The 71785-nt window shown below is 47.0% G+C and overlaps 2 protein-coding genes and 1 long non-coding RNA gene across 5 annotated transcripts in view; 1 reads left to right on the forward strand and 2 right to left on the reverse strand.

Annotated features, from left to right (window-relative positions):
- The first annotated feature begins 21356 nt into the window (after positions 1–21356).
- Positions 21357–48195, forward strand: LOC103240928 (T-complex protein 10A homolog 2-like). Of its 2 annotated transcripts, none has more exons than XM_073022279.1 (8): positions 21357–21486; positions 23388–23532; positions 24613–24828; positions 28005–28142; positions 29740–29898; positions 30401–30512; positions 32035–32135; positions 33143–33457. In XM_073022279.1, the coding sequence occupies exons 2-8, from the start codon at positions 23389–23391 to the stop codon at positions 33389–33391; spliced, it is 1119 nt and encodes a 372-aa protein (XP_072878380.1). In that variant the 5' UTR covers positions 21357–21486; position 23388; the 3' UTR covers positions 33392–33457. The 2 variants fall into 2 exon arrangements, with proteins under 2 accessions (XP_072878380.1, XP_072878379.1); XM_073022278.1 differs by lacking the exons at positions 21357–21486; positions 33143–33457 and adding exons at positions 46800–46917; positions 47934–48195 and having other exon boundaries at positions 23389–23532; positions 32035–32139.
- On the reverse strand, positions 44694–55496 carry LOC103240932 (uncharacterized). Its single transcript, XR_005241223.2, has 2 exons — positions 54722–55496; positions 44694–51641 (listed from the first exon to the last, which is right to left on the reverse strand). It is a non-coding gene; the product is annotated as an uncharacterized lncRNA (long non-coding RNA).
- Positions 55497–62777: 7281 nt separating this feature from the next.
- TTLL2 (tubulin tyrosine ligase like 2) overlaps positions 62778–71785 on the reverse strand; it is a 15720-nt gene continuing 6712 nt past the window's right edge. The window contains exons 2-3 of one of the 2 annotated variants that reach the window (XM_008007819.3): positions 68090–68246; positions 62778–66089 (exon numbers count right to left, since the gene is read on the reverse strand). In XM_008007819.3, the coding sequence (XP_008006010.3) occupies positions 64512–66089; positions 68090–68246 (1735 nt within the window). In that variant the 3' untranslated portion in view covers positions 62778–64511. The remainder of the gene's footprint in view (positions 66090–68089; positions 68247–71785) is intronic. The other variant, XM_073022692.1, reaches the window with a different exon arrangement.

The raw sequence follows: 71785 nt of genomic DNA on the forward strand, positions 1-71785 counted from the left end.
ACGTAGACATGCCTAGATGTGAATACCACTCTAATCCTCCACAAAAGGAAAAAAGAGAACCACTCCCGATACGACCTGCGTGATGTTTCTGATCCTGTTGAGAACAGAGGAGACAGGTTGTGCCTTGGTCTAAAGGGGCCAATCGCAGCCCTGCTGACACCTGCCGGTGCACAAGGAGGGGACGGGAGGCAGCCTCTGCCCTCACCAGTGAGGCTGAACCAAAGGTGCTTCACACGAAGCTGAGGAAGGCAGACCATGCCCTGGAAATGACCAGTCCCAAGTGTGGAGAGCTCCCCGGGGAGGGGTGGGCTGTGAGCTCTTGAGGGCCGCATGGGACTATCCTGGTGTGGTCTAGGGAGCAGAGGATGCTCTCACGTGGGTAAAGGCATGGAGGACGGGCATTTCTGTAGAGAGCTTTCTCCAGTCACCACGAGAAAAGACCTGCAGGGACCAGCGGGGACAGGAATGCTCTGTGAGCCAGCATGGAGCAGGTGAATGGACCAAGTGCCCTCGGGGAAACGTAGCCCGACGTGGGATGGTGTCTGCATGAGACACTGAAAGAATGGTGAGAGGATTGCTGTGCTTGGGATCTGGTTTGTGACACAGTTTTGGTGTTTTTCCCTCCAAATCTCATGTTGACATTTGAACCCTAGTGTTGGAGGCGGGGCCCAATAGAAGGTGTTTGGGTCACGGGGGCAGATCCCCCGAGTGGCTTGGTGCCTGTCCTTGTAGTGATGAATGAGTTCACACTTCATTAGTTCCCGTGAGAACTGATTGTTAAAAAGAGCCTGGCACCTCCTCCCCGTCTCTTGTTTCCCCTCTCACCATGTGATCTGCACATGCCAACTCCTCCTCCTCTTCCCCCATGAGTGGAAGCTCCCTGAGGCCTCCCCAGAAGCTGATACTGGCACCATGAGCCTGGTACAGCCTGTAGACACAGGAGCCAAATAAACCTCTTTTCTTTTTAAGTTTCCCTGCAGCCTCAGGTGTTCCTTTACAGCAACACTAAAGGACTAAGACAAGGATGAGCACTATGAGCTCCATGCCCAACCCGAGAGATGGACCAGCATGACCAAGACCTATGGAGCCTGTGGATGTCCCCCAGGAGAGCCCTCCATCCATCCTGAACCGTGTTGCTTTTCTGTGCGGTCTTCTCGGTGTGTGCATCGTTGCTTTGCCTGGTTTTGATGAGGCGCTGCTTGGGGTGCCAGGGGACAGCCCAGCAGCATTGACCATCCTGGGATAATGCCCCTCTCTCCCTCCGCTCTGCCTGGAACTGTTCACACGTTTGGAAGCCCCATATAACCACTGCTTATTCCACCTTTTCCTTCCAGCCTGGAGATTTTATTTTAGTCATTCCATAGTGTCTTTCTGTAGCTAGACAGACGGGAGCAACCAGGGACAAATCCTCCAGGCTGCGATTTCAGAAATGATTCTCAGATCTATAAAAACGTGAGGCACAAAGAAAGAAGTCAGTGTGCATCTCGGGGAGTGGAGGGGCAGCCTGGAAGCATCAGTCACAGGGACAGAAACTGGAAAGCGACCATGAGTGTTAAAGGCAGCAGAGCCAGGAAGGCTGCCTTCTGCTGTGTCCCCAGCAGCTCACATGCGTCACCCTCCCAAGCACCTCTGCTGGGGAGAAAGGAGGAATTGACTGCATTGAATTATCAAGTACAAATTGAGCACAGGGGTCCATTTATCCAACAGAGGCGAACTGCTTAGCATTTAACTAGATAGAGGCTTTGGTTATCACATAAAAGCAGGATCTGGAATCCTCATCTGAAGCAGCAATGTCCATGCATTTCTCCCACAGGCGCAAAGTGGAGTCCCCATCTGTCTCATTCTATAATTGCTTCTCTTCTTTTCCCTCTCTCCCTCCCTACTGCCTTCTTCCTTCCTTTTCCTTCCTGAAAATAGAAAGACTGGCCAGATATGGGATGGGGGAATTTTCAGATAGTTACATACTGAATTTTGAGCCACTGTGGATTTCTTACCATACTGTTTTGCAGTCCTTTGTAGGGATGGCACTAGTCCCATCATTTTAAAAATATCTTTCTTTCTAATTATGTACACCTAGAACAATTAAGGATTGTTATTATGTCTTCCCAGTATTGTAATAATAGTGGACAGTCGAGCTGGGAGGCTGAGGGACACGGTTGGGGAGATTTGTCACTGTAATTCTCTTTGCACCTTTTGAATTTTGCTCAAAGTCAATGCATTACCACAAGCCTTAGTCAGTTGTCTGCTGCATAACACACGACCTCAGGCTCACACATAACACACAACCTCAGGCTCACACGTAACAGACAACCTCAGGCTCACACGTAACACACAACCTCAGGCTCACACATAACACACAACCTCAGGCTCACACGTAACACACAACCTCAGGCTCACACATAACACACAACCTCAGGCTCACACATAACACACAACCTCAGGCTCACACGTAACACACAACCTCAGACTCACAGCGGCTGGTGACAACTGGCCCTTCTCTTTCTCACCTGGCTCAGTGGGTTGGCAGGAGAGTGCGCCCTCAGGCTGTGGGTCAGTGGCCCCAGACCCCAGGCTGGACTCAGGTTTCTCCATGTCTTGCCCAGACCCACTCGGAAAACAGCAGCTGTCTGGGGTGTGACCTCCTGGTTGGTGTGCCCAACAACCAGAAAGGTTGACCTGCTCGTGCTGGCTCATTTCTGGCCTTCCCCTCTCAGGCCATCATGGTCCATTGGCCAAACATTAGGAGTTGGGGGTTACACTCCCCACGCTCGCAATTCCAGGCCCCCTAGCAGAGGGAGGACATGGAGAGGGGAGGTGTGTGAATCATTCCACCATGCGCAGTAAAATGAAAGTGCACAGATGTGGGCGGCAAGCCACCCAGATGCCGAGGCAAGAGACCGAGGGCACAAGCTGTTCCAGTGTAACAAAATATTTAAGATAAGAATTATACCAGATATAGATCATAGATATCATTATATATGAATATCATTAATCATTAGTGTGTAGCAATTACTCTTTATTCCAATATTATAATAATCCTTGCTCTACAACTCTAACCTAGGAAAAACCAGGCCATACAGAGATAGGAGCTGAAGGGACACGGTGAGAAGTGACCAGATCATCAGAGTGCAAGCCCTCTGTTATGCCGAGGCAGGGCCACTAGAGGGCTCCTTGGTCTAGCGGTAACGCCAGCGTTTGGGAAGACGCCTGTTACCAAGCGGACCATGGTCTAGCGGTAGCGTCAGTGCCAAGGAAAAGCACCGCTACTTAGCAGATGGGGAAAGGGACTCTCCCTTTCCCTGGGGGGAGTTCAGAGAAGACTCTGCTCCACCACCTCTGTGGAGGCCCTGACATCAGTCAGGCCCACCCGCAGTTCTCCAGAGGCCTAACCATCTCTCTGTGATGCTGTGCTTCAGAGGTCACGCTCCTGTTTCACTTTCATGTTCCACCCTGTACACCTGGCTCTGCCTTCTAGATAGCAGTAGCAGAATTAGTGAAAGTATTAAAGTCTTTGATCTTCCTGAAAAGAGCATAGAAGAAATAATGACATAAGCTGTCCTCTCTTTCCGCCTCAGCTACCTAACAGGGAAGAGCCCCCTGTCTAGTGGACATGCGACTCACGTGACCTTATCAATCACTGGAGATGACTCACACTCTTTACCCTGCCCCTTTTGCTTTGTATCCAATAAATAACAGCGCAGCCAGGCATTCGGGGCCACTACCGGTCTCCACGCCTTGGTGGTAGTGGTCTCCCGGGCCCAGCTCTCTTTTCTTTTATCTCTTTGTCTTGTGTCTTTATTTCTACGATCTCTCATCTCCACACATGGGGAGAAAAACCAACTGACCCTGTAGGGCTGGCCCCTACACACAGAAGTCAATAAAAAGCTTAAACAATTAGGGGCAACCTGGCTGCAGTGTTAATAATGTCCCCTCACCTTCTCACCTCATTCCCAGGCCGACTCTCACTAATGATGCCAGAATCCCAGTGACTTAGAATTGATAAATGCGCCTCTGGTTCCTCCTTCTTGAGAAGGAAACCCATTATCAACTAAACCTCGCTTCCCTCTCCCTGTCTCCATCCCTGACAGGTCTGTGAATCTCCCTCTCTCTCCCACGAGGATGCAGCAAAACTGAGGACCGGGAAGTTCCCAAGAGAAATGCTCATGTGAGGCAAAGCCTGCAGTGAGGCCGTGGTGAGGATTCCCCCACAGGCAGGGGTGTCTCTCGGAACAGAGAGCCCTGGCATGTCCCTGGGACAGAGACAGCACAGACTCTGGGGACCAGAGGTGGACTCCAGGCAGAGCCAGCATGTTGGAGGGGAAGCGAGTAAGTGCTGCAGTGAGGGCAGCCGACTGTGGCTCCCTGTGTGCAGAGTCCTCTGGCTGCTGGCTGCAGCCTTCCCAAGCCCACCACATGCGCCACTTTTCACAAAGCACAGCCCCGCCTGGTCACACTGAGTAAACACGGCTTCCTGCCAGCTCCTGCCAATCACCCCCAACACGAATTTCATCAGCTAAAGGTTGGGAAGTGATGCTCACTAAACACTTCACAGCAGCAGTTTGGAGGAAGGCATGAGGGCTGCTTTTTTCCAGACTCTTCTTTTGAAAACTCATGTGTGTTTTTGTACCTGATTTTAGTACCGTCCCACCCTGACTCATTAGCAAAGGAAAAGGCGTCAATCCTATAACTTTCTGCTTGCTGATGGCAGGAAATCCTGTCTCTCAAGTCGGATTTTTGCATGCTGTGGGAAACATGATGCAGTAAGCAAATTTTCTTTTCTTCTCAACTTCCTAGATCATAAGAATCAGGTAAATGCCTGAAAAACAGCCAAGCCTGGTGCTGCTGGACTCCAGTGTTCCCCCAGGCTGGAGTCTGCCTGAGCGCATCTCCAATCAGCTCCCAGGTGGTGCTGTGTATGGAAAAGGGCCGTCTGTGCCTCTGGAGCCTCTGGAGCATGTCTCCTGACCCCTGGAAAACAGCTCTCCAGGTGCAGCATCTGCAGGCACTGGGTCCAGCACAGGTTTCTGAGCTCCAGGCTACACAGAGTGCGTCAGAGCACCCCGTGTGGAGCAGACAAATCCGCATCTGCAACAGGCTCCAAACACGACCCGCATCCCGACCCCAGGCACAAGGTTAAGGCCCAGTTGAGCTGGGCAAGATCAGTTATTCATGGTCTTTGGAATTCATGTTTGTAAAATGCGGGACCTACATCTTGGAGGGGTGACAGGAGCAGTGTTTGGAGCAGAGCGCAGGGCCCGTGCCCATCAGGCATTATTGCTGTGAGCTGCCTTTATTCGTGCTCAAATTATTGAATGTGAACAAGTTTAGTGTCAAAAACAAGAAGTCCAACACCGTGATACAGGATTCATCGGATGTGGGCGTCCCTCCCACCTCTCCACTGGCCCCGGTGATGGTTGATGCCTGACCTTACCCTCAGTTCGACGTGTAAAAGCACAAAAGTAGATTCCTTAATGGTGTCAATGCCACAGAAAGGAAGGGGATGGTGCTGTAGGTTGTTCTTGTGTCTCTCAGAGGGCAGCAACCAGATAGAATCAGGCGGAATGGATTTCATCTAGTGCTTGATGGAAATAACAACCCCACATGGCTTGTCATACACATGAAATGCAGAGAAATATGCAGCGTTCTAGAGGGTCCTGCACGCGGTCACATGGGTCCCCCATCCACTCCTCCTATCAACTGGCTGATGGATCGTGGTCCCTGCAGATACAGGAACTGAGCTCAGAGAGAGGCCGTGTCTTCTGCAAGACTCCCGGCCAATGAGAGCGACCCAGGCCTGAGCACAGGTTTCTGAACCAGAGTACCGCCTCACCTCCTCAAACCTCCCTGCTTCCCTTCCCACCGAGTTATAATTGAGTGATTGTGCACCGGGATTGCAGTCTTCCAAAGGCACTTATATGATCATCTATTCCTCTTCGATTTCTCACCAGTTAGCCTGTAAAGTCTGCCCTGTGGAGAGAGTGTTCTTCAGATTTTAATAGAAAGACATCAGCATTGCCATGAAAAGATGAAGACCATGAACATAATTATTTAGTAGGATAATGAACAAAATCTGGACAGAGTTGTGCTGAGCAGCTATCAATTGCATCAGCATATCACAGACTGGCAGCAACCCACTGCACAGACCGTCCAGGCCACAGGCTCAGGTTCCCCCAACACCCCGCTTCCTATGGGCATTTTCCCTATTGGGCACTAACATCAGATGGGTTCACACTCGTGAAAGACACTTGGCGCCAATAAACAGGTGCCTGCAGGGCTGGTGTGACACAGGGACTCCGTAGTGTGGTGTGTGTGGCTGGTCGGTGTATTAGCAAGGATGGGGACACGGGTGTCCAGTAGGGACTGCTTGAACGAAGGTCCATGATTCACAAAATAGGAACAGTGCTGACCGCCTGCCCTCCTTTATCCCAGGAAGAACTCCAACTGACATCGTTACAAACAGCATGGAATCCAAACCTTATCCTCATCACACCTTAAATAACATATTTGTACAGCACTTTATAATTTTTAAGTCACCTTGGCATATAAACATACATTTCTTTTGCATAAACACGTGTGCATATGAAGAGGATATGTGTGTGTGTTCACAAAAGTCATGTCTACAGGACGTGGGACTGGTTTTGGTAAAGCCCCCTGGAGAAGGGCCTAGGTGTGAGTCCTGGAACAACTCCCAGGTCAGTTACTTGTCTTCAGGTCTGACCATGAAGCCAGCTTCCCACGTCCCCACCCTAAATGGTGTCAGGGACCCTGAGAAGACCAAGGCAGTATGGGGCTCTCCCAGCGGGGAACCTGTTCCTAACTCAGAGCTCTGCACCCAGGGCCTTTGGGCGTCTGTGTGCCTGCTGTGGATGGGAGACCCTGCCCCTGTATCTTCCGTGGAGAGGGTACATAGCTTTCAGCAGACCACAAGATGCTGGAAGTGAAGGACACCCCTCCTTTATTTAGTCTGAAAGTTCTGTTTGCCTCACTAGAATTCTGCGTCATAAGAACCCCCAGACTTGTATGGCCCCACTGTGATGGCTGGATCTCAGCTCCCCACGGCCCCTCTGAGGGTCAGGTGTCCTTTACCCCCGGCCCCTCTAAGGCAGTCACGGCAGGTGTCCTTATCCTCCGTTCCCTCTGAGGCAGTCATGGCAGGTGTCCTTATCCCCTGTCCCCTCTGAGGCAGTTAGGGCAGGTGTCCTTATCCCCTTTGTAACTGACTCCTCCAACAACCCTCAGGGTCAATGATTCACTAGAAAGATTCACAGAACCTTACCACTTATTACAGCAAAAGGACACAGATTAAAATCTGCAAGGGAAAACGTGCTTGGGACAAAGTCTAAGAGAGACCAGCTGTGAGTTGCCCACCGTCCTGTCCTGAGGGAGTCACCGATGCACTTAATTCTCACAGCAATGACTGTGCCAGTGTACACACAGCACCACCTGCCAGGGAGCCTCCAAGCCTTGGGATCCAGGGCTTCTCTTGGGAGGGAGTCACATAGGCCTGAATCATCCCACTGACTAATCCTAGTCACCCAGTCCAGCTATACCAGAGGTCAAACTGATGTAGTGTGGCTCTAGGCTCCACATAAATCACTGTTAACATGAGCTCCATGGCTGGAGGCTGCTTGTAAATGAAGACACTCTTATCAAGCCAAGATAATCCAAGGGCTCAAAGGGTATCCTCTGGGAAGAAGGACAGGGCCAGGTCTTTCTCTGAATGTGCAGGGTTTGGACACCCCAAGCCTGCTGAGTCAACCCTTTACTATGCACATCCTTGTGCAAATGAGAAGGGCACACTTGGAAGTGTAATCGGCTTCCCCGAATAACACAGTTCTTGAGGCCAGTGAACAATAGGGCCATAGATACTCCCAATGCATATGTAGGAAGGGTGCAAAGTAGGATGCCTTGAGGTTTTCCATAAGCATTGCTGAATACTCTTAAAATCCAGAGGCCTGTGTCAGCCGTGGCATTGTTTCCCCAGGCTAGATAAAGGCTGGCACAGTCAAACTTGCTGGCTACCTCTTAACACAGCCTGGGCCCATGTGGGCACAGTTCTAAAACAAAGAAGTACAAACCACTCTTTCGTAGTAGAGGAGACTAATAAGAAAATAAAATATAAATGATCATATTGGCATTTTCAGTGTCTGTTGTGAATCTAGCAGTTCCCACAATGGGAGACCACTACACACCTGTGCAGGGCAGGGCTGATCCTTCACACCCAGAGAACTGAACCAGGTGCCAGTGGGAACCGGGTGGACAGGGACGGCAGCCTCACCAGGGACTTTAGAATCCTGAGAAGCCCATCAGGCCAAGAGAAGTGAGTCCCGGTCCCCAGGCCTCGTGTGGGGCTGTGGTCAAGGCATACCCTGAGCTCAAGGGTAAAGGGTGCAGACTTTGGGATCGGAAGTGCTTGGATTTCAATCCCTCCTACTCCACTCCCAAGCTGCACAGCCCTGTGACACGGTTTGCCCTCTTTAGTCATAGCTTTAATCTCTAAAGTGAGTGTAATAATAATAATATCTGTGTCGTTTTTCTGGGACATAAATGAAGTAGACTGCACGCCAATGTGGAAGACAGCCGTGCTGGGAGGGTTGTGTGCCTTCAGCCAGCCCTACGCCTGGCCCCTTGGACCCAGGCTTCAGCAGCATAAGACCAAGGCCCTGAGTGCCCACAGGAGACTGTCCAGCCAGCCTCAGGTCTGTTGGGCAGCTGCCTGGGCTCAGACAGGGCGTAGCTGCTCAGGCAGTGAGGACGGGTGGATAGAGCTTTGCCCCAGACACAGATGCACTGAAGACCTGGGTTACCATGAAGCATCTACTGAGGGGCAGGTCACAGGGCCCCCGGGGACTGAGCTCTTCCCTGGTGCAGGCCCTGGAACCAGTGTCCATCGAAGATTATGGAGCACACTCCCTGGGAGGTGGAGAATTAGCCCCGCTCAGTCATGCTCCTGTGTGCATGGTGCGTGCGACTTCCTTTTAAAGAGAGCAGAGTGCGGAGGGGAAGCTTGGCAGGCATGACCTCCACCTGGTGGACAAGGTCAGCATGGCCAGTGACAAGTCGCATAGACAGCACTGCCTTTGCTGCATGTGACAGCAATAGAGCTCATCTCTGGGGTCCTCTTCCCCGAAACCCACAGCACCAGTCTGATCTTGAGTAAAAACATCAGACAAAACCCTCCTCCAAACAGCCATGGTCATTAGAAACCGGGAACATCCGAGAAATAGTCATGGCCAAGAGGAGCCCAAGAAGACGTGTCACCAGGCGTTGTGTGAGAGCCTGGACAGGACCCTAGGACAGAAAAAGGACGTTGGGCAAAAACCGAGGAAATCCGAATCCAGGGTGGACTTCAGTTAATATCAGTGTGTAAATATGAGCTCAACCACCACAAGTGTTTTATACAAATCAGCTGTTAGCAGGGAAGCTGAGAGCATAGGGATTGCAGGAACTGGGTTACTCCTGTGACTTTTCCGTCATCTAAAACAGGAACTTCATTTAGAAAGCTTGTTGAGCAGATGCCAGGCGATAACAGCACAAACTGACCCCAGGCGGGCTGGGACGGTCTCAGGGTGTCGTGGTGGGAAGTCTCAGCCAGGAGGCCGGGTTGGGCCTCCGGACATGAGACTCTGGACACAGCGTTTGCTCCTGAGACCACTCAGATTTTATTTTTTACAGATTTTGCCACTTTCCAGGTGGTTGTTTTTTGTCCTCCAGAGCTTGGGCCTCACTCCTCGAGACCCCCAGTCCAGAACCCCAGTAAGCTCAGGAACAGGCTTCCGGCAGATGAGCCCGCAGGCCGTGGAACGAGAGATGCAGTGAGCAATTTAGTACCATAAGCACAGTACGATGCATATCTGTTCAGCCACGCCTCTGTTTATTTCATTCGCTTTGCTTTATGAACGATTTCGAGAACTGGAATTGTGTGCAAGGCTCTAAAAGAATTTTTTGTACGTGTTTGATTTTAATTTTCTCTGTTTGCTTTTAAATAATTAAGAGTAAAGTCAATCAAGAACATTTTACATTCCTTTTGTTTTCTTTCTACACTTGCTAGGCCAGGAATTGAGGAAAGAAAACAGTGCTTTGGAAGAATTTGCTGAAGAACAACTTAAAGTAGATTCTCCGACAATAGAAAATTCCATCCAGCTACACAGGGCACAGGTGCAGCACCTTGGTGTAGATGGGCTATGGGGTCATTTTGTCCATCCATGGGGAATATGTTTGTATCCTGTACAAAGTGTGGTCCTGTCACCTTGTCAGTGGCCTGAAGAGTTGTGGCATGAAGCGGGATGTTTTAAATTCTAGGCCGGGCGCAGTGGCTCACGCCTGTAATCCCAGCACTTTGGGAGGCCGAGGTGGGCGGATCACAAGGTCAGGAGATTGAGACCATGGTGAAACCCCGTCGCTACTAAAAATACAAAAAATTAGCCGGGCACGGTGGCGGGCGCCTTTAGTCCCAGCTACTTGGGAGGCTGAGGCAGGAGAATGGCAGGAACCCGGGAGGCGGAGCTTGCAGTGAGCCGAGATCGCACCACTGCACTCCAGCCAGGGGGACAGGGCGAGACTCCATCTCAAAAAAAAAAAAAAAAAAAAAAAAAAAAAAAAAAAAAAATCTAATTGAAACTGACTTTCTGTGAGCCTGGATTCCAAGAAGTGCTGCCTGATTTCCATCCAGCTCGAGGCCCTTGGATCCTGCATTTTTGGGACAGGCCCTCATTTTTGTTTCTCTGGCTCATGGCTGGCATTTCTTCCCCAAGCTGTGACGCTCGATGAGTCAGGCCCTTGCATAGTTAAGTGGTGGGTTCCCACAGGGGTCAGGAGGAACCCCAGGGCTTCGAGGTCAGGACAATTTTTAAAAACAATCAGATTTTATCAATCAAATATACGTTTTCATGTATCTATAGTCATACAAAAACTGAAATGACACTCGTACGTAAGTCCCCACAGTTTGGGAGGCTCAGGGAGAAGGAGATTCTGACTTGATACTCAGATGGCAGAGAGGTGACATTGGGGGGAGGTGGGTCTGCCCCTAATATGGCCAACTCCCACAATAGAGAGCTTCACTATGACAGAGGAAAGGAGAGGAGAAGAGGAGCTGGTGCTCACAGAGGACCTCATGCGAGACCAGTAGGGCCCCTCAACCTGAGATCTTCCATGGGGTGGGGGAGTCAAGGGAGCATTTTATATTGTGCCCTAAAATACAACCTCTTGGCTGCAGTAAACTAGACATTCTCCAGTACTGGAATCCTTGCCCTGTCCCTCTCTCCTTGTAACTCCAATAACCTGATCTAACTTCTTCCCCTCGACTATCAAACTTGTGCAGCGAGCTCTGACTCCAGATGTTCAGTATCCTGCTTGTAGCTTAGCTTCGAGCCCACAGTTTCCGATGCCTCCTGCATTAGGGCACCTGGTCAGCCATGCCACAGACCTAGTGCAACCAAGAGGAGACTCTCCCCTCTGTGGGCCTCTCCTCTGTGCAGCCACTCAGCCTCCTCCTTCCTCTCTGGCTGGAAATGTGAGACCCATCCTGGCCCAGGTGCTCCTTCATCATCAGAGCCTCATCGATCTCCGGAACCTCCATTTCTGTCCGCGTAGAATTGGTAGTGGTGGCTCTTTCTTCATATTTCTGTTGCTTACTGTCTGTCACATTTTTCTGAAGTGTCACTCTTGGCACCTCGTCAGAGTCACTTGAGTACTTGTTAAAAATTCACATTCTCAGCCCAGAACTATTGAATCAGAATTTATGTGGGTAAGGCCTAGAAATGTACATTCAAAAAGAGTTTCTTCTGTAACAAATTACCAAAACTTAGTGGTTTAAAACAACAATCATGTGTTCTCTTATAGTTCTGTATGTCAGAATCCTGGCTGAGTCTCGTGGAGCTACAGATCAGGCCTTGGCAGGCTCGTTTGTTCCAGAGGCTGGAAGTGGGCTCTGCTTTCTTGCTCTTTCTGGGGCTGAGGACTCCTCAGCTCCTGGTCCCTTCCTCTTTTCAGACAGGAGTGGAGCCTCTTCAAACCTCTCTGTACCCTCTCTTTCTTTCTCTCTCTCTTTCTCTCTTTCTTTCTTTCTCTCTCTCTTTCTTTCTCTCTTTCTTTCTTTTCTGTCCTTCTTTTTTCCTTTCTTTCTTTCTCTTTCTCTTTTCTTCTTTCCCATTCTTCCTTCCTTCCTTTTTTCCTTCTTTCTTCTTTCTTTCTTTCTTTATTTCTTTCTTTTTCTTTCTTCTTTTTATCTCTTTCCCTTCGTTCCTTCCTTCCCTTCCTTCCTTCCTTCCCTCCTTCCTTCCTTCCCTCCTTCCTTCTCTCCATCCCTCCCCCTCTCCCTCCCTCCCTCCTTCCTTCCTTCCTTCCTTCCTTCTTTCCTTCCTTATTTCTTTGTTGAGACAGGGTCTCACTCACTCACCTAGGCTGGAGTCCAGTGCCACAATCTCAGCTCACTGCAGCCCCTGACTCCTGGGCTCAAGTGATCCTCCCACTCCAGCCTCCTGAGTAGATGGGACTATAGGAGTACACCACCACACCAGGCTAATTTTTGCATTTTTAGTAAAGACAGGGTTTCGCCATGTTGGCCAGGCTGGTCTCAAACTCCTGGCCTCAAGTGATCCCCCCACCTTGGCCTTCCAGAGTGCTGGGATGACAAGCATGAGCCACTGCGCCTGGCCTCCCTGCCTTCATTGTCACATCGTCTCTCTGACTCTGACCCTTTGGCCTCCCTCATGTAAAGATCCCTAGTGATGACATTGAGCCTGCCCAGATCATCCAGGATAACCTCTCCATCTCGAGAGCCTTGACTTCATCACCTCACAGTCCCCTTTGTAAGCTGACATATTTCCAAGTTCCAGGGATTAGAATGTGGGGGCCATTATTCTGCCTGTCACACATTTTATGGACTAAATATGTAAACTTGGTAGCTTAAGTCTTCTTCCCTCATGACTGGGTTACTAAATGGCTTCCCAACTGGGCTCAGCTTCTCTCTCTTCCTCTTCCAATTTATTTATATGCTTCTGCCAGAATCATCTGTTATAATCTACAGATTTCATCATGCTAAACTTAAAATCATTCCTACTGACGATCATGCCAAGTCCAAGGTTGAGGGTCTGAATTTTGAAAGGACCATCATCCAACCCACGCTATACCTCCAGGTTTATATCCTAAAGAAAAGCTCCTCTCCCATCCAAATAGTCTTTGCACAGCTCCTCACAGGTGAGGAAGCACAGGTGAGGAAGACAGATGAGGAGGCACAGGTGAGGAGACACAGGTGAGGAGGCACAGGTGAGGAAGACAGATGAGGAGGCACAGGTGAGGAGGCACAGGTGAGGAAGCACAGGTGAGGAGGCACAAGTGAGGAGGCACAGGTGAGGAAGACAGGTGAGGAGATGCAGGTGAGGAGGCGCAGGTGAGGAGGCACAGGTGAGGAGGCGCAGGTGAGGAAGTCAGGTGTGGAGGTGCAGCGACAAAGTCAGGTGAGGAGGCTTAGGTGAGGAGGTGCAGGTGAGGAGGCGCAGGTGAGGAGGCGCAGGTGAGGAAGTCAGGTGAGGAGATGCAGGTGAGGAGGTACAGGTGAGGAGATGCAGGTGAGGAGACACAGGTGAGGAAGTCAGGTGAGGAGGCACAGGTGAGGAGATGCAGGTGAGGAGACACAGGTGAGGAGGCACAGGTGAGGAAGCACAGGTGAGGAGGCACAAGTGAGGAGGCACAGGTGAGGAAGACAGGTGAGGAAGTCAGGTGAGGAGATGCAGGTGAGGAGGCACAGGTGAGGAGGCACAGGTGAGGAGGCACAGGTGAGGAGGCACAGGTGAGGAAGACAGGTGAGGAGGCACAGGTGAGGAGATGCAGGTGTGGAGGCACAGGTGAGGAGATGCAGGTGAGGAGGCACAGGTGAGGAGGCACAGGTGAGGAGATGCAGGTGGGGAGGCGCAGGTGAGGAATTCAGGTGAGGAGATGCAGGTGAGGAGGCACAGGTGAGGAGGCACAGGTGAGGAGGCACAGGTGAGGAAGACAGGTGAGGAGGCACAGGTGAGGAGATGCAGGTGAGGAGGCACAGGTGAGGAGATGCAGGTGAGGAGATGCAGGTGAGGAGGCGCAGGTGAGGAGATGCAGGTGAGGAGGCACAGGTGAGGAAGCACAGGTGAGGAGGCACAGGTGAGGAAGCACAGGTGAGGAGATGCAGGTGAGGAGGCACAGGTGAGGAGATGCAGGTGAGGAGGCACAGGTGAGGAAGCACAGGTGAGGAGGCACAGGTGAGGAAGCACAGGTGAGGAGGCACAGGTGAGGAGATGCAGGTGAGGAGGCACAGGTGAGGAGGCACAGGTGAGGAGATGCAGGTGGGGAGGCGCAGGTGAGGAATTCAGGTGAGGAGATGCAGGTGAGGAAGCACAGGTGAGGAGGCACAGGTGAGGAAGACAGGTGAGGAGGCACAGGTGAGGAGATGCAGGTGAGGAGGCACAGGTGAGGAGATGCAGGTGAGGAGGCACAGGTGAGGAGACACAGGTGAGGAGACACAGGTGAGGAGGCACAGATGAGAAAGTCAGGTGAGGTGGTGCAGATGAGGAGCCGCAGGTGAGGAGGCACAGGTGAGGAAGCACAGGTGAGGAAGCACAGGTGAGGAAGCACAGGTGAGGAGATGCAGGTGAGGAGGCACAGGTGAGGAGGTGCAGGTGAGGAGGCACAGGTGAGGAGGCACAGGTGAGGAAGCACAGGTGCAGAATCACAGGTGAGGAGGCACCCACTGCTTCCTCCTGGGCTTTGGTTGACCACCTTCCTTTGGAAATATCCCTTCCCTCTCTCTGATCCCACAGAAAGCTGCCTCAGCTCAAGACCTGGAAAGGTGTCCCCTCTTGTGTAAATACTCTGCTCAGCACCATGCTACTAATATCTAGATGCTAATTGTCCTAGTGCAGTCTCTTCATCTCTCTCACTATGCCCTGACTTCTCAGGCACCCAGGACCACATGCCGTACTCGTCTTTAAGTCTTGCAACGGCCTGCACAGTGCTGGGCACTGGAGATTGTCGGTTAGTTTACAGTTAATGAATTACAAAATAACAAGGAACAGAATAGAAACATGTTGCGTTAAGTTTCTACCTTCACTGATGACTCAAAAGTCCCATGATTTTGTAGTATTTACAGAATAGTATTATGAATGTTAGTGTTCATTTTTCTGGCAATTATTTAGTTTTGGCTAACAGAGCTCTGACTGCATAAGTATCAGGTCGCAGAATATTTACTATGGGTTCATATGATGCAGGAAACCCATGTCTTTCATGGTTTTTGTTTGTTTGGTTGGTTGGTTGGTTTTTTTTTTTAGCTAAAGCAGTAATTAGAGGTATCTGTAAGATGAACCCCTTGGCTAATTGTTAAGCTGTACCTGACGTCTCCTGTAATGACGAGCAGTCAGATCCTGACGTCTCCCTTGATGACGAACAGTCAGATCCTGAGGTCTCCCATGATGACAAGAGTCAGATCCTGAAATCCATGACTGCTGACTTGCGAAAGTCTAATGGATACTCTGCAATGATGTGCCATGGGCCTCTGTTGTTTCACCTCACCATCATGCCAAAAATTAGTACTCACAGCTGAGAGTTTAGACCTAAGAGGGGCAATAAAATTGGGTTCAAATACAGTCGTAAAGGACTTGCCCCAGATTACATAATTCTGTGTAAAGGCCAAATTACACAAATCCTCAGATTCCAAGGTTGGAGATTGGAGTTTCTTTCCTGTAACATGTTTCTTCAAACATGGTTTTATCCACGTTTCATATCAAGGGGATCCAGGAAAAATGATGAATAATCAGATAGCATGATATGGACACAAGGTCATGAGCAATCAAAGGTTCGGATAGAGCTATTAGGAAGAGCATGAGGCCCACGAGCAGTAGGAACATTGTTCTATGTATTTATTGGCCTTGTAACTATGGTTTAGAAGTGGTGGGGATCCACAGAGGTATACCTACAGAAAGATTTAAAAGAAGTAAAACTCCCAGCCTCAATGTGGTATCATCCCACCCTCAGCACCACTGTCTCAATCTTGGCCTTCATACACATATCAAGAAACTTTCCACTTCTTGTAATACAAGAACTTTCAGATGTTAAAAGCCTTCTTGGGATTCTCTCTCCTCTGTGGCCTCTTCAGCACTGGTATTGGAAGCCATGGGTTGATGTTATATGGCTGAGTGGTTTATCTAGAAATGTCTCCTGGCCCCAGGTCCCTTTGGTGTAAGTTAGCTTCTTCCCCTGTCTGTACTCATTCTCAGCTGGTCACTGACTATGTGATATCATTTCTAATCACTTGGGTCCTACTGCAAAAACAAAATAACACAACATAGAGTAAATACATTATTGGGATGGCTAACAATCATTGGACATTTTTCTCTGTTCGTTACCTTGAAGAGCATAATGTACTCCCCCAATTCATTTTAAACAAAAAACCTTTAGAATGTAATTAATGGAAGTTCTCACTATTGTGGATTGAGTAGTTTTTATATGTTGCCTTACCAGTTTGCTTAAAGGGGCAATGTCTTTCCTTATTCTTAACCTTTACAAAATATTGTACAGAGAACATGCTTAAAGAGTGTGTAATCCCAGTACTTAAGAGGCTGAGGCAGGTGGACTGCGTGAGCCCAGAAGTTTGAGACCAGTCAGTGCAACATAGCGAGACCTGTCTCAACAAAAAATTTTAAAATTAGCTGGGTGTGGTGGTGTGAACCTGTAGTTCTAGCTACTAGGGAGGCTGAGATGGGAGGATTGCTTGAGCCTAAGAGGTCAAGGTTGCAGTGAGCTGAGATAGCACCACTGCACTCCAGACTGAGCAATGGAGCGAAACCCTGTCTTGCAAGAAAGAAAAAGGACTGTATCACTTATAACATTCAGACTCAGCTCATAAAATCCTAAAGAAACGAGGAGTTTTGAGAGTGCTAAAATGCACCACTGAGGGAACAACTAGAAAATGTAGAAAATCTTTCTCTTTTTGTTCTATCATTGTACACTATAGCTACTGGTGATAGTATTAAGGCGTATTTTACAATTCATATTTGGATTCGATCACAGAGCTCATACTCTCTTATCTTCTCCTCTCACAAGTTTTACCATACGAGTTTTGTGGTAGTTTGAGGAACTCAACATAGTTGCAAGTATTTCGTTGGAATCTATGATCTGTGTCACTTGAGGCACAGTATGAGCTCATATCATTCCTTGGATGACATGCACCCTTCCCCTAGCTTAGTATTCCCACATTTAGTCATCCTCAAATTCGCTCAGCTACCTCCAGTGAAGTGGGTTCCAATCTCAATGGCATCTCACTAACTCCCCGGTCACATTGCCCATTTGCAGTGATGGTATTTATAAAAGGTGATTTCTTTTGTCAGGGTCTGCACCACTATAAAATTAGTCTTTTGAACCAGAAATTTCAACAGCTAAGCTACTTTAAAAAGTGTGTCTGCTGCTACTTCAAGCAGCCAACTGTGGAACTGGCTTCTGATTTTAAAAGATGAGTGAAAGATGTGCCGTGGTTTCCTCTGCAGAATATTCAGATCAGAAGACCCCTGGAAGACGGTGCCTGAAACGCGGCTAAGGCACCACGAGGCTGAACAGAAAATGGGGCCTTATCAGAGAGAAGGGAAGGGCCCCACAGTCCAAATGCCCAGGAGGCTCCGCCCTGACCCGTGGCCGCACGTGTTTACTGCAGGACGAGAATCTGGGGAAGACTCAGTGAAGAAAATGGCCCGGCCAGGCCTGGAAGAGCAGTACACAGAGACCCGCAGCAGAGAGAGGAATAGCGGGACCCTGCCCGGGGAGCCACCCCGGCTGAGGCTCAGGAGCGGAGCTGCGAAGCCTGAAACACATCGATGATGGCTGGTGATGGAAACATGCGGGTGGACCTGCTTCGATGGCGAGATGGACAGGTCTGAGCTCACACATCCTCGGGATAACAAATAAAACCCTATGGAAATGAATGTGAGATTCTGGGCCTCATTCCCCAACCTGTAGAGATGACTGACAAAGGCTTCCAGAAACTCGAGGACGTTACAACTTCCAGCGGGGTCAAACTTCTCAGGGTGCTGTGAGGCCAGGGTAGAGACACGCCCTGGGTGTCCCAGGGATGACGGAGTCTCTGGGGCATGGAGACACCGTGAAGATGGGGATGGAAGCTGCCTGCCCCACGGAGAGGGAAGGGGGGCCGGCCACGTCTCTCCCCGTGAACAAAAACCATGAGGCACCTGAGAGGAACACAGAAAAGAACACAGCCATCACACACCTCAGGTCACACACACACACAACCCTCACACACCTCAGGTCACACACACACAACCCTCACACACCTCAAGACACACACACACAACCCTCACACACCTCAGGACACACACACACACAACCCTCACACACCTCAGGACACACACACACAACCCTCACACACCTCAGGTCACACACACACAACCCTCACACACCTCAGGTCACACACACAACCCTCACACACCTCAGGACACACACACACAACCCTCACACACCTCAGGACACACACACACAAGCGTTACACACCTCGGGACACACACAACCCTCACACACCTCAGGACACACACACACAACCCTCACACACCTCAGGACACACACACACAACCCTCACACACCTCAGGACACACACACACAAGCGTTACACACCTCGGGACACACACAACTCTCACACACCTCAGGACACACACACACAACCCTCACACACTGCAGGACACACAACCCCCACACACCTCAGGACACACACAACCCTCACACACCTCAGGTCACACACACAACCCTCACACACCTCAGGACACACACACACACAACCCTCACACACCTCAGGTCACACACACACAACCCTCACACACCTCAGGTCACACACACACAACCCTCACACACCTCAGGACACACACACAACCCTCACACACCTCAGGACACACACCTCAGGACACACACATACAACCCTCACACACCACAGGACACACACACACAACCCTCACACACCTCCGGACACACACACACAACCCTCACACACTGCAGGACACACACACATACAACCCTCACACACCTCAAGACACACACAACCCTCACACACCTCAGGTCACACACACACAAGCGTTACACACCTCGGGACACACACAACTCTCACACACCTCAGGACACACACACACAACCCTCACACACTGCAGGACACACACAACCCTCACACACCTCAGGACACACACACAACTCACACACCTCAGGACACACACAACCCTCACACACCTCAGGACACACACACACACAACCCTCACACACCTCAGGACACACACAAACAACCCTCACACACCTCAGGACACACACACACACAACCCTCACACAATTCAGGTCACACACACACACACAACCCTCACACACCTCAGGACACACACAAACAACCCTCACACACCTCAGGTCACACACACACACACAGCCCTCACACACCTCAGGACACACACACAACTCACACACCTCAGGACACACACAACCCTCACACACCGCAGGACACACAACCCCCACACACCTCAGGACACACAACCCTCACACACCTCAGGACACACACAACCCTCACACACCTCAGGTCACACACACACACAAAACCCTCACACACCTCAGGACACACACACACACAACCCTAACACACCTCAGGACACACACAACCCTCACACACCTCAGGTCACACACACACACACAACCCTCACACACCTCAGGACACACACAACCCTCACACACCTCAGGACACACACAAACAACCCTCACACACCTCAGGTCGCACACACACACACAACCCTCACAAACCTCAGGACACAACCCTCACACACCTCAGGACACACACAACCCTCACACACCTCAGGACACACACACACAACCCTCACACACCTCAGGACACACACACACAAACCCTCACACACCTCAGGTCACACACACACACACAACCCTCACACACCTCAGGACACACACACACAACCCTCACACACCTCAGGGGACACACAACCCTCACACACCTCAGATCACACACACACACAACCCTCACACACCTCAGGACACACACAACCCTCACACACCTCAGATCACACACAGTCCTCACACACCTCAGGACACACACAACCCTCACACACCTCAGATCACACACAGTCCTCACACACCTCAGGACACACACAATCCTCACACATCTCAGGTCACACAAACACAACTCTTACCTCAGGACACACATACACAACCCTCACACACTTCAGGACACACAACACTTCACACACCTCAGGACACACAACCCCTCATACACCTCAGGACACACAATCCCTCACACACCTCAGGACACACACAGCCCTCACATACCTCAAGACACACACACAAACCTCACACACCTCAGGACACACGCACAGTCCTCACACACCTCAGGAGACACACACAATCCTCATACACCTCAGGATATACAACACCTCACACACCTCAGGACACACACACAATCCTCACACACCTCAGGAGACACACACAATCCTCATACACCTCAGGACACACAACCCCTCACACACATCAGGACACACAACCCCTCACATACATCAGGACACACACACAATCCTCACACATGTCAGGACACACAACCCCTCACACACATCAGGACATACAATCCTCACACACCTCAGGACAAACAACCCCTCACACACATCAGGACACACACACAACCTCTCACACACCTCAGGACACACACTCCCACGATTAGAATGACGTGCAGGGACAAAAGTGCCTCTGTTTCCTCTTTGTGGTAGTTTCTTCGTTCATTCACGACGTCGGTGTTTACTGCCTATTGCATGCCAGTGGCTTGCAGAACTATCCGGGTGACACACAGCACGAGCAGCCTCAGGGGAGCCCCAGGCGTGTTTTCCACAGGCAGCACGTGAATGAGAAGGACGGCCAGGGCTTAACAGGAATGATGTCTCTCGCTTGCTCCTCCCTCTCTTCTCTATCACAAAAATCACACGACAATTCAGATGGAGATGCATTTTGTGAAATGATGAAAATTTGAATCCTGTCTCCTATTTAGACTCATGTATATTATTTTCCCTTCATAAAAATGTTTTTTCTAGTAAATAATTTGACATCCAAACAAAGTTTATATTTCTTCAAGAATGTATGCTCGGAGAAATGAGCTCTTACTACACGTTGCACATTGAAGACCTGACATTAAACACATGGTTTTTGTCAATGAGAAGGAGCAGTTTGACTCTTTCCAATGTCCTTTGTGGATGGATGGACTCCACTGACAATGAGATGCTTTGCTAGAATTGCAGGTTTGGGATGTTTAATTATTATCTGAGCTGGTCCAGTGGTGACGCTGAGTGAGACGTTCATGCCCCTTTAAGACAGAAAGTCCGTTGGAACCGTCTGCTGCTCCCTGGTCTCCGGAGATGAGGCAGGAGGACCTGGGGACAGCTGTGGGGACACGGCCCAGATGATCCGGTCCCGGCAGAAGTGACTGGCGGGGATCAGGTGAGGTGACCAGGTCTGGTATTGGGGCGGAGGGAAGGGGTCTTCCCCGGACTGAGGGGGTCACGAGTTTGGGGCCGAGGACACTGGGGTATCCCCTCGGAGGAGCCGGAAAGAAGGAGCTTCCTCAGGGCTGTGAGGACCGGGGACCCCCGCCCACTTCCGCAGAAACTGTTCCAATCCCCGCGGGGAAGGAACGGCCAGGGATCCGCTTACTGTTAGGTCTTGCTCTTGACCTTCGATTAGCTTCCATCAGGAGACTCTTTTAAACAGCATTTCTGCGATCACTGTGGTTAAACTGTTCATTCTCAGGTTTGCATACAGTGAGAAGTTTATGAAAAAACAGTTGGGGTTTCGTTGAGGGTCACTCGCTTCCTAAAACCGAGAGGGTGAGGCAGGGGTGGGAGCAGCTTTCAGAGAGGACCCTGCAGATTTGCAGGAAGCTTTGCGTTTTCTCTTTTGTTTAGTTTTCTGATTGCTGTGAGCTTCCTAGAACTGGCATAAATGCTGTACCTATAAAAAGGGGTTTCCTTTCCGCGTCTTCACCACGAATTCACAAAAGACATCTGATGGTTCAAGACTCAGACTCAACACAGTGGTGGGTCTGCCTGTGCCCTCCAGTGGGTGCTGATCCAGTGGTGCCGGTTAAAGGGCTGAGAATTCCCTCAGGTTTGCACGTGACCATCCACTCACATCCCACTCACACTCGCGACCATTCCACTCACATCTGCTCACACCCATTCACATTCCACTCACACCCGCTCACACCCCACTCACATCCCACTCACACCCGTGACCATTCCACTCACATCTCACTCACACCCACTCACACCCGTGACCATTCCACTCACATTCCACTCACACCCGCTCACACCCCACTCACATCCCACTCACACCCGTGACCATTCCACTCACATCTCACTCACACCCACTCACACCCGTGACCATTCCACTCACATTCCACTCACACCCGCTCACACCCCACTCACATCCCACTCACACCCGTGACCATTCCACTCACATCCCACTCACACCCGCTCACACCCCACTCACATCCCACTCACACCCGTGACCATTTCACTCACATCCCACTTATACTCCAAGACCATCCTGCTCACATCTGCTCACACCCATTCACATTCCACTCACACCCGCTCACACCCAACTCCATCCCACTCACACTCGTGACCATTCCACTCACATCCCACTCACACTCGCGACCATTCCACTCACATCTGCTCACACCCATTCACATTCCACTCACACCCGCTCACACCCCACTCACATCCCACTCACACCCATGACCATTCCACTCACATCCCACTCATACCCCGAGACCATCCTACTCACATCCGCTCACACCCATTCACATTCCCCTCACATGCGCTCACACCCCACTCACATCCCACTCACACCCATGACCATTCCACTCACATCCCACTCATACCCCGAGACCATCCTGCTCACATCTGGTCACACCCATTCACATTCCCCTCACACTTGCTCACACCCCACTCACATCCCACTCACATCCCACTCACACCCACTCACACCCCATTCGCATCCCACTCACATCCCACTCACACCACCTCACACCCCGCTCACACCCCGCTCACACCCTTCTCTGGATGACCAGAGTGCATTAGGTATCAGGCTGATCTAAGATCTAAAGCATTTTCCATGGAGGATGGTGGAGAGCCAGGTGTGGACGGCTCAGTCCCTCCATCCCTGGTGTCCTTTCACCTGGTCAGCTTTGGGTTTGGGAATGTGCACAGGACCCCAGGGGAGAAGAGCGGCTGTGGTTCCTGCTCGCCCTTAGGCTGAGGTTGGGGCCTTCAGCCCACACTGAGTGGGTAAGGGGGGCTGCATTCAGACGTCGCCATAGCTCTTCCCTTCCCAACCAGGATGCTGGAGGGTCAGCTCGAGGCTGGAGAGCCCGAGGAGGGCACCCACCCAGAAGACCCATGCCCGGGAGCTGGGGCTGCCATGGAGAAGACAGCTGCGGCAGCCGAGGTCTCCAGGAAGGATGGCAATGTCGGGGAGATGCCGGTGAGCTGACCTCTGTGGGGACAGAGTTAGTCCCACCAGGCGCGACCCTGATTCCTGTCCCTGAGGGCTGTCATTGGACTTTCCCTCGCTGGACCCCTGTAGGAAAGAGTCACCCCGGGACGCTGATGCTGAACTTCCTCTCCGAGGGGCACGTGGCTCTCTTCCCCTCTGCAACCTTCTCTCTTAGTGGATGGGAGACAGCATGGGGAATTAAAGAAAATATTAACATTCCAGCTTTTCTCCTCTAATCTGGGAGAAGGCACCAGGCTTTAAAAACTTCATTAACAAAAATCAGAAGGTTGACATGCCTCACATCATCCCAGCAAGCACCTTCCTCACTGGACCCTGTTGGACAGTGCTTGCTCTCATGAAAGTGCCACGGGTCCCTGTGGTCAGGGCCACACAGTGCAGGGCTCACAATTCCACTTATTCTCAGAACCAGGCTGGAGGTTCTATGGTCCAATCAAGACCAGCCTGGCCAACATGGCAAAACCTCATCTCTACGAAAAATACAAAAATTAGACAGGTGTGGTGCTGCGCACCTGTAATCCCAGCTACTGAGGATGCTGAGGCACAAGAATTGCTTGAACCTGGGAAGTGGAGTTTGCAGTAAGCTGAAATCACGCCACTGCACTCCAGCATGGTTGACAGAGCAGGATCATGTCTTAAAAAAAAAAAAAAAAAAAAAAAAAGATGTTGAAACCCCATGTCTACTAAAATACAAAAATTAGCCAAGTGTGGTGGTGCATGCCTGTAGTCCCATCTATTAGGGAGGCTGAGGCAACAGAATCACTTGAGCTCATGAATTTGAAGCTTCAGTGAGCTGAGATCATGCCACTGCACTCCAGCCTGGGTGACTGAGTGAGACCTTGCCTCAAAAAAAAAAAAAAATAAAAATAAAAATAAAAGAAAGAAAGAAAGGAAAAGAAAGAAAAAGGCTGCGGTAGTCCTGTTTATCTCATCGGGTGTCTTTCTGTCCAGAAAGATGTTGGTCTTACGCCAGAGAGGGCTTGAGTATTTTGCAGATAAATGCACCCGTTTTGATGTCTGAGAGGTTTTCTGTTGTCTTCCCAATAATAGCCATTACAACAGCAGATCACCAGACTCCACCAAGAGCTCGGGAGACAGGAGTCTCTGTGGGCTGATGTTCACAGAAAACTCCAGAATCATATAGATGCTTTGAGGAAGCAGAACCTGGAGCTCCGAGAAGAGCTGAGAGATCTGAAGAGGCAGCAATGGAAAGCCAGGAAGAAACCTGTAGCATCCCGACACGCAGGGCGAGAATCACACACTCTGGTACCAAAAGTGCATTTGTGGTTTTGTGTCGTTTGCATTATGTAAAAATAGCGTCCCCGTAAAGATGTGGGCTTTATTGCTGGGTGACATGGTATCACTCACGCTCCAGGTGGTGGGGGGTTCCCTATCTTTCCATCAACTCCATTTCCCATAAGTAATGATTAAAGAACTGGATATATCAGGCCTCTCACCTGGAGCTCCAGCAGACAGAAGCACAGCCGCCTCCAGGCTGCGTGTCTCACGTCTAGAATTCTAAGACATCTCATGATGCCTCAGGACAATAGCAGCAAACCCTTACTGTGGACTTTACATGGGCTAGGTAGGGAGCTTTACCGTCTTACTCTCTATGACGACCCTATGAAATGGATATTATTACTAACTCCATCACAGTCATGGGCTGGAGAATGCAGAGCTGGGATTCGAACCCAGACTGACTCCAGAGCCAGCTCAGGGGCCTGGTGTCCTTCTGTTCATCCTCTAGGACAGCTGTGTAGAATGCAATAGAGACCTGTTGAAATGGGAAAAGTTCCCTTGTCCTCCTCGCAGGGTGTGCGAAGGGGGTGTGGCTCGCTTCCTCAGTGTCCCACTGCTCAAACCTCCAGGGGAGCGTAGAGACCGGCAGGCTGTGCAGCTCCGACCCCCGGCAGTGTCTCGGGGTGAATGTTCACAGCTGAAGCCCCAGTGGGCGTGTGTTACAGGGCGCTCTTTCAGTTTAGCTGTCGGTAGGCGGCTCGTGTTTATCAGCTCAGTTAGACCCTCTGCCCTATCACTAGGACAGAGGGCTTTCTGTATCCTGGGTTCTTGTCTTGGTGTACCTGAAAAAAACAGATCACACGTGGGCTTGGAGGATGGGTGCAAGGATTTTTATTGGGTGATGGTAGCTCTCAGCAGATGGGGAAGCCAGAACGGAGATGGAGTGGGAAGGTGGTTTTCACCTGGAGTTGGGCTATCCTGCGGCTGTGCTCTCCTCTGACTGCCCTGACCAATCTCGGTGTCATTCAGTCAGTCGGTGGCTTGCTGGCATCTGCCAATGTGTTCCTCTCGATGCCAGCCACTTGTGTCTCTGCCCGCTAGGGTATTGGGGATTTTATAGGCACAAAATGGGAGTGTGGCAGGCCAGGGTGGTCTTGGGAAATGCAACATTTGGGCACGAAAGCAGAAATGCCTGGGTCCGTGGGCACACGCCTGGGGGTGGACCCCTAGCCAGGGACCTGCCCTTCTCTACCCAGGACTTTCCTGCCCCCGTCCAGTATCACTGCCCTGCTCTCCCAAAGGAGGAACCAGCATTCTCATGCTGAAGTAGTCAGTGCCCCCCAGCACCCGCCTGCCTTTATAGAACACTGAGCTTTCGAGTTTGATCACATGTGGCTCAAAGACCGAGCCTAAGAGAGTGTGAATGTGGCCAGTGTTACCACTGCCTTGTCTGGGTTTTGTTTCCCGCACATGGGTCTAAACAGCTTGAATCATTAAAATTATACGCACAGGTAACGACATATGGAACCATGTGAACACCCTCCAAATGTAAGTGGAGATGTTTCTCAGTGGGTTGAGAAAAGTACTAACATTTCCTATCTGCACTTATGGTGTGAACTTTTAAATCGGTACTTCCAGGACTTAGAATAGTTCCAACACAGCACAGTGATTACAACACACACACACACACACACTCACACACGCACACATACACACACACACACACACGCACACATACACACACACGCACACGCACGCACACACACATACACACACATACACACGCACACATACACACACACACGCACACGCACGCACACACACATACACACACACATACACACGCACACACATACAGGCACCCACGGAATACATTCCAGAGGAGCCTGCTCTGTGGTCGGTTCTCCCAGCATGGCAAGAACAGCCACAAATTCCTCTACAAGAAATTACGGGAAATCTTGGAAGTCACTCCCACTCTTCGGGAGCTCTGCGAGGGCTTTTTCTCCATGGAGATGGCTTCTGTTGCCTCAGAAAGAAAGCGGGTTTAGCCTCTCTCAGCACAGCAAAGCGCCCAGTCCTTCGGTGGAAAGAAGAGTGGAAGCCAGTCAGGCTGTTCCTCCGTCAGAGGTAGAGAGAGGGAAATTGCCACAAATACTGGCCGGGATTGTCTGCCTTCTGTGGGGAGACCCCGAAAAGACCCACAGAGATATTTTTCCCTGCATATACTGTATGCCAGTTCCTAAAAAATAGTATCTACTGCCCCATTTGCATCATTGTATGTTGGTTGAAGTGTTACCATAACAATAACCCCAAGAGTCAATGAAGTCTCATTTGTCTTCACACTCCCTGCAGTTTTGATCATTCTCTTATTTCGAGATTAGAGTTTGGTGAATTTCCAAATGTTTTTGATTCTGTGCATTGTACTGGTCACCATGGGGCTGTTTATGAGAAGAGGATCTATGCTCACAAGAGCAGACCTGATGTGAAGAAAGAGGACGGGACATGTGAATCCCACACTTCAAATATGCGTAGGTGTATCTGTGTGTAGTCGCAGTTTTAGGGACTGAGTATCTAAAAGGCTGAGGCACGAGCACCCACGGAACGCGGGCACGGCTGTGTGGGTGAGCCACTCCGGATCTGGTATTAAGGGTTCATTCATAGCAACCCTCTCCCCTTCTCACTCCCTCCTCCTCCTCAGAGGGGAGAGTGGGGAATAATTAAACATTCCAGACCAAACACACCTCCTCCCACCTGAGGGATCATGCTGTTCAGGTCAGTCTGCTGAAAACAGGGGAAGTTGGGAATTTGCATTTCGAATCTTAGACAAGTTGTAGAGACAACACTAGAAGGAGTATCACACTTTCCTCCGCCGTTACCACATTCCCCGTTGAAGACACAGGAGCCTAAAGGAAGATATGTTGGGTATTGTTTATTCTGTGGCTTTTGGGAGCCTGTGATCATTTTGAAACAGGGAACCACAATAAGAAACACAAAGCAAACATGGGCTCCACAAAGATTCCTTCACAAACGTTGGGTGAGGGTTTGTGTTCTTATTAACATGTTAGGGGGAAAACCCAGTCCAAGTCCCCCCACCTTGTACCCTAATATTTTCTAGGACATTCCAATTATTTTTGATTGTATTAAAATTTGAATTTATTTTCCCTTCGAAAATGTGAACATTTTCCCTGCATTTTGTCTTTTAGGCATGGGAACCCGCTATTGGAAAAATTTCACCTCTGTCAGTTGATGAGGAGACGATGCCCAAATACATTTGCTGCAATAGTCAGAGTGCCACTGTCCTGGGACAAAGGTCGTCATCTAACAGCTTAACTCCTCCAAAGGTGACCCTTGGTGCTTATCATCTATAAAGAGCAGCAGAGGCCGGGCGCGGTGGCTCAAGCCTGTAATCCCAGCACTTTGGGAGGCCGAGATGGGCGGATCACGAGGTCAGGAGTTCGAGACCATCCTGGCTAACACGGTGAAACCCCGTCTCTACTAAAAAATACAAAAAACTAGCCGGGCGAGGTGGCGGGCGCTTGTAGTCCCGGCTACTCGGGAGGCTGAGGCAGGAGAATGGCGTAAAAACCCGGGAGGCGGAGCTTGCAGTGAGCTGAGATCCGGCCACTGCACTCCAGCCTGGGCGATACAGCGAGACTCCGTCTCAAAAAAAAAATAAATAAATAAATAAAGAGCAGCAGAGGTTCTGGACGCAAACACACACACCGCGTCAGCTCCTCACCACACAATCTCACCTCCCTGGGCTAGCATGGTGCTCCCTGGAGTCCCGCGTTCTTCCAAGGACCCGGGTGCGTGCCTTTCAAACAAGATCCTAACCCACAGCACTTCCGCTGTAGAGCGGATTCCAAGTCCTCCCAGCGGCTTCCCTCTGAGCACTCACAGCAGCAAACGTCTGACTGGGGCCCAGTGGACTCGGGGCTTTGTTTCCGTGGATGCCACCCATGGAGGTGACATGCATGGTGCTCTCTCCACACGCCGTGGCCCATGTGTCTTGGGGCTCACAGCACCCCACACTCCCTGCTTCTGCACTGCGGTCTTGCACCTGCTGCTTGTCAGCGTGGACTCCTCTGAACAGGGGCTGCGCTGCTTGCTTTGGGGCCACAGTGCAGGATGCTATTTTGTCTCTATCACATTTTTCCTTGTTAAAATTAGCTCCTCTTTAGAACATTCTGCTGGCCAGTGTGTCTCTTCCCGTCCCAGCTTTGTGTCACCCTCACACTCGGGAGGCAAACTCGTGAGTCCTCAGCCAGCAACTGAAACTGGTTGATGTGGATGGAGAAGACGGCCCCCCAGCTCCTGAAGATGATTTATCCCCTCGCATTCTTTCCCAAAGCAACTGCTGAGCAGATAATACTTTATTCCCTGAAGGAAGATCAGAAACCTACTCCAATCATTTGTCACAAGTAGGAAAACAGCCTTTTCAGATCCTACGAGTACAAAACTTCGAAAGTCCCAGGATAGACTGCATAGGTCCAACCTCCTGTGAGACGCGGACTCCTCTCACACTCCCTCATTGACCTGAGTTAATCACACGTGTGCCGGGCAATGTATGAGTAAATAGATAACTGAATGGGTGGCTTATCCACGCCTCGAAACCATGAATTTTTAAACAGCAGAAAAGGTAGAACATTATTTTCATTATGCATTTTTGAATTGAGTTTCAAACACTTTATTTCACTGTTGACTTTATTCTACAATATCAGCCATAGAGTTCCTGAATTCCTCAAGAGCGTGGAATGCAAAGTGTAAAATGTAAAATGGGGAATGAGAGACACCAAGCGTGGATGCCTCGTGTGTTCTTCTGTAGGAAATGGGGATAGAATCATCTAGATTCTGTGGTAGCTGGTGTGATGTGTTGCTTAACATTTTAAAATAATACGATGGTTACTAATGCAAAAATATTCCCAGATTTATTTTCAGCCAATGAGTTTAAAGACAGAAAGAATTAACTTGGGGAAAACACCACCACAGGAAGATAGAGAGAAAGGTCCTCCCGGGAGACATCAAGACGGAAGTCCAACACCCACTGGAAGGCCAACTCCTGGTGCAGAAAGACGGGGGGTGTCTGAAGACGGAAAGGTGACCTCGGAAACCTGGGTCACTCTACACTGGCCGCATGGAAAATTCAGATTCAGATAAACTTCCACTTAGGTCTATTAAGAGTACTCAATTTCTTATTTGAAATAGACCTAGTATTAACCTAATTATGTTTTTATTTATGTATTAATATAAATTTATTAATACATAAATAAATAACATTTATTAACCTAAATATGTTTCTGTAGATAAAACCTTGAATTTCTTCAGACATGTCTTTAATGCTAAAAAACTGAACAACTTGAATTGGGTTTGAAAAATCAATTGCTTTCTCGAGCTCTGTAGTTGGTATATTTCTGCAGAGTCTTTAAAAGAATTGACCTACCTTGTAGTGTGGAGTGCAGGGCTGTTGGGTGAGTCCTGGGTTCTTGCTGGAAATTGTGGATGGCTGAAGATGGCTTCATACTCCCAGCCTTTGGGCATGAGGCATTGCCGGCTGCAGGGACCTTGTGACAAGGGGGGCCTCTGACTGTCGTTGCCCCAGGTTATGCACCCATCTTCCCGAAGTCCGCAGAACTCCAGTGGCAGAAAATCACCAGTGCAGGCTTCCCAGGCCGCCACGCTGCAGGAGCAGACAGCAGTAGCTGGAGGAGCTGGTGAGCAGGGTCGGGGACTCCTAACTGTTTCCATGCTTCCTGTAAAATGCGGGGCTTTCTTGTCGATACGCGTGAGTAGAACATCCTACTATAGCAAGGACATGTCCTTCATGGAGCTGCCTAATTTCCGGCCACCTTTTGTCTGATTCCCTCGTTGTGTCCTCACCTGGGAGTCTTGCTGACACCCCCAACTGCCACCCCACACACAGCCCACATGCTGGTCTCCAGGGACTGTGGCTGCAGATTCCGAATCCTACCGGTCGCTTCTCCCTGAGCACACTCCTAGCAGAAGGCTGGGCCTGGGTGGCCTCAGGGGCTTTGTTCCCTTTTCTCCATTTGCCTGCGCATGACATTGCTGCCACCCTGATAGGGTGCCCTCTCATCTGGCACCTTCCTGGCCTCTTTCCCAAGCCCCTGCTCTGTCCATGCAGCTGTGGGTGCTTTCTGCATCGGGGGTCCCAGAAGGAGGAGCCCAGAGTGCCTCTGGGTGAGTCGGGAAAGAATTCCTTCCTCATGTTGCTGCCAGAAAATGAGCACAGCAGCTTCACGAACCCCGCAGGAACCTATCTTGGTAAAGAAACAGAGGCCTTATAGTGGGCAAGCCTCAGGTGTGGTCCTTATGCACAACACAGCCCAACCCCGTGGGCACCACTCCCCCTGGGCTGCCTGGCACCTGGACTCCTTCCCATCCTTGGCCCAGGCCTGTGTGGCCCTGCAGGGCACAGCCCAACACTGTTTTCCTCCTGGGTCTGCTCCCCAGGCCTCCTGTCCCCCAGGTTGCTTCATGGCCTCTACAGGGAGCTTCGTAGAGGTGAGCCTGGTGCCATCTGCCTGCCTCAGACCACCCCAGTCTCTGTGTGCCCTCACAGTGCCCTCTGTGCTCCTCTGCGGGGCAGGGAAGCCCTTCCCATTGGGTCTGCACCAGCCTAGCCACCTTGTTCGTGCCGCCCCTTTCCCTTCAGGCCCCTGGACAAGACCTCAGTTTACTTGCTGGTGCCGGGCAGAATGGGAGGCCTTGTCTCCCACACACCTGCTGATACCTCTGCAACCTCCAGGCATCATCTCAGCTGCCAGTGAGGCCATCCTAGGGAAGCCCCCACTGGTCCCTGGCTCTCCTGGAAGCCTGTGATTCTCCTTCACCACGGCCCTGTCCCTTCATAAGTCCCGTAAGCCAATGACGCAGGGATCCGGCTTTTCTCTCCTGTGTCTGCCTCCCGCAGGACCGGGAGAAGCTGCAGGGCCAAGGCAGTGCCTTTCCATCCATGAATCACCTGATCCATCAGAATACTCGAAAGAGAGTGAGGCCCAAGAAATACTGACTGAGTGTATTCATTAAAGAAGTAATGTTCCTTACAGGATCACCTGTTGTTGAACTGATCTGACATGTGTATGGTGATCTCATGAACAAGAGAGAACCTGTTCACCCATTCACTTAAATTGGATTTAGCAATCGCATTAGGATAATGATATTTCCACAATGTATATGCACTGTCCTTCTAAATTTAACTTATTTGCTTTTTAGACAGAAGCTCATCAGTCTTACAGAGTTCCGAAGGTGTATTTCTCAGCCACGTTGAAGCTGACGAGTTGACCGGTTCTTCCCCAAACATTGAAGAGCTGCAGGTAGGTGAGCTGAGTGGCTTCTGCGAGGGTGGCCAGCCCAGCTCCCCTCAGGGAGACCTGAGAAGGTGACCTTTTCGTCCTGGGGAAGTGAGATTCAGAGCGGGTGTCAAGAGAAGGTTGCATCTTCCCATCTTCTCAACAAGAACAGAAATTAAGTTGATTCCAAATGTCTATTTCCTGAGGTTCAGCCTTTCAAACACAGACTTTTTTTTAAAGCTTTAAGTTGGTTGCATTTAGCACATAGTCAAACAAGATTAATATTTTTCGTGACTTATGAGTTCCCCATGTCAAAATTTCATTTTTTATCATTTTGATTTACAGTTCTCAGTTGACATTAATAGACCCGAAGGCAAGAATAGCAAGCATACTTCTAAGCCCTAGCTAGTGGTCCACTTGTAACACGCTATATTTTACAAAAAAAAGTCAACAAAATAACATTATTTTCTCTACAGCAGGAAATTGGGGCTGTGAACTTACATGTGATGTAAAAGTAGGCACCTGGTGGGGAAGTCTCAGAACACAGGTCCCGCTTGTTTTCTGTTCTCCTGTGAAAAGCCCACATTCTGTTCTGCCCTTTCCGACATCTTCAGTGGGGGGACGAGTATGAACATCTTTTTGTTTTGTTTGGGGATCCAGCTAATGAGTTCACCTGGAAGCCTCAGGGCCAATGATCTGCATTTAGAAAGCGTGCAGCCACGGCAGGTGGTGTCTGTGTGTTGTTTGTATCAGGTGTTGAATGTTGCAGTTGTCACTGTGGCCACCCTGACCCCAGAGCAAACATACAAGTAGGAGATAAGCACTTTAATAAAACATACAAGTAGGAGACAAGCACTTTAATAAAACACAAAACATGGTCCAAAGTCCTGGTGCTGACTGTCTGGGGCTCAGCCGTGCCCACCCACTTAGAGGCAGAGGCTGCAAAATGCCAGGGCGAGGTGCATTTCTCCTGCCTCATACTGCAGTGTTCATAGAGACCACGGGAGACTAGGATTATGCTCTTTCTGCAGAATCTTCCTGTAAATCCACCACCTTCCCTAGAAACAGCACAGCCCATGGACACTAAGATGAAAAAGGAGGAAGTACAGGAAGAAAAACGACATCCAAATGGCAAGGCAGATGATGGCCGGCGGTCCGGTTTCCCCGAGTCAATTTCCAGGAGCTCTGCATGCCGCTCCCTCCAGACAGGCCACGGGGTGCTGACCTGGAGGCCAGATGTTTCTAGCATTGTTGACTGCCAGTTTATTTCCAGTAAATAAAGCAATACACTTTTCAGGAGGAAAATTTGTTTGTTTTAAATACTTAAAAAAATCCCCAAAACTATAGCCTCGAATATCTTCCAGCCACCACATTTTAGCCCTTCAGGAGAGCTCAGTTCCGGAAGGACACGTCAGAGTGGCGGTGGTCGGCATTGACTCAGGAAGGGGTCAGAAGAGGCACCGGCTGAGGCTGCAGCCATGGTGTTTTGTAAGCTCTGAGGAGACCCAGTCCTGCTTGGGGCAGCACATTGTCGCTTCTTCTTCAGCTCGACAGGTGGTCCATCTCGCGCCTCTTGTTGGCCTGTTAGAAACTGGAAGTCGGCCTCATGCTTGCTTTGCTGAGTGAACTCTGCCTTGGTAAAGGCAAGTTTATGTCCTGCAACCGCATAAAGCATTTGGACAAGTGAGCAACAGGGAATGCTACTTGCAGTAACAGTTTGAATTCCCTGAAATGCTTTTGTCTTTAGTGCAGTGGCTGTAGTGGTTCGTCAGGGGAAAAGGAAACCCACATCATTTGAGTACCTGATCTTGCCATCTCCATAGGTAGGTCCATGAGACATAAGTGATGTTCCTCCTTGGCTAAGTGCATGGAGGAATCAATCACTCAAGCTCATGAAACTGTAAAGGTGAGGACACAAGACCTAGGTAATGCGCTGTGCCCTCTACTAGTGCCATCCTTCCTTTCTCCCCACAACCAACGGTCACCCACCTCTGCCTGCCCCCATGTCCATGGCTCCCCCACCCTCCCTCCCAGGTCTTCATCACGTTCCTCTTCTCGTGACTCATCTTGCATCTACTTCTTGTGTATCTTGCATTGGATATGCCAAAATTCTTTCACTTTTTGTATTTTGTTTCTTTTAATAATATAAACTCCAAAATAGATTGTATGATTCTTTTCATATGGAACATTTTAAAAATTATTTGTGCTTTATTACTTCTGAGAGTAATTGATTCTTTAAACGTTGCTGGGGTTTTTAGTGTTGGTTAAAAATTCATCTTCGGATACAGAACTGAACATATTCTTGCTTCATTCACCAAGTTGGTTTGGGAGTAGGTGAAGGAGTCGTCTTGGTTCAAACACCATCAAATAGGAGGCTGCTGTCCCGGCCAGCAGGTGGTGCACACCGCCAAGGTTTGTTTGGTGGATGGTTGAAGACAGTTAAAGCAGCCAAGCATTCGCTTTTACTCCCTTTGTATTTTCTCAGATGAATTGACGCCTATATTTCTGAGCTATGGTTAAGAGTGACAGTGCGATATAAATAACGAAAACACATTTTGCCATTTGGAGTTTTCACACGCACTTAGCTTAACTCCCCAGATCTTGAGACTATTTCTCTCATATATTTTCTTTTGCTAATTTTCACATGAGTAATATTTTCAATGTGAAGACAAAGATATTCTTTCTACATTCCTTGTCCAGCATTATGCATATGAGGTTATATAATATTTGCTGATAGTTAATGAGAATCAATACATCTTTGGAATGGGCCGTAGGAGCGTATAGATCAGAAGAATGGGATGAAAAGGAAAGAAAAAGGTGCCAAGAGTAATTTTTACATAGTAATTACCACAATTCCTATGGCCCAGGATTCTAAACTCACCAAGTCACCAGCCATGGATGATCTAGACTGATGGCCACTGTGTGACACGAGCTCATGAAAGATGGATGTTTGTGGGACAGATCGTAGCACTTATTCATTACTGATAACCACACTCATGGATGGGAATTTGGACCTGATCTAGTCCGTTAGTACAATCTGGGGGGAAATATCACAGTTGATGTCTAGAATACCATGTAGGCGATAATCATATAACAATTCTGAATAGAAGAAAAATAATGAAACCACAATAATCAGACTTCACATCATTTTTCATCTTGGAGTTTTTGTGTTTCCATAAAGGTAGGATGGGCACCGAGTGAAGGTTGTGCCATCACCACCTTCCCTGACACCAGCCAGAAGGAGCCAAGCGCAGATAAGAAGACGACCGTCATCCGGTTTTCTAACGGCGACATGAAGAAGATCAAACCCAATCAGAGAGTGGTGTGTACAATGGGTCTTGTTTTTTAAAGATCTGTCTTTTTTTTTTTAGAAATCAAAACTAACTCAGTTACTAGGAATGACTCTGCACATCCATACCCCATCTCCTCTGTGTGTTCAGGATGGGGTGGGGGAGAATGGGCAGAGCACAGGCTGTGGAGTTGGGCAAGGCTGTCTAGGAACCAAGCTGTTTTCTGCTTCCTCGGTGCGCTCAGGCAAGTGAGACCCTGTCACCAAGACCCTCGGATCTGCATGGTGACACAAGAGTGCACCAGCACCCCTCCTGGCTCTGAGTTCAGTCATTGTTTTCAGCTTTTCTAAACCTCTGCAAAATGTGGTTGATAATTACAACCTAACTCAACAGACGGTTATGAAAGTTAAGTAACAGTCCATTAAATAATGTCTCTTCTGCAGAACTCTCCAGAAACACAATGGTAAACACTTAGTAAATGTGCATTGATTGTAGAACTAGCATTAGTATTGCAACAAAGTTAGGCAGAGTCAGGAGCTAATCCCTGGTACAAGCTGGAGGTGAGATCCAGGGAGATGGTTTTTACAGCCGGGAGGAGGCACTGTGCCCGGCAGCCACCTCACAGGTGGAGCAGAAAGCACGGGCTTGGGGTTCACAGGCTTGGCTGACTCGCAGCTCTGCCAGACCAGCTGTGCCAACGCCAGCCAATTAATTGACCTTATCAGGTCTCAATTTCTGCACCAAAAAAAATCAGGACATATTCCCAGGTCTGGTTCTCAACTGGGGGCAATTATTCTCCCTGCCTTGAGGGCATTTGCAATGTCTGGAGACATATTTGGTTGTCACAACTGGGGGTGGTGGGGGTGCTACTGGCATCTAGATAGTGGGGCCTGGGGATGTTGTTAAACATCCCAATGCCCAGGACAGCCCCCCACAACCCCACAGAGTTATCCTGCCCAAATTGTCAATAGTTCTGAGGCTGGGAAAGCCCCCTGTAGGTTATTATAAGGACCAAAGATATGCCATGCATGTATTGCTTGGCACACAGCAAGTACTCAGCAGTTGACCATGATGATCTTCACTGGTAAAAGCCCATGAGGTGTTTGTGGAAGAAAAGCCGCAGATGACAGTAGCTGGGGCCCACTTGATGCTGAGGAGCTGTGAAGACACTGTGACCCCCTGGTTCCCACTACATGTCTCTGTGTGTCCAGGGGTCACAGACAGAAAACACAGATGCTGAGGAATCTGGAGGGTTTCCAGGCAAGGTCTCCAGGGTGGCAACACTTTTGTCCAGATAATCCAGGGTATAACTTGATTCTCACTGAAGAAAACCTGGGTAATTTACAAAACAGATTGTAAATAAGGTGAGATAAGGGAGGTTAGGGCAGGGCTTGTAGTGCATTGTGAATAGTCCCTTAGTACCCACACATTACCAACTTGTATTCTAAACATTTCCTTCTTTAGAATGATCAATTTCCCTGTTGTTAGCCAAGCTTTGGGTACAAATTTAGAGGCACAGGGTCCAGGAGTTCTGAGAGACTGCAGAGCGCATCTCTGTTTTTTGTGTTACTTGCTTTAATGAGAGGCGCCTACTTGTGGCTCTGTGATTTTATCCCAGCTGAGCCTCTTGACCCTTCCTGAGGGTAGATGTTAGAAGCCCTGAGTGTGGACACAGGCGTGGTGTGCCCATCACGTGCTATTCCACTGACCTGAACTAATTTGCATGCTCCCTTTTTTTCTCGCGGGGAAATGCAAACAAGGAGAACTTGGATGACCCCCTTTAGACGGTGGCCTGTGTTACGCCACAGCCCAGTGGAGGAATCTGTGATACTGATCTCATAGCCTGCCCCAGCCTTTCATTGTGAGGTCTGGGTTTCTGTCACTTTGGAAGAGGAAATAGCTGTTTCTTAGCCAGATGTGCAGGTGTAGAGAGGCAGAGTGTGACAATTTAAGAATTGATGAGGTGAGGATGAGTCAGCGGGAGAGAACAGGGCCTGGCACAGGCCTTGGAAGGACATCCTCCTGTTCTGACCTTTTGCGTGGTCAGAGGGAATGGCCACTGCAGGCCAGCGAGTGTGCACCTCCCCAGGTCACCTGAGGGCACCTCCATTCCCTTCAAACCTCTCTGGTCTCCAAAGGGAACCTCAACCCCAGCAAGGAGCCAGAGCTTGGACTTGATCATTATTGGAATGATGCAGAATTGAGCATTTGTGGCTTTCTTCTGACATTTGGACAAATTTTCCATGTGAGAAAAATGCCTTTAAAATAATGGCACAGAAATAGTCCCTTCGACTTCAGTGTTGTGGTTTTTCTAAATAAGTCACCTCTCCTATTCTCTCCTGCCTTCTCTCAGCCTTTCTTTGATGGGCAGCAATGCTCTTGCCATGATAGATGGCAGAGCTCAGTGACCCCCCAGGGTCCCAGAGCTCGGGAGAGAGTGGATGCCTGTCCGTGGTCCCACTGCAAAATGAACATGTACATCTCACTGATGTCTAGTTCTGGATCCTTAATTTTTTAATAATTCCCCCTTCCCTACTTATGGTCAAGGCTCCCTTGACCCAGATGACTGTCCTCTTCCAAAGCAGCTCTTCCCCTCTTCTTTTCCCCACTTTATTGGAAACCAGAGGGTGTCACAATGATGGGAAACTTCACAGTAATGTGACAATTCAAGAGGCATAACCGAGGGACAGTTGATGACTGGAGCATTTCTGCTGTTTGGAGCTGCTGGGAGACCCTTGGTCTGCGAGCTGTGAGGTTTGGGTCTTGGGGCTCCCCACTCATATTCACTATGCTGGACCTGGATCTCCTGCGGGCCCCCAAGGCTGCCAGGTCCAGCAAAGTCCAGCTCAGAGCCCACCAGGTGAAGGACTGGGAACTCCCCCTCGGTCCAGTCCTCTCTCCAACTAGCCTAGAGCCACAGTGTCTTGGCTTCTGGGCTTGGGTGACAAGCCGTCTCCCCAAGTCCCCTTGCCGTGGAGGGTGCTCATGGACAGGGTCAGCCCACTCCCACCTGCTGGGGTGGTGCTTTTACCCACCTGCAGGAATGACTTTACTAGATTAAATCCAGGTTCGAAATGATAACACAGACTGCCTCTCAACATAGGTGTTTCTGGTGCTTACAGATTTACTATCATGCAAATGCTCAGACGACGCGCACGACCTACCCCAATGGTTTGGAAGTTGTGCAGTTTCCTAACAAGCAGACAGGTGAGTGACATCACCAGGAATCCACGTGGGTAGGTGCCTTTGCCTGTGAGTGTGTAGAGGTGTGGAGACTTGCAGGTTAGCAGATACTTGAGCCCTGTAGGCAAGTTTCCCACAGCAGCAGCTGTCCAGATAATTTGGGGCTTACCCTGCTTCATGCATGTTTTCCTGGTTCTTATCCAAGAACTGTGAGCCTACGGCTTCTGTGCAGGTGTGTAAGTGCACCCAGGTCTGGACGCCTCTGTAAATGCCGTCAGACCTCAGTCGGGGGCTTGTGTTTCAGCTTTTCTGGGTGGGCCTGGCTACATGGCTCGAGCAACAACCGAGATAAATGGGTGTTACTTATTCGCACAGTGCAGCCAGTTTATTGTCCTAAAAGCCACCACGTTCTTTCCCGAAGTCTCGCCTGGACTCTAAAATGCCATCCTCTGGGTAACCCCTGGGTCTCTTGGGAACTGGGCTGCACAGCAGGAGGTAAGCAACCCAGGGAAGCTTTATCTGTATTTACAGCCACTCCCCATGCTCTGTTAGGCCTGAGCTCCACCTCCTTCAGATCAGTGGCAGCATTCCATCCTCTTAGGAACACGAACCCTACTGTGAACTGTGCACATGAGGGATCTAGGTTGCGTGCTCCTTGTGAGAATCTAATGCCTGATGATCCATCAGTGTCTCCCTTCACCCCCACATGAGACCCTCTAGTTGCAGGAAAAGCAGCTCAGGGCAGCCGGGCACAGCGGCTCACGCCTGTAATCCCAGCACTTTGGACGGCTGAGGCAGGCAGATCACAAGGTCAGGAGTTTGAGACCAGCCTGGCCAACATAGTGAAACTCCATCTCTTCTTAAAACAAAACAAAACAAAACAAAAATTAGCCGGGCATGGTAGCAGGCGCCTGTAATCTTAGCTATTCGGGAGGCTGAGGCAGGAGAATTGCCTGAATCTGGGAGGCAGAGGTTGCAGTGAGCTGAGATCATGCCTTTGCACTCCAGCCTGGGTTACAGTGCGAGACTTCGTCTAAAAAAAAAAAAATAAAGCTCAGGACTCCTACTTGTTCTACATTGTGGTGAGTTGTAGGATTATTTCATTATAATGTAATAATAATAGAAATAAAGTGCACAGTAAATTTAGTGCACTTGAATCATCCAACATTCGCACAAACCACACCCATGCCAGTCCATGGAAAAATTGTCTTCCATGAAACTGGTCCCTAGTGCCAAAAAGGTTGGGGACCACTGCATTAGATGAGAGAACTGTGTTAAAAATATCCCAGTTTGGGCCAGGCACGGTGGCTCACGCCTGTAATCCCAGTACTTTGGAGGGCCGAGGTGGGCGGATCACCTGATGTCAGGGGTTCGAGATCAGCCTGGCCAACATGGTGAAACCCCATCTCTACTAAAAATACAAAAATTAGCCGGATGCGGTGGCGCGCACCTGTCATCCCAGCTACTCAGGAGACTGAGGTTGGACAATCGCTTGAACACTGAAGGTGGAGGCTGCAGTGATCCCGTGTCGTGCCACTACACTTTGGCCTGGATGCAGAGTGAGACTCCATCTCAAAAAATAAAAATAAAAAATTCTAGTTTGGTGATGAACTTACTAATATTTATTTGTAATTTTTCTCTTTATTAGGAATTTGTTTCTTTTTAAAAATCCTTAACCAGTGACACATATTTTTAAACCTTTAATGCTTTCTGCTTTAAGTCTATTAAATCTAATAGGTACAGCAGCTTTCTTTCAGTTAGTTAACATATGCCTAGTATATCTATATCTATTCTTTCTTTTGCTACTTCTAAATCTTTACCTTTAAATATGATCTTATAAGAAACAGACATTTAGAGAAATATATAATCTGAAAATAACTTTCCTTTTAACCTGAGGTTTTATTGCATGAACTGAAAATGCATCAGTATCCTAACTGTCCTCTACAACCAAATCAAAAGTCTTAGTTCTAATTCTCCTCCCCAGTCTTTCATGCCATTGTGTTGGCTTCTGCCAGGATTTTTACTCTAAGTTGTTTTCACCTCCAGTATTAGTTATGATTATCACTGTGGTGTTTATGTGGCCAGTGTTTACTTTAAACTTTTTAAATGTATGCAGAATTTGGAGCTTTTCTTTCTTGTATCTTGGGCTTTTCTTCTCGGCACCATTTCCTTCTACTTGACGAGCATGAAGAGATGGGGGCAATCAACCCTATCAATTTTGGCTCATCTGAAAATGTCCTTTGTTTTGCCTTGTTCATGAATGGTCGTTCGTCCTGATGTACCTTCTGACTCCTCATCCCATAGCTATTCCATGGCCACCGTGCAGCAGGCATTGTTTTAGGGCTAGGGATTCAGCAGTGAGCAAATCTGTGAAAAGTTCTTATTTCATGACATTTTATTGGAGGGAAGCATAAAATAATCAGGTAAAAATAAAAATCAATATAAAATATCAGTCTGCATGAAAAGCTACCGAGAAAAACAAGAGGGTAGAAAGCGGAGAGGGAGTGTGCGGGGCTGCAGTCTTAGGGCCCATTGAGGAGGGCCTCACTGAGGGGTGACATTTCAGGGAGCCATGAGTGATATGAGAGAGGGAGCTGTGTGCGTGTCAGGAAGAACATTATAGAGTGAGAAAGAGCCGTGAAAAGTGTGGTGTGTCTGAGGAACAGCAAGGAGGCCGGTGTGGCAGGGGTAGAGGAGATGAGGTCAAAGTGCCAGGACCAGGCTGTGTAGACCATTGTGGAGAAGCCGTTGGAGAATCTTGAGCAAGGGAATGACAGTGATTTTTCTCAGCGTGTTGAGGACTTTATTCCAGGCCCACACGGTGTCTGCTGGAGGATCTGATGGTGGTCTAATTTCTTCCTTCGACTGTGATTTTTTCCCTTGCTGCATTTAAGAACTGTTCTGTCTCCAGCTACATTATGATCTCTCTAGTTATGGATTTAATTTTGTTTATTGTATTGGGGATTTGTTGTGCTTTTTTTTTTTTTTTTTTGAGACGCAGTCTCTCTCTGTCACCCAGGCTGGAGTGTAGCGGCGTGATCTCAGCTCACTGCAATTTCTGCCTCCCCAGTTCAAGTGATTCTTCTGCCTCAGCCTCCCAAGTAGCTGTTAGACGACAGGTGCATGCCACCATGCCTGACTAAATTTTTGTATTTTTAGTAGAAACGGAGTTTCACCATGTTAGCCAGGATGGTCTCGATCTCCTGATCTCGTGATCTTCCCGTCTCAGCCTCCCAAAGTGCTGGGATTACAGGTGTGAGCCACCGCAGCCAGTCTGTTGTGCATCTTAATCACTGTGTCTTTCATAAGCTAGGGTTGCCAGATTTAGCAAATAAAACTGCAGGATGCCCAAATGAATTTGAATTTCAGGTAAACAATAAATGATTTTGTTTTTATTATGAGTAGGTTTCATTGAGTATGTGGGACATATTTACACCAAAAAGTCATTTGTAGTTTATGTGAAAATTCAGATTTAACTGGGTGTCCTATATTTTATCTGGGAACACTATCAAGTTCAGGGAAATTCACAGCTATTATCTTTATCAATCTTACCTTTCCTCCACCTCCAATTATAGCTGCATGACACCACCTCATTCTAGCCTCTTTCTGTCTTCACATATTTTCTTGTTATCATCTGGGTAAATTATTTATCTATTTCCTAAGTTTTCTCTTCAGCTGAATATTATGTGCTATTTAATACAACATTTTAGCTTCAATTTTGAAGACTATATTCATTTCATTTGTTCTTTTTCAAATCCACCTAGAATTTTTTCTCTTTTTCATTTTCAATTTCCTACTTTAATTTTTAAAATATTCTACAAACATTTGCCTTGTCATCTGTTTCTGGTAGCAGGATGCTTGCTGTCTCGGAGCTCCGCGTGGCGCATGCTGCTGCTGGCTTATCTCTGCTAGTACTTCCTCATGGTGTTTCATTCCCTCACCTATTTTATATTTGTGCTGGTGGCTTGTGTTGGTGGCAATCGTATGAAGCCTAGTCTGGGAGATACTATCCAGAAAGCTTTGTGTTTGTTTCTGCCAGATGTTCCAGGGCACGACCAGCCTGGGATCACTTCACATTAGCTTCTGAGTTTAAGGAGTCCCAGGTACAGGCAGCAGAATTGCAATTGCTAATGGTAAATGAGGGTCACCCGGTAGTGACACATTCTTTGGAAATAGCTCAGAGATAGACAGCCACACTCCTTGGTGCTCTCCATCTGCCAGCAGGGAGATATTTTCTAGTTCCCTCTTTCCTTGGGGCTCTAACCTTCAGAAAGTGTCCTCTTTAAGCATGGACGCAGTTCCAATTCCCAGACAAAGCCCTTCATCCTATCCCAGCAGAGCGACTAAGGGCCAAACCTCCTGGAGACTGCAGAGGACACCAGGGCAGTCGCAGGTCAGGTTCGGGTCTGTGTTCCAGCACCCTCTGGGATTTGTGGCTCCTTCCGTGAATTTGCATGTTCATTTCCCAGGGTTTTTGTGATTTACTTGAGCATTCCTCGGTATTTGTAGTGGATGCGTGGGTGGGATGTCTGAACTGCCCATTGTCATGGCAGAATCAAGGCCTCTGTGGGGCATCTGCTCCTCCGTGACACAACGGACCTCCAGATGGGTCCTTGAAGCTGCTGAGACTCAGGCTGTCCTACGAGTTCCTGGCTCCCAACCCTTTTTCTTTCTGTCCTAATATTTCAGCCAGCGCAACTGTGTGTCTTGTTAGAATGTTCACCTTCACAAGCTGTCATTTAGGCTCTCACTGGGCATGTAGCAGCAAATTGGGCACTAGAGCAATTGTTCTCTTGAGTGACCTCCAGCAAACATTTGACAAAAGAAAAATTACACTTGCTAGTTTGTGAAGGTCATGCTGAGTGATTAATATTAACGCCAGTCTTTTGAAAAAGAAAAGTATTTACAGGTATTTTATTTTTGTTTAAAAGGCCTAAAACTTTGACTCTCAGCTGGTCCATGTAGAAGGTCTCAGTTCATTTTCCAGCAGGAATTCTAAGTTCTGTTACTATTCTTGGATATATTTATCATACATTCAACAGTTATGCCTATGGCTGACATTTCAAGAACAGAGTGAAGCAGAAGTGCCATTGTTTCCACTCCTTCCATTTTATAGGTGCAATTGTGCGTGACGTGCATGGTTCTTATACATTCATACAAATCAGCCAAGAATCGTGCATTGATATGTACCAGGCAGTGAGTGAATTCATTTGCTGTCAGCTGTTGACCCAAAGAAGAGCCCCCAGTTTCTCCAGGGTGTTCCATTAATACACAACAGGAAAACAATCTTTTACAATTTTGTGCTAAAAATCATTTTAAGGGGTAGAATATTTCATCAGTTGTCAGGTTCTTCACTGTATTTATTTTTCTTAAATATATTTTGTGGGCTGGGCATGGTGCTCACACTAGTTATCCTGGTGCTTTGGGAGGCCAATGTGGGAGGGTCTCTTGAGGCCAGGAGTTAGAGACCACCTGGGAAACATAACAAGACCCTGGTCCTACAAAAAAATAAAAAATTAGCTGGGCATCGTGGCATGCTCCTGTAGTCCCAGCTACTCGGGAGGCTGAGGCAGGAGGATCACTTGAGCTCTGGGTCTGAGGCTGCAGTGAGCCATGATCACACCACTGCACGCCAGGCTAAGTGACAGAGTGAAGCCTTGACTCTAAATACACACACGCAGAGAGAGACAGACACACACACGTCTGTGTGTGTGTGTGTGTGCTGCCCCTTATCTGTCAGAAACTGCTAACAGTTGACAATACAAATAAAAAAGAAGCAAATGGATAGTAAAAGAACAAACGGAGGCCATGTGTGGTGGCTCACGTTTGTAACCCGAGAACTTTGGGAGGCAGAGGCAGGCAAATAACTTGAGGTCAGGAGTTCCAGACCAGCCTTGCCCACATGGTGAAACCCTGTCTCTACTACAAATACAAAAATTAGCCGGGTGTGGTGGCACATGCCTGTAACCCAAGCTACTCGGGAGGCTGAGGCAGGAGAATTGCTTGAACCTCAGAGGTGGAGGCTGCAGTGAGCTGAGATCACACCACTGCACTAAAGCCTGGGCGACAGCGGGAGACTCCATCTCAATGAAAAACAGAACAAATGGAAACTCATCAATTAAGTTTAATTTGGCAGCTTTTCTTTTTTCACAAACACATCAAGCAGCTGTGCATGTACCCCACACACAGGCACTGTAATCACGTTCCTGTTCCTATAATGAAACAGGCACAGTGCAGCAGTATTTCAGCAGGCTCCACAGCGAGTTCCTCTGTGTCAAGGGTTCTGTCTTCAGTGCAAGGTGAAAATCACTGTTAATCATCCCTGGAGGATACCGTAGAGGGTGAATTATGGCTCTTTTTTTTTTTTTTTTTTTTTTTGAGATGGAGTCTGGCTCTGTCGCCCAGGCTGGAGTGCAGTGGCCGGATCTCAGCTCACTGCAAGCTCCGCCTCCTGGGCTTAGGCCATTCTCCTGCCTCAGCCTCTGGAGTAGCTGGGACTACAGGCGCCCGCCACCTCGCCTGGCTAGTTTTTTGTATTTTTTTTAGTAGAGACGGGGGTTTCAACGTGTTAGCCAGGATGGTCTCGATCTCCTGACCTCGTGATCCACCCATCTCGGCCTCCCAAAGTGCTGGGATTACAGGCTTGAGCCACCGCGCCCAGCCGAATTATGGCTCTTTCATACAATTTATTATCCAGCTGAAAACTGCAAATCAGTATGAAAATGTGAAGTTGAATGTTTACCATAGTGAGTCAAAAGCATTCAGAAGCAGAGGGCACTGACTGTGGGGTTAATAATGGATCTTTGACCTCAAACACAGACACAGGGACTCAGGGAGTAAGACAGCATATGGGAGGGAAAAGAAAATTTCAGCCAGAGATCACTTAGCAAAGTTGGGAGAATCTAAATTTTGTGTTGTTTTAATGAGACTGAAATCATTCTGCCTAGAGCAAGATGTTCAAGTGTAAATAAAAAATGACAGAGCAGGTACAAAACATGTTGCATGTTGAATATCGGTTCTTTATGGAGTGTGCCTTACACTGTTCAGGCTGCCATAGCAAAATGCCACAGACTGGCTGGCTTGCCAACAACGGTGTTGGGGGCTGGAAGTCCATAATGAAGGTGCTGGCAGCTGCACTGTCTGGTGAGGGCTGCTGCCTGGTTCACAGGTGGCATCTTCTCATTGCAGCACCACATGGTGGAAGGGGTGAGACAGCTCTCTGGGGTCCCTTTAGTAAAGGCGCTAATCCCATTCATAGGGCTCCACCCTCATGACCGCATCACTGCCTAAAGATCTCATCTCCCAACACCATTGCTTTGGGGATTAGGTTTCAACACAGGAATTTGGGGAGGGCACAGCATTCAGCCCATGGTAGAGCAGATCACCACCAAATATATTTAAGCAGCTAAGTGACACAAAGTGTCCTGGTTTACAAATACAAATCTACTGAATTTGCAAAGATAGGTGTGTATGTTGTTTACATCCTGGTTGAAACAGTGAAACACAGTAAATGCGCTCGCAGATGTTCACACAGTTTTTCTTCTTGAGTATTTTCATATAGTATTGAAGTCCTTAAACTGTTATTATAAGTAGGGTTGCCAGATTTAACAAATATATTGATTCAAGTCCCTCACTGAATTTGAAATATCAGATACAGAGCAAGTAATTTTTGATATAAAAGTATGTTCCATGCAATATTTGAAATATACTTATGTTAAAAAGTATTCATCATTTGGCCGGGTGTAGTGGCTCACGTCTGTAATCGCAGCACCCTGGGAGGCTGAGGCAGGCAGATCATCTGAGGTCAGGAGTTTGAGAGTATCTGGCCAACATGGCGAAACTCTGTCTCTCCTAAAAATACAAAAATTAGCCGGGCGTGGTGACGCATGCCTGTAATCCCAACTACTCGGGAGGCTGAGGCAGGAGAATCGCTTGAACTGGGGAGGTGGAGGTTGCAGTGAGCCAAGATTGTGCCATTGCACTCCAGTCTGGGCAACAGAGTGAGACTCTGTCTCAAAAAAATAATAATAATAAAAATAAATTATTTATGATTCATCATTTATCTAAAATTCAATTATACCTGGCAACCCTAGTTATAAAGCCAGATGATTAGAAAATACTCTACAAATCTCATGAACATTTTATAGATTATTTGGATAGAACATGTTTCTAAACAGATTCAATGTAACATACACTTAAAAACTGCATTCTGCAGAAAAATTCTACCCTGATGGCTCCAAAGAAATTGTGTTTCCCGACGGGACAGTGAAACATCTCAAGGATGGACAGGAAGAGACCTTATTTCCTGATGGGACAATCGTAAGAGTGGAAAGGTCAGTAATGTCAGACAATGCGAACCCGAAATATCCCCAGTTTTTGTTTGTGTATTTAATAATTTCCTTATATTAATTTAGATTTTTAAAACATTTAAGTGTTTGTATAAAAAAATAGAAAATAATGTCATTGACTTCAGAAGTTTTGTTTTATGACCTTGATTTGAATCCCTTTATAGAGACTGTGGGTTTCAAATGGACTTTTACATATTTACTTTACCAACATTAGCTGTTGTTTGAATTATAACTGTAAAAATCACTTCAGTCTTCAGTGCTCACCTCAGACCAGTGGTCTAGAAGCCCGAGTCTATTGCAGAACATGTGCAAGCAAATGTTTAAGGCACACCAAGGAAGAGCTCATCAGAGCTGCTATTTCAACGCTAGTTTGTGCAGAAAGTAAAGATCCACCCAGTTGCCCAAGGGAGAGTGTGGGATGTTGTTTTAGACCTTTCCTTTCTTTCCTGATATCCAAGTGACCACCAAGTGAGCGCTGTGGGCTGTGTCTCCTCGCTGCCCCGCCTCCGCCCTTTCTCTGAGTTCTGTGGTCTCCTGCTCTCACCATTTCTCTCCTGGGCAATTACAATAGACTCCCCCAGCTTCCTCACAGCAGTCAGAATCTTCCCTGTCACCTCCCGGACCACTTTTCTGAAATGATTCTATGTGTGTCCCTGTCACTCCCTGTGTTAACCCTACCATCCCTCTCACCATCAGAGCCAGCTGTCAGCACAGGCTTCAGCCTGCAGGTGAGCAGACGCGGCTAACCTCCCGCCCTGCCTCCTGGTCCTCCACACTTGCCCTCTCTCACCCACACCAAGTTTCTCCTGATGCCCTGAGCCCACAGTGCACCTTTCCTGCCCCTGCCCGTGGCCTTCTGCACCCTCATCTAATGAGCTTTGGAAGGAGGGCTCCAGACCCAGGTGGGGACATTATTCTGTGCTCCCCCACTCCCCACTGGCCTCCACACTAGCAGCATTGGCCCTGGTGCACACTGCCCTTCCACGTGTTTCTCTTCTCAGGAATGGCGACAAAACCATTGTGCTCAGCAACGGGCAGAAAGAAATCCACACGGCCCAGTTCAAGAGAAGGGAGTACCCAGATGGCACCGTCAAGACTGTGTATTGCAGCGGCTGTCAGGAAACCAAGTATGCCTCCGGGAGGGTTAAGATCAAAGATGAAGCTGGAAACATCATCCTGGATGAGAAACAGATGAGCCCTCAACACGCAACATCACATGGGAAACGCCAATTGCAGTTTTTTGCTAAAACAGACAAAAACTAATAATATATTAGCTGCCCCAAATGATCTTGGAGAACCACTAAACCTTTAGGACTACCCAAGTTATCTAGAAATTGCAAAGGAAAGGACATTCTCTTCTCTATTTAGGAAACATGGTTAGAGCAGCACCCATCAGATAACAGGAGGCTCACAAAAGAAAGATTTCCAGTGCCCCCAGCAACACTGTACCCTCTTTGATCATCACAGGGGCCATTTCTGCCTTATGATGGACCCAGGAGGTCTCTGCAGAGCAAGTGCCCTTGGACCAGCTGATTCACAAAGTGCTGAGCCCCTCTCCCCTTTATGGCCCACCCCAGGCACGGCTCATATCTCCAGCATTACAGAAGCTCAGCCTGGACAGTTCACCTCTGCTCACCGACACCCCTGTCCTCACTGGGACAAGAGGGAGACAATTCTAGTCACTACAAGGATACTCAAGTGGCATCCAAGTCAGGTCAGGGCTCCAATAGTGCAGTTATCATGGCCTGTCGCGGCCTGGGGAGCATGTTGCCTCCTGAAACTTGAGATTTTTAAAATCCCGATATAAAAATGATAACCAGTTACTTACTTCTTTTGTTGTTTTGCAAGCCACCTAGAAATACAAAAGCAGACTGGCATTCATCTAATTTTTATACTGAAATGTGGATGCCCCAAACATGATTTTGGAAAGAGATAAATTCTTGAAAATCTTATCAGAAGATGCATAGTTATTTAATTTTTTCAAGTATGTACTCATGTTTTTATGAACTACAATACCATATTTTAGTGCCAGGGATTATTTTAACCTTAATACTGTGCACGCATCATCGTGGTCCTCAATATTTGGTAATGCTACTTAAAGTAACTCAAGAACCATGTGCTATCTGGCTTTGAAGGAAAAAAAGGAAGTCTACTAAGATTGCAGTGGATGGAGGCCTTTTGTTTTCAGATGAATGCTACAGCAATGTGAGGCCGTTTGTCAGGCATAACCGGCAAAACAAATCCATTCTTAAAAAGCTATTTTGGGTTTGGCTGAAAGAATGGACTTGCCTGTTGCTTTGATTGTTTTAAATCAGCTTATACTAAAAATTGTCACTGAAGCAAACAAAATGATACACGGCTGTACTGAAAAAATGCACTTCTCCTTATCTGTGGGAGATCGGGGAAGAAACAAACACGCAATTTTATCAGGAAGCCATGCGCAGGCATCAGATCACCTGCCTGACTGGAAGTTTTCATTAAATATCATCTGCAGTACACTCTCCAATAGTGACGGGTCCAAAATCTGTCATCCAAATAAGATTAATTCAGTGTGCACATGAAATTAATACATTCCATGTGCGGGAAGCCCTTCATGGAATATACATTCTGCAATATTGGAAATCAGTACAAGCTTATTAAAACAACATTTCATACTGATTTGCAAAAAGTCAGAATTTACTTTTAGTTCTTAACAATCTCCCGAAGGCTTCTTATTAGATGTACAATCCGATTATATTTATTACATTAATTTTGAGGAGGGGGTCTCTATTAACCTATTTGCAGGCACATTTATGCACAAATTGTAAACAAGCACATTTACTTGTTCAAAAAGGTAGCATTAAGACCATCACAAAACAATGACAGAGTATAAAGGGCTGGGAGATGGGATGAGTCACACCTATCTGGGCCACTGTCTACTGCCACCTTGGAAAAAATCTTCAGCTGTCCCCCACTTCCTTTTCCCTAAGTGGGTAACATTTCATCCCCTGCACGGCTCAGGGATGTTGTGGGGATGGATGAGAAGGGAGCAGGACAGAGGCGTCCCGTCCATTCCACCCAGGTGCTGCTCCTGAAGGAAGTCTTGGATGGAGCCCTCCTCTCTCTGCACGTGGAGTCCTGCAGGGCTCCATGTTTTCCTAAGGAGCACAGGTCCTCTCAGAGCACAGGCCCCAAGTTTCATCGCCATCAGGTGCAGCCTCTCCCGCCTCTTCTCTCCTGCTCCCCACAGCCCACATCATGCAGAAGGCCCTCCCTTAGGTTAACCCGACTTCCTCCGACTCACCGTTCCTTCCGCAAACATTCCTTGGCTCACCCTCCCCCACCCCCAGGCTAAGGCCCCCAAGTGCTCACTGAACCCTGCACTCCTCATGTCCTCCTCACACTGTACCCCAATGACCTGCAGACCTGCCTGTCCCCACCTAGACAACACATTGAGGATGGAGCTCAGTCACCTTCACCTTCGCTCCCCAGCAGCTAGAGTGGAGAGTGGAGCCTCGGAGGCTCTGGAGTAAACGAAGAGGTGAGAATGTGGAGAGTGGCCTCGTGAACTCTGATTATTGGTGCTAAAGTGAAAGGGATTTCAACATAGAGGCTGACTCCCAAAACTGACGACTCTGTCTGATGCTCAGTTTATCAAATTCACCTTTGAAACTACCTTTTCTTGAGCACTTAAAGATTGATTCTAACTAAGTTTTCTTAATACTGCAATTATACGTTTAGAATGGTTGATATTTTTGAACAAATACTTTATACAAGAGACAGAACGAAACAATTCAGATTATCACCGACTTCTTACAGACCTCCAATTTGAACCTACTCTACAGTATTAACCATTTTCTCATTATTCTATATTTTTTACATTTTCCTACAATTATTACTATAATTACTATATTGTATTTTACTTGTTTCCCTGCTTTAAAAACAGAAATCCTGTGGTTCGTCTTGCTATGGGTGTGAGTGTGACAGCGGAAACTGTGTTACTCACTGGTTATTCCTCCTCCGGCATTTTAAACTCAAGGCACTGGACATCATACTCAACCTTTATGGTTAAACCTGACATGCTACATTAGCATTCTTGTGTTTCTAATGAACGCCGTTCACAGAAGTTTCAGTTTTTTGCAACCTGGCATCAGGCTACATCATGACTGTCATTGCCTTTGTGGGAGCTTTTTCCCATTAAAAAATTTAAACATGTAAGTTTTGTTACTGCATTTGTATGAAGGTGGATATATCAATCGTGTATATTAAAACATTTTCTTACACCTAAGAGTTCATTTGTTTCCTTCTGATTTTTAAGAGAAATTAAAACATTTTCATGGGCTCCTAAAAGTATCGTGGGCCCTCATGTGCCTGATGGAGATGCTGGCCCTGCCTGGCGTCCCGCCTTGTATATTTGACTCTCCCCTGCCTGGTGTTCCGTCACGAGTGGTCCTGCCGTTCTGAGAGGTCAGCAGAGCTGGGGTTGGTGTTGGAAACGCTGTCATTCTTCACCTTCCGAATGAGCAGTGGCTTCCCAGAGAAGACTCATCCTGGAAAGGCAGGGTGGGGCTGCCGGGCAGCTCTCTGGACTCACGCTCGGGGGTCCTCAGCCGTCTCTGCTGTCAGGTGGCACCAACAGGATCGACTGTTATTTTTTGCTCGTGGCTCAATGCTCACTTTTTCCTAGGCTACTTGGCTTTCTTGTGGCTTCTCAGGTTTCTTATCTGCAACTGCAGATAGACAAAGTTTATATCTATACTTTAGAAGCAGACAATGGAAGGAATAAAACCACATTCCTCATTTATTCAAGGCAATAAAATTAAATGTGTCATTATATTCTTTTGTATCACAACCATCTTTGTATAAAACTTCTTTCTTCTAATATCATTTTCAATTTGTAATCAACTTACTTCAATTAACCATATTTCATTATTTTTTATTATGAGTTGATTCTCAAATGACCACAACTTTCTGTCTTTGTATCACTTCCCCTGATATCTAGGGAAGTGTCCATGCTTGCTGGGAACACAGAGCACCCGGCAGGCTGCATTAGTTTCTGGGGCTGCTGCCTCACCTTACAGGCAGACCTTGGGGATACTGTGGATTTGGTTCCAGGCCACCACAATAAAGCTCATATTGCAACAGAACAAATCACACAAATATTTCGTTTTCCCAGTGCCTATAAAAGTTTGGTTTATGTTATACTGTAGTCTATTAAGATGCAATAGCATTATGTCTAAAACATGAACATATCTCAATTTTAAAATACTGTATTGTTTTTAAAAATGCTAATGATCATCTGAGCCCTCAGTGAGTTACAATTGTTTTGCTGGTGGAGGGCTTTGCCTGGATGTTGATGGCTGCTGACTGATCAGGGTGGAGGTTGCTGAAGGTTGGGGTGACTGTGGCAATATCTGAAATAAGATCACAATGAAGTTGACTGCATTGACTGAATCTTCCTCTCATGAAAGGTTTCTCTGTAGCATGTGATGCTGTTTGATAGCATTTTACCCACAGTATAACTTCTTTCAAAATTGGAGTCAATCCCCTCAAACCCTACCCACTGCCTCATCAACTAAGTGTATATATTCTAAATCCTTTGTTGTCCTATCAATAATGTTCACAGCATCTTCATCAGGAGTCAATTCTGTCTCAAGAAACCACTTTCTTTGCTCAGCCATAAGAAGCCACTCCTAATCTGTTCAAATTTTATCCTGAGATTGCAGCAATTCAGCCACATTTTTAGGCCCCACTTCTAATTCTAGTCCTCTTGTTATTCCCACCTCATCTGCAGTTACTTCCTGCACTGAAGGCTTGACTCCCTCAAAATCATCCATGAGGAATGAAATCAACTTCTTCTAAACTCCTGTTAATGTTGATATTGTTTCTCCTCCCATGAATCATTAATGTTTTTAATGGCATCTAGAATGGTAAATCCTTTCTAGATGGTTTATAATTAACTTTGCCCAGATCCATCAGAGGAATCACTATCTATGGCAGTTATAGCTTTACGAGATGTATTTCTTAAGTAACAAGACTTGAAAGTTGAAATTTCTCCTTGATCCATGGGCTGCAGAATGGATGTGGTGTTAGCAGGCATGAAAGCAACATTACTCTCCTTGCACATCTCCATCAGAGCCCTTGGGTGCATTGCCAATGAACAGTAATATTTTGAAAATAGTCTTTTTTTCTGAACAGTAGGTCTCGGTAATGGGCTCAAAATATTCAGTAAACCACTCTGTAAACAGATGTGCTGCCATCCTGGCTTTTTTATTCTACTTATACAGCAAAGACAGAGTAGATTTAGCATAATTCTTTTTTTTTTTTTTTTTTTTGAGACAGAGTTCCACTCTTGTTGCCCAGGATGGAGTGCAATGGCATGATCTTGTCTCATCGCAACCTCCACCTCCTGGGTTCAAGTGACTCTCCTGCCTCAGCCTCCCAAGTAGCTGAGATTACAGGCACCCACTACCATGCCTGGCTAATTTTTTGTATTTTTTCTTTAGTAGAGACAGGGTTTCTCCATATTGGTCAGACTGGTGTCAAACTCCTGACTTCTAGAGATCTACCCACCTCGGCCTCCCAATTAAGCATAATTCTTAAGGGCCCTAGGATTTTTGGAATGGTAAGTGAGATTGGCTGCAATTTTAAGTCACCAGATGCATTAGCTATTAACAAGGGACATCCTGTCCTTTGAAGTTTTGAAGACAGGCATTGACTTCTCCTCTCTAGCTATGAAAGTCCTAGATGGCATCGTCTTCCAACAAAAGGCTGTTTCATCTACACTGACGATCTGTGGTTTGGTGTAGCCACCTCCATCACTTACCTTAGCTAGGTCTCTGGATAACTTGCTGCAGCTTCCCCATCAGCACTTGTTACTTCATCTTGCACTTTTAAGTTATGGACATGTTTATTTCCTTAAAACTCATGAACCAACCTCTGCCACTTTCAAACTTTTCTCCCATAGCTTTCTCACTCCTCTCAGCCTTTTTTGAATCAGCAATAAAGCTGTTTCACTTTCTTGTCATTCGTGTGTTCACTAAAGCAGCACTTTTAATTTCCTTTAAGAGGTTTTTCTTTGCATTCACAACTGGGCTAACTCCTGGGTGCAAAAGGCCTTGCTTTCAGCCTATCTCAACTTTGAACAGGCCTTCCGCACTAAGCTTAATCATCTCTAGCTTTCGACTTAAAATGAGGGATGTGTGTCTCTTCCTTTTACTTGAACACTTAGAGGCTGTTGTAGGTTATTAATGGTGTAATTCCACAATTGTGTCTCAGGGAATAGGGAGGCCTGAGGGGAGGGAGAGAGATGGGGGCAGCTGGTCAGTGGAGCACGTGGAACACAGGTGACATTTATTATGTTTTCCGTCTTACCTGGGTGTGGTTGTTGGTTACAAAACAATTACAAAGTAAAATCGAAGATCACTAGGTGCAGATCACCATGACAGACATAATTATAATGAAAAAATTCGAACTATTACAAGAATTACCAAAATGTGACTAGAGATATGAAGTGAGCACAAGCTGTTTGAAAATGGGACCCATTGATGTGCCCCAATGGAGCTCCCACAAACTTTCAATTTGTAAAAACAAGTGCAGTATCTGCGAGGCACAATAGAGCAAGGCGCAATAAAACGAGGTCGGCCTGCGCGTGCAAAGCCCTCACAGAGCGCTGTAAACACAATGTAGGAACATCATGGAAAAGCCCGTTCTGAGCACGGGGCTACAGGGGGCGCTGTTGGGTAAACAGGTCATTTGGCGGCACAAAGCCGCTCACAGCGCATCTCTGAGGTAACGCGGTCAGATTTACCTTTTCAGCATGTGCCGTGCCACAAACTGGGTCACTGAAAACCGCGGAAGTTCATTCTTCGCCCCGGACCAGGTGGGCTGCGCCCTCAGGGATCTGAGCGGTCCCCGTGAGGCCCCTTCGCTGCCCGCACAATTCAGCTGTGGCGACCCCAGCGCAGCGGTGCCGGGACCTGGTGTGCAGAGGAATCGTGGTGAGAAATGTGCACACGTCGTCCAGACAGACGGCCCCGTGAGTCTCCCGACAGAAAAGAGGACGGCGAGGCGGAGTCCTGAAGGCGAGGCTTGCAGAGGCGGGAGAACCAGGCAGAAGGCCGCGGGCCTGCCGGGCTCCCGACGGCGACGAGGGCGGCGCCCCCCACACGCCTGCGCTCCGGGAAGGCGGAGTCTGTCAGCGCCGCCTGCGGGGTGTGGGAGCTGCGCGCTCCCTCCCTGTGGGGCGGAGCTGGCTGGAGCCACCGCCTGAAGAAACCGGGCTGTGTCCTCCGCTCCGCTCCGGGGAGGGGAACGTGGCCAGTGGATGCCGAGTTCCTTCTGTTGCCTTCCGCAGCCCACGGCGAAGTCACTCTGAAGAGCATCTCGCAGGCCTGTCCTTCTGCTTCTCGTCGCCTTCTAGGCGGCTCTGACCCTGACACCCCTTTCCTCCTCTTGTCTCCTCGAATCCTACAGTAAGGGAAATGGGGGTCCTGTTTTGAAACAAAATGAGAAAGAACCGTAACCTTCAACTTCAAAACACTTCCAGTCTCCTGAAGATTTTTCACATTCAGAGATCACCCATTTCCCAGGGTCCTTGAAATATTTCCTGGAGCCGCGCCTCTCCCAGTGCTCTGGCTGGAGACAGCAGCGGGGCTGTCTTCCTCTGCGTCCTCGTGAACACCCAGTTTGGGGTGGAAGAGTCAAAAAGAAAACCCAGGAACGCCCCATCCTGTCGTTCTCAGGGTCCCCCAGATCCCCGGGGCTTCCTCTCTCCGCCCCTGGTCTTCCTGCGTTTGTTTGACGGGCCCTGCCCGAGGTTTCCGGTTGCACCTGCGGGAAGGAGGAAAACGCAGGCCTGTTCCATCTTCCTAGGAGGGGAAATCTGAGGCTTTTTGAATGACCAGCGTGTATCGCCCTAATTCTCCTTCACTTTCAGCAGTTTTGTCTGCCCCGCCTCAGGAAGACCGTCTGTGTTCTTTCCTCCATAGCCTGGGCACCGAAGGCACATGCCTTGCCTATAAATTTCCTGTCTCGTCCCAGACTCTACGTGAGCTCGTTATTACTTCAGTTTAATCTGCGCACGTTTCACCGCAAGAGAGACACTGCCCAGATGTGGCAGCTTTTCCTGACAGATGGCCCGAGGCTATTCTTGCCCTAAAACTTCAAATGCTCACTTAAAACCATCCTTCCTAACAACACAGGTTTTCCCATTTCTATGAGGTTGACCTTTACACCTGAAGAGTCATCAAAACCCAGCTGGTGATAAAGAAGTGACGATTTCAAAAAAACAGAGGGAGAATGGAATCTGGTCTCTGGGTTTCAAGTAATTCCAGTTGCTTGATTTAGTCTTATTGGAATGTTTGAGCATTTGAGGAAAAGGCCCTTAACTCGATTTGCCAAACCCCATAAAGCAGGAGCTGAGCTGACATTTAAAATCAGAATAGCCTTGACGGGCTTGCATTCTTACTTATGTCCTTTAAATCTTTCCTGGAACAGGGTTGAGAGCGTATAAATGTACAAATTCATGAAAACAGGCAATGAACAAAGTGTTCATTCCAGTCTCATGTCTAAATTCCCTGGACCATGTTTTGTCTCTTGCCTTTTCTCTGAACTCCATGCATGTCAAGTCATTAAGTCATAGCCTTTTTTTTTTTTTTTTTTAAGACAGACTGTCACTCTATCGCCCAGGGTGATGCGATCTCAGCTCACTGCAACCTCTGCCTCCCAGGTTCAAGCAATCCTCCTGCATCAGCCTCTCGAGTAGCTGGGATCACAGGTGCACACCCCCAAGCCTGGCTGAGATCATAGGCTTTGTCAGCTGTACCCGCAGTCTCCCTGTACACCCAACCATGGTTAGACGTCGCTCTCTTGACCCTGACAGTGACCCTTGCTGTTCGCAGTTGTGCCGTCCACTCTGCATCCCTATTTGCAACAGCTTAATCTTGCCTCTTTCAAAATAATTTCAACCAACAGTAATTGTATATATTTATTAGGTACAATGTGGAGTTTTGATGTAAGTTTGCATTGTGGAATGACTGAATCAAGATAAATAACTTATCCATTACTTTACAGGCATCATTTTTTGTGTGTGTGAAGAAAACATTGAAAATCTATTATTTTAGCAATTTTGAAATATATACTCATTATTATTGACTGTCATCACCATGCTATGCAATATATCACTAGAACTTCTTTCATTCCAGCACTTTGGGAGGCCAAGGCGGGCAGATCATGAGGTCAGGAGTTCAAGACCATCCTGGCCAACATAGTGAAACCCCGTCTCTACTAAAAATGGAAAAATTAGCTGGGCGTGGTGGCATGTGCCTGTAGTACCAGCTACTCAGGAGGCTGAGGCAGGAGAATGGCTTGAACCCATGAGATGGAAGTTGCAGTGAGCCGAGATGGTGCCACTGCACTCCAGCCTGGCAATAGAGCGAGACTCTGCCTCAAAAAAAAATAATAATAATAATAACATGTTTAACTTTACTTCTTCATTTTTTGCTTAAAGTTTGATTATATAAAACGTAAAATTTTTTCAAGAGTTCTGCATCACAGGACATTAAACATAGAAATATCCGTTCCTTCACAGATTCAAGTTATATAAATTAAATCTGTAAATTTATTCAATATGGAAAGCTAGATGATGAAATAAATTTGAAAAGGACACAGTAGAGCAATACTGCATTGCTTATGGATTATTAGTTACTTTCAGGATCTAAACCAAGATTCTAAATATTTAGACTGCTTTCATTGTATTTTATACTTAAATATCTCTGTATCTATACTGAGTCAAGCTACTGGACCAAAATGTCTGATTTAGGGAAGCATTTCATTGTATAGCAAAAGTTTTTCCATCTACAGTTACCATCTGCAATGGAATTTACATTACGGTGCTGAAAAAACCTCCTGGTTCCTTTTGAACAAGGTGCAAAAATTCATTATGTCAACCCCATGGTAAGTCAAACAGGTATCAAAAAACATGGAACAATTACACATAGTTCAGTAAAGAATAATACTAGTTTTTCTAATGTAAACATTAAGCAGTGAAATAAAACGTATCAGCTATAGTTGACTTGGTTTCAGGAAAACCACATTTGAAAATTACATTATCTTCCTCATGTCATCCGTAGTCATTGACAAGATTTTGTGGGCCACCATGCTGTGAGCTGTGTGGATGTAGCAGTAAATGAACGAAGGCAAACTTCCTCGCACTGGTCATGAACTGTGGTCCCCACTCTTCCCATCTTCCAGGTACAACCAGATCTTTGCATAAATCACAGATCAAATGAACAAGAAAATTCAACAGTTGCAGAAATGTCACTAACTGTGCTTCATCTGATCACTGGATGAATTTTGTCCTGGATAGCTTTCTGAGGCTTTTCTCTGGGTTCACTGTCCTCCTTTTTCTGGGTGCACTGTCGTCTTTTCTCTGGGTTCACTGTCATGTTTTCCCTGGGTTACCTGTCCTCCTTTCTCTGGGTGTGCTGTCTGTTCTTTGGGTGCACCGTCATCTTTTGCAGTCTTGTCACACTCAGTATCAAAGTGCCTTCCTTCAAGGACATCACGACTTTCAATATTTGCAAGGACTGTGGCCCGTTTATGAACTGAACATTTGTATAGCCAATCCTTTGGTTGTTCGAGCAGATTGTTTAGGTACTGTATGAGCATAGGCTCAGTAGTTACAAGCAAGGTGAGTCTGTACTCTGTACTCCAGTGAAGGCTTCAGATGAGTATGTGCTGTGCTGAAATAAAATGCTGTTGATACCAAATGGGAAGAACTCGGACAGGATTCCACGTTCCTGCCAGGGTGATTCTCTGCTCCCGGGAGAGCTGCATCGCCTCGGCCAGGCCCACAGACCAAGGTATATGGGCTTCCACTTGGCCAACCAAGAGCACAGCCGCTTCCCCCAGCCCCTCCCACAGCATCTCCCCACCACGGCTTCCTAGAACTTAGTTCTTCCACCTAGCTGAAACTTTGTACCCTTTGACTAGCATTTCTTCATTTGTCACCCCCACCCCCTTCCTCAGCCTCTGGTAACCAGCATTCTACTCTCTACTTCAATGAATTTAACATTTTTAGATTACACATAGAAGGGAAGCCCTGTGATATTTATTTTTCTGCCCCGGCTTACTTCACTTAGCATAATGTGTTCCAGGTTTACCCATGTTGTCACAAATGACAGGGTGTCCTTCTTTTTTAAAGGCTGAATAGTGTTTCATTGTAGATATACACCAGCCTTTCTTTATCCACTCATCTGTGGTTGGACACTTCGGTTGCTTCTGTATCTTATGGGAAATAATGATGCCAGGAACATGGGGGTGCAGACATCTCTTTGACATGTTGATTTCATTTCTGTTGGAAATGTACCCAGAAGTGGGATTGCTGGATCATATGGTAATTCTATTTTTTGTTTCTTGAGGAATATCCACACTTTTTAAAACAATGGCTGTATTAATTTACATACATAATTACAAAGGCTTCCTTTTCTCTACATCCCCAGCAAAACACCAAGTGTGATATCACTTCATACCTGTTAGAAGGGATATTGTAATGGATATTATAATGGATCATCTTTTTAATAATATCCATTCTAACAGGTATGAAGTGCTCTTGTAGTTTTAATTTGCATTTCCCTGGTGATTCGTGATATTGAGCATTTTTTCATGTGTCTCTTGGCCATTTGTATGTTTTCTTTTGAGAATGTCTATTCAGGTCCTTTGCTGGTATCTGAATTTTTAAATATATTTTTGAAACTAGCTCCTTATCACATACAGAGTTTACAAATATTTTCTCCCAGCCTATGGGTTGTGTCTCCCCTCTGTTGTTTCCTTTGCTGTGCAGGTGCTTTTTAGTTTAATCTAATCCCATTTATTTTTGCTTTTGTTACCTATGCTTTTGGGGTGATATCCAAGAAATCATTGACCAGACCAGTATTGTGCAGCTTCTTCCTTCTGTTTTGTTCTAGTAGTTGCATAGTTTTAGGTCTTTTGTTTGGGCCTCTAATCCATTTTGAGTTGATTTTTGTATATGGTGTGAATAAAAGATCCAATCTCATCTTTCTGCACTTAGTTTTCCCAGCACCAGTTACTGAAGAGACTACTCTTTCCTGTTGTGTGTTCTTGACACTTCAGCCAAAGATCAATTCCCTAAAAATACGTAACTTGATTTCTGGCCTCTCTATCCTGTCCCACTGGTCGATGTGTATGTGTTCATGTGAACACTATGCTGGTTTGGTTAGTCTAGCTTTGTAATCTGTTTTGAAAACAAATAGTACTATGCTTCTAGCTCTGTTCTCTATGTTCAGGATTGCTGTGGTTATTTGGGGTCTTTTGTGGTTCCATACAAACTTCAGGATTGTGTTTTCTATTTCTATGAAAAATGATATTGGGATTTTCGATAGGAATTGTGTTGAATCTGTAGATTGCTTTGGATAGTACAGACATTTTAACAATGTTCATTCTTACAGTTTATGAACACAGGATAATCTTTTAATATGTGTCATAATCAATTTCTTTCATCACATTTTATAGTTTTCTGTATACATATTTTTCACCTCTGGTTAAATTTACTGCTAAGTATTTTTATTGCTTTGATGTTATTGTAAATGGGATTGTTTTCTTAATTTCTTTTTTATATAGTTTGTTGTTAGTGTGTAGAAATGCAACTGCTTTTTGCTTGTTGATTTTGTATCCTGCAACTTTACTGAATTTGTTTGAGTTTGCAACAGTCTGGGGTGGGATCTCTAGTGTTTTCTATGTATAAGATTATGTCATCAACAAACAGAGACAGTTTCATTTCTTTCTTTCCTATTTGTATGCTTTGTTTTCTTTTCTTAATACTGGCTAGGACTTCCAGTATTATGTTGAGCAGAAGTGGTGAAAGCAGGTATCCTCATGTTGTTCCTGACCTTAGAGGAAAAGCTTTCAACATTTCACTATTGAGTATGATGTGAGCCACAGTCTTGCCATATGCAGTCTTTATTGTGTTGAGGTACCTGCTTTGATTCTCCTTTGCTGATAATTTTTATCATGAAAGGTTTTTGAATTTGTCAAATCCTTTTGTGTGTGTCTATGAAGATGACCAAATGATTTTTGCCCTTCGTTCTGTCAATATGGGGTATTATATTTATTAATTTGCCTATGTTGAACCATCCTCAAATCCCAGGGGAAAATCTACTTGATTCTGATCCTTTGAAGAACTGTTGAATTCAGTTTGCTAGTATTTTGTTGAGGATTTTTGCATCTGTTCATCAGAGATATTGGGCTATAATTTTCTTTCTAGTAGTGTCCTTATCTGGCCTTGTAAAATGAGTTTGGAAGTATTTTCTTTTCTTCAGGTTTTTGGAATAATTGAGGAGTATTGGTGTTTGTTCTTCTCTAAATATTTGGTAGAATTTAGAAGTGAAGTCATCAGGTCCTGGACTTTTCTTTAATGACTGACTTTCTATTACGGATTCAATCTCCTTACTTATTGGTCTATTCAGGCTTTCCATTTCTTCATGATTAAGTCTTGGTAGGTTGTATGTGTCTAGAAATTTATCCATTTCTCTTAGGTTATCCAATTATTTGGAATATAATTATTCACAATAGTCTCTTATGATTATTTGTATTTCTATGGTGTCAATTGGAATGTCTCATCTTTCATTTCTGATTTTATTGTCATCTTTTTTTTCCTCATTTGGTGAAAGGTTTAACAATCTTTTTATGGTTTTAAAAATCCAAGTAGTTTCATTGTTCTTTTCTATTGTTTTTCTAGTATCTATTTCATTTATTTCTGCCCTGGTTTTTATTTCTTTTCTTCTCCTGACTTTGGGTTGAGTTTATGCTTCTAGTTCCCTGAAATGCATTGTTCAGATGTTTATTTGAGATTTTTTTTATATGGGCATTTATTGGTATAAACTTTCCTTTTATAACTTCTTTTCCTGCATCCCATGAATTTTGTTATGTTGTGTTTCCATTTTCATTTGTCTCAAGATATTTTTAAATTTCCTTCTTAATTTCTTCTTTGACTCAGTGGTTGTTCAGGAGCATATTGCTTAATTTCCACATATTTGTGATTTTTTAAAAAAATTCATCCTGTTTTTGATGTATATTTTTATTCCACTGTGCTCAGAAAAGAAACCTGATATGAATCCAGTCTTCTAAAAGTTGCCAAGACTTGCTTTATGGCCTAACCTATGATCTGTCCTGGAGAATGTTCTGTGCATGATTGTTAGGTCCAATGTGAGGTCCAAGCCCAGTGTTTCCTTATTGATTTTCTGTCTGGATGATCTGTCTGCTGTTGAAAGCCAGGTATTGAAGCCCTCCTGCTGCTATCATACTGCATTCTATGTCTCCCTTCAGATTGATTATTATTGGCTTTACATATTTAGGTGGCCCAAAGTTGGGTGCATAGACTTTAAAATTATAACATGCTCTTGATGAATGGACCCTTTTATTATTATGTAAGGACCACTTTTGTCTATTTTTACAGTTATTGACTTAAAGTCTGTTTTGTCAGATATAAGTAGAGCCATTTTTGCTCTCTTTTGTTTCCATTTGCCTGAAATATGTTTTTCCATCCCTTCACTTCCAATCTACCTAAACCATCTGCCAAGGAGTCCAGGAGAAGTCATGCACAGCAGTGCCTCAGCAGGCAGGTCCACCAACATGGTCCCAGCTGTGGACCTGAAAATTACCCTATGCCTTGGCATCAGTCCCCAACAGCTGTGGTTCCACATTAATTCTGCTCCCACGAGGACCCAGAGACAGACTCACCCATCTGAAACACCCAGAGGCTTGCAGTGGGTCTTGTTCCACAGCAGATGCTGACGGGACCCTCTCTTGGCTCTAGGCCCTCTCAGCTGTGACCCAGGAGCCCTCTTACCAACACAGGGGCCTGCTGGGAGACTCCCCGGTCTAGGCCACCGGGATAGGGTTGCTGGCCTCCATTCCATTGCAGAGCCTGAACAAGCCCTGAATGCTGACTCCAACCCCACTCTACTGCCACCCAGGAGAAGTTCCAGTCACATAGGCAACTGCTGCAGTCTCACCCACCAGTGCCCCTGGGTGGAGCTTAATGAACTTGAACCCTTGCAGATCCTGACATAGCCCTGGGGTTTGGGTCTAGCCCTTCCTTCCAGGCTATGGTCTGGGAGAGTTCTGCCCAGCCAGGGTTCTGCCAGGAGACACACCATTCCATCCCCGGAGTAGGCTTGCCAACCTCTGTCCTATGGTAGATCCTCAAAGGGCCTTGGACCTCAGTCCTGGCCCCTCCTGCCCGCAGACTGAGAGTGGTTCTGTCCACCTGGGGACCCTGGAGGCATGCGTCCAGCAGTGCCCCTGCAGGCTGACTTCTGACCTTGGTCCACGGTGGGTCTCCTCAAATGGCTCTTCTCAGCTATGACCCGCGAGCAGGCCTGCGCACCCAGGAACCTGCTGGGAGATACGCCTGTCTGCGCTTCCCCGTCCCCACCTTTTTTTTTTAATTAAAAAAATTTGTTTTCTTTTTTTTTTTTTCAAAGTAACAAGATTCTTGTTATGTTGCCCAAACTGGTCTTAAACACCTGGGCTCAAGAGATCCTCCTACCTTGTCCTCCTAAAATGCTGGGATCGAAGGTATGAGCCACCATGGCCAACTTTTAACTTTTTTATTGTGGTAAACACACACAACATAAAATGTACCATTAGTGATATTTAGTGAATTCCCCATGTTGTACAACCATCACCTCTATATAGTCCCAGAACATTTTCATCACCCCAAAGGGAAGCCCCCTACCCATTAGCAGGCACTCCTCATTACCCCTCCCCTAAACCACCAATCTACTTTCGATGGATTTGCCAATTCTGACATTCCATATCAACGGAGTCATACAACATGTGGCCTTTGTGTCTGACTATGTTCACTAGAATAATGTTTTCAAGTAACCTACTGGAATTTTTATGTATGTGGCAGGAATGACAGCATACTTTGATCGGGGAGGCCGTGACCTCGCATGCTGTGATGGTAACCAAACGGTGACAAGGCCAAGGGGGCCACTATTTAAATACAGTGGAAGGATGCCCCCACAGGGAGCTCTTTGGTACCAAGCCTGATTTAGAGCCCAGGATTTGTAAACAACAGGGTCATTAGGGCTTTCAGTGATTTATCTTACTCTGAATGATTGTCTGATCTTTAAGTTAACAAAATAATTTTCACAAATAAATGGTTGATTTAAAAAAACACAGAAAGTTAACTCCTGGCCTCTTTTGTACTGTTTTCACCTAATAATCCTTTAAAAATATTAGAATAGTCTTTTTCTCCTGTTTAAATACATACATAGCATAATCGTAGCATAGCATAGTCAATTACCGGTAGGAGGCTGTGTGGCATTTGTAGAATTCTTTCAAGACACCTGAGCAAATAAACATGTGATGTAGTGTAGTTTAATCACCACTTGAACATATTGTGCTTTGTCAGAGCTGTTATATTTATACATACAGCCACATCTTCAGTTCCAATGACATAGTTAACATGCTGGTAGCACAGGTTAGGAACTTGAACTATTGCTTTCTCTAGGATAGGAATCCTTGGTTTTTAAAAATCCATGTCACTTTTCCTTGATTTTATTTTTTACCACTTAGGAATGCTGCTTATTCATTAGTTTCTGGAGCTCTTGGATTATTCTTTTGACATTTAATCCATTTCTGGAAGCTCCGAGAGTCGCTTCATTGAAAGGAAAAACAAGAACAAAGTTGCCTGCTTGGGGATCTGGAGCTTTGCCGTGGTCTGAGAGGACACGCGGGGAGGTCTTGGTCTTGCAGGAGTGCGACTGGAAGAGGGACGCGTAGGGCATGAGTGTCTTGTGAGGCGTGTGCCTGCTCCGTATCTTGGGCTTGCTTTGTGCCATCTCCTTTGTTGACAGATGAAAATCCTCCTGCCCACTCATCTCTCCTTCCAGCTGGGAGGCAGGTGCAGCTTTAGGATGCACACTCACAGTTTTCTCCACCACAGAGTCATCCTTGTTGTACATTCTGCTTGTGAATGAAAGAGACTCATAAGGAAGACAGTCATGAGCATCAAGCCCACCTCTGTCACTTTTTGCAGCGTCGACGTTGGCATTTCTATGTGTGGCGTTACTGGCTTCTCTCCCCTCATTTCTTGGACCGTTTAAGTAAATCAGGTCAATAATATCGTGGACAAGTTTTCTCTTCAACACATCTGTTGAACAATCCAAGGTCAAGGCTGGGCTGCAGTTGACCTCTAAAAGCCATGGTTTCAAGCTGTCGTCAATCAAAATATCAAACCCAAAGAGCTCAAAGCAATTGGCAGCAGAGGGGACGGATGGCGCAATGGCGAGAATGGTGAGAATAACCATGCAGTGGATTTTCTTCCACAAAAGCAGATCGTCCACATCCCAGCTACGGAGGTAGGAAAAAAATCTGCTGAGTGTCCACTTACAACCATGACCAATCACTTCTTTGATCTTCTCATAAGAGGCCCCGGATTTATTAATGCTGCTGTTGGTCAAATGGGCGTAATCGTTTTGCAGGTTACTGAGGTCAAACTTTTCCGTGGCAAACCGAACCAACCCTTCCTGATAAACATAAATGGTCAAAGGCTTAAAGCCGGTAACACAAACATAGATGCGGAGATCACACTTATATCTGCCAATAAGTAAAGGGTTGGAGATATATTTCTGCACTATGTACATATCATCAACGATGAAGTCTTTGAAGTCACTGAAAATTAGTATCCCCCTCCCACGAGATAACTCAGCAGGCTTGCAAATCCAATAGCTACGCTTGGTGCCCAGCATCTGCCTCTCCTGAAAGTATTCAGCCACAAACTTGGTGTAGTCATTGGGCATGACGAAGGTCAGGGGGATGAACTGGTACAGGGAAGTGCCGTACATCCTCCTCATATGCTTCAGGTGTTTGGCCAAACAGTCTTTCCTGGTAAGCTTGGTGGTTCCAGGGTGGTGGTTTAGCTGCTGCCACGGTTTAACATTGATGTGTTCGGTCATTCGGAAAGAGGATGTTCTCCAGTACAGGTTCCAGTCCTCCGCGTTCTGCTCCTGCTCGTCAAACTTATTCCACCCCCGCTCCAGGAGGACGCTTTGCACCACAGGCGGGGTGGTCTCGTCAACACGAAAAACCAGTGGCTTCAAGAGGGCCCCTGAAGGTTCATCTTCCTCCATCAAATGAGGTTTTCTTTTCTAAAAATGGATCATTGAGAAAGGTTGGGAGAGTGGTCAAGACCATAACCTAGTAGATTTTTCTGATGAAAGCATGCACCTAGTGCTGCCAGCTGTCCTGCCTGCCCACCCTCTACTGTGCAGTCTCACTGGACACCCACGTCTCTTCACCAATGCACTCATCTCTGCTCCCTTTATTAGAATAAATCCATCTTGTCCTGTATACAACATATTGTATACATAGTATTGTATACAACAATAATATCTTTTTTTTTTTTTTTTTTTTTTTTGAGACAGAGTCTCGCTCTGTCGCCCAGGCTGGAATACAGTGGAGGGATCTCAGCTCACTGCAAGCTCCGCCTCCCGGGTTCACGCCATTCTCCTGCCTCAGCCTCCTGAGTAGCTGGGACTACAGGCGCCTGCCACCTCGCCCGGCTAGTTTTTTGTATTTTTTTTTTTTTTTTTTTTTTTTGAGACGGAGTCTCGCTTTGTGGCCCAGGCTGGAGTGCAGTGGCCAGATCTCAGCTCACTGCAAGCTGCGCCTCCTGGGTTTATGCCATTCTCCTGCCTCAGCCTCCCGAGTACCTGGGACTACAGACGCCCGCCACCTCGCCCGGCTAGTTTTTTTTTTTGTATTTTTTAGTAGAGACGGGGTTTCACCGTGTTAGCCAGGATGGTCTCGATCTCCTGACCTCGTGATCCGCCCGTCTCGGCCTCCCAAAGTGCTGGGATTTTTTTAGTGGAGATGGGGTTTCACTGTGTCAGCCAGGATGGTCTTGATCTCCTGACCTCGTGATCCGCCCGTCTCGGCCTCCCAAAGTGCTGGGATTACAGGCTTGAGCCACCGCGCCCAGCCAACAATAATATCTTATAATCTATGCAAACAATAAAATCTGTATTCTTCAGATTTTACCCTGCTATTGCATTGTGTTAGTAACATGTTAAAAATGTTTGCAAATACTCCATCAGACTTTTGAGGACTGAGTTCCTGCAGACCCATATCTGTGGCATATCCTGTTGGCCTAAAAAGTGAGCATGATTAAGAACAAAACACGAATGTCAACTTTTATTTAGTTAAATGAATTCAAGTATGTTACAAGAGGTGTGAAACAATGACATCATAACATTAGTAAGAGTTCTATTAGCCTGAGAAATTTAAGAAGGCCAGGCATCTACCGTGGTTCCCAAGCACCCTCCTGACCCGTCAGGCCCATTGGAGGGGTTTCGGTGCGCAGAGGCTTGCGTCACTCAAATAAGTGGTTATTAGTGAGAAGGAGAGTCGAAAAGAACAACTTAAGTTTTTAAAACCTATTCAGTTAAAATAATAATGTGGAGATTTTGCCTCACATTTTAAAAGATAAAATGCAGATTTGAAATATTCTTTAGAGCTTCGAAGAAGGAAAGCAGAATAATTCTTAAGAAGATCATAACTGATGATGAAGTGTGATGTTTCATTAAGATCCAGAGAAAAGGTAAAAAATGTCAAAGCCTCTTGGTAAAAATGGACGTATTTCAAAGTCCTGAGACAATGTGCTCATCAAAATTTTCAAGTTAAAGTGATTTTGATTTGTATTGTTCATGCAAAATTGATCACATAATGATATAAATAACTTATTTGGCGGAAATTCTATAGTATTTGAAAATTTCTGATTGATATAAAAAGCATGTTTTGACAGATACTGTACTTTCAGTGAAGGTTTCACAAGAAAGGAAGGAGGGAGGAAGGAAAGGAAGGAAGGAGGATATGAGGGAAGGAAAGAGTAGAAAAGGAGGAAGGATGGAGGGTAGGAAGGAGGGAGGGAAGGAAGGAGGGAGGGCAGGAAGGAGGAAGGAAAAGAAGGAGAGAAGGAGGAAAGAAAAAGAAAAAGGAAGAGGGGAGGGAAAAAAAGGAGGAAAGGAAGGAGGAAAGGAGGGAAGGGAGGGAGGGAGGAAGGAAGGAAGGAAGGAAAGAAGGAAGGAAGGAAGGAAGGAAGGAAGGAAGGAAGGAAGGAAGGAAGGAACTACCTGGCTTGCCCACCCACCTTTTTCTCCAGTGTTGATGTTGGGCGGCCTCGCCAGGGAGGGATGGAGACACCTGCTTCCTGTAACCTTGCTCCCAGGCCTGCAGGCAGCTGTTCAGTGTAGTTTGCCTCGGATGGAACGTTAAGGGTACAGGCTGGGGTGGTGGTTCTCAAAGATCTGTGAACAAAGCAGCATCAACGATGAACACACAGCTCTCCAGTGTTGCTGTTGCTTTGACAAGGAACATACAGAATTGATTAATCCATCATGGTTATTAAAATTCAATCGTCCCAGTTTACAGTAATGCTTTCAAACTCTTTTCCATGCTATTAACAAGTGTTTCAAGCAGAGTGTGTGTGTGTGTGACTATGTTGTGCCTGTTGAGTGTGTTTTTCTGTGTTGTCTGTGCATGTTGTGTGTATTGTGTGTTTTGTGTGCGTGTTTTGTGTATTGTGTGTCACATGTGGTATGTGTTGTGTGTATGTTGTGTGTTGTGAGTGTATTGTGTGTTGCAAATAGCATGCATGTGTGTCATGTGTGTTGTGTTGCATCTAGCATGTATGTGTGCTGTGTGTTGTGTGTATGTTGTATGAGTAGTGTGTGTTGCTTGTAATGTATGTATGTTGTGTGTGTTGTGTGTTGCATGTGGTATGCATAAGTTTGTGTGCTGTATGTGCTCTGTATTTATGTTGTGTGTGTATTGTGTATTGTGTTGTATGCATCGTGTGTGTGTCATGTGTTGTATGTGGTGTGTGTTATGTTTGTGCTATTTGTTGTATGTTTTATATTGTGTATGAGTGTGTGTTGTATTGCATGTGGTGTGTTGTATGTGCTATGTCTGCTGTGTGTGTATATGTGAATGTGTATTGTGTGTTATATGTGGTATGTACATGTGTTGTGTTTCATGTGTTCTGTGTGTTGTATGTGCTGTGTGTGTATGTTGTGTGTGTTGTGTGTATGCTGCTTACATTGTGTGTAAGTTTTGTGTTGTGTGTGTGTTGTGGGTATGTACTGTGTGCATGTTATGCATGTGTTGTGTGTGTGGTGCGTTGCATGTCTGTGTGTTGTATGTTGTGTGTGTTATCTGTGTGTATGTGTTGTGTGTGTGCTGTGTATGTGTGGGCATGTGTGGGTAGGAGGAAATCCAGAGTGGAATAACCATGGATATTGGATTAAACAAAGTTAAAAATGTATTTTTTCTATCGCCAAGAAATACGCTGTTTTTCAAACTTATCTGATCACAGCTCCCTCTCGAATCTTGTGGAAGCTCAGTCGCCATTTCACAAATCAATGTGGGGACACCGCGCCAGACTGCAGACTGAATGTTGTGCAGTCTCTGGCACCCCCACCTTTTCCTATCCTTGAGAACGTCGCATCAGAGGCTCTAGAAGCCTGGCGCGCCCCGGCCTGAGCCCTGCTTCCCCTGGAATTGGCTCTTGGGGCCCGGCCCGGCCCCTCCAGGTTCCATGGTGCCTGGTCAGTAAGTGCTGGTCCGAGACAGGGGAGGTCTGCAAACCTCAGTTCCTTCTCCGCACAGCAGCAAGAGGAGTGGCCGGCCCTCCCTGGAGCGGTTCATGAGGCTTTGCCCCTTCCCGGGGCTGCCCAGATAAGCCACGCCGGGTTGGGGACTCCATTTCGACTACACATCCGCCTTCCCATTGGAGTGTCCTCCAGAGAGCAACACATACTCAAGAGCTTTTTCTTCTGAAAGTCCTTTTGGAACTACCACAGATGTCTTGTATCCTGCCTTTCTCAGACTTGAAGATGCTGACCGCAGCCAGTGGTTGGTTTGATTGTGTGCGGGGGAAGCATGTGCAGTTTGTTAAAGTCAGCTGGGACACATCTGCCGCCCCTGGCATGAGAGGGAGAGCCAGGACCTTGTCCTGTGGCTGTGAAGAGGGCCGGGGTGCGGGCTGGGGTGTGGCTCAGTGTGTGGCCTGCTTGGCCATCATCCCAGGGTGGGGGACACAGATGGGGAGGAGACCCCCGAGGCCCACACAAAGGGGAGGAAATGCTTCTTTTCAGTTAAATGGCTCCACCTCCCACTTCTGAAGGAAGCAAATGCTTTCTTTAAAGCTGCCTGAGGATGTTCCATCACCCTCGCTGTGGTGGTGGAGTCTGCCTGTGGGGTAGAGACGGCTTGTTTGGAACAAACAAGACCACAACCTCTTCAGTGCAATTTTTAGGTCTGCAAGGGTGAGGCCGAGGCCCTGTTCTGGAACAGGGCAGCTGAGCCAATGAGCAAAACCACTGTCTTGTCTCGGAGGGACTCTTGTCCCTATGGTAACAGGACAGCTCTCCCTGCAGATTTTCTTCCTTGGTCTGTGCTGAGGGGACAAAGTCCCCATCGCTGGGAAGGAGGATGGGGATGAGCAACGTCACCCACGACCCATGGCAGGGAATTGATTTAATTATATGCTTAATTTATATGCTAAATAGTATATTATTAATACCAAATACAGATTAGTATACAACAACAATATCTTATATACTACATTAAATAAATATAGAACACAGTGATAACAGTTAATGAGATATACTAATATTATATCGTAATTATATATTATTATTTCTTCTTTCAGTGAAGGGGGCTGGCTGGCGAGGATGTGGAGAAAAGGGGACTCTTATATACACCGTTGGTGGGAATGAAAACCAGTACGGCCGCTGTGGAGAGCAGCATGGAGCCTCCTCATACAATTACAAAGAGAACCCCCCATGGTCCTGCAGCTCCCACCACACTGGGCATCTGTCGGAAGGAAAGGAAACAGTTCATCCAAGAGGCATCCGCACCCCGTGTTTACTGCAGTACAGTCACAACAGCCAAGATCTGGAATCTGCCCAGGGGTCCATTCAGGGACAGATGGATACGGGAAATGTGGTATCTGCTCTATTCAGTTTAGTCTCATGCTGCCTCCTTATAAGTTGGGTCTAAAGGATTCTTCATACACAGGAAGCTGTCAGCTAAGGGGAGGGTAAACAGACTGTAACCCACTCTTGTACTCATCAACAAGCAGTGACTAGCACACTACTAATCAGCCAATCGCAGGTGGTCAACTGCTCAAACCATGTTCAAAAAAGGCAAACCTGGTACTGTAACGACCAGGAGGTCCTGTACCTCACTTCCATTTTCCACGCCTCACTTTCCTTTTTCTCTCCATGAATTCTCATCCACCCGGACACAGTAAGGGGTCTTTGAACTTATTCTGGTTTGGTGACTGCCAAATTCATGAATAGTTCTTGCTTAGTTAAACTCTGTTACACTTAGTTTATCTAAGGTTTTTCTTTTAACAATGGAATACTATTGTTAAAAGAAAAACTTCAGCCAAATTAAATTTAAAGGAGTTTAGTTGAGCAACGAATGATTCACGAATCGCACAGCTTTCAGAATCACAGCAGATTCAGAGAGACACCAGGGGTGCCTCGTCGTCAGAACAAATGTAGAGATATAAAAAGTAAAATGACATATAGAAATCGGGAGTGAGGTACAGAAACAGCTGGATTGGTTACAGGTTGGTGTTTGCCTTATTTGAACACGGTTTGAACACTCAGCAGTGTATGAGTGGCTGAAGTATGGCTGCTGGGATTGGCCAGGACTCAGCGATTGTTACAGGTGCACACTTCTAAGTTGGGGTTGCAATCTTGTCTACCTATTAAGTTGGGTTACGGTTCATCCACAAGGACTCAAATATAGAAGTACAGAGCCCTTCTCAGGCCAT

The sequence above is a fragment of the Chlorocebus sabaeus genome, chromosome 13, assembly GCF_047675955.1.
Source record: "Chlorocebus sabaeus isolate Y175 chromosome 13, mChlSab1.0.hap1, whole genome shotgun sequence".
Lineage (NCBI taxonomy): Eukaryota > Metazoa > Chordata > Mammalia > Primates > Cercopithecidae > Chlorocebus > Chlorocebus sabaeus.

Bases quoted from the DNA above. Each gene is read 5' to 3' on its own strand.
- LOC103240928 (XM_073022278.1), top strand. From the start codon at position 23,389: ATGCTGGAGGGTCAGCTCGAGGCTGGAGAGCCCGAGGAGGGCACCCAC. The intron at 30,513-32,034 runs GTGAGCAGGGTC...TTTGCTTTTTAG, and splicing joins AGCAGTAGCTGGAGGAGCTG to ACAGAAGCTCATCAGTCTTA. The intron at 46,918-47,933 runs GTCAGTAATGTC...TTCTCTTCTCAG, and splicing joins ACAATCGTAAGAGTGGAAAG to GAATGGCGACAAAACCATTG.